General features: G+C 38.3%; 1 pseudogene; it reads right to left on the minus strand.

The window, feature by feature from the left end:
- Nucleotides 1-9,162: 9,162 nt before the first annotated feature.
- Nucleotides 9,163-48,117, minus strand: LOC129243485 (uncharacterized; annotated as a pseudogene).
- Between the last annotated feature and the right edge of the window lie 23,972 nt (nt 48,118-72,089).

Here is a 72,089-nt window from a genome sequence, read left to right on the forward strand (position 1 = left end):
ATAATAAGTGTCAATAAAACTTATGAAACGGTTCCTTCCAGTCGTAATCAGTACTTTGATACTTCATATAAGAAACGGACTTGCATCTTAGAGAGATTAGATTCAGAATATTCAAAGACAAATTTTAATAGCGAATAGAGTTCTTGAGAACATTTTATATAAAAACAAATCTTTTATAAAACTTCCATATTCAAGAGGTTATATTACAAGGCCTTACCAACTGCTTTTTATGGTGAGAGGATCTATGAGTTACTTCGTTAAAAAAGGAAAAAGGTTCTTACTTTATATCGGGTATTCTGTTTTTGAACTGCCAACATCGATCACTATGATCGGAAAGCTGAACATGGCAAACTATGCTGACATTTCTGTTCAGTCAGGTTTGGCAAGTCATCATGAATCGTTTAACGCCAGAGAAGCACTTCCACATTGTGGAAATTTACATTGAAGAAAAATAAAAATAGAAAAAAAATAAATCTGTTGGCTAAGTTCATAGAGAGAAGTATTCAAAAAGACGCCGCAGTGTCGATGATTTGTCGTCGTTCTGAAGCTGCGGGCCTTTATCTTTCGTCTATATCAAAAATTGGAATATGGAATATGGAAGGACCTTAGCTTACGTATCTGTAAAATACAGTTCGTGCAAGAATTGAACCCAACTGAAGATCGTTGCAGATTGCGATTCATTTCTGGCTCATCACAAGGCCATAGTCCAGGCAAAAGGTAAAAGTCGAGTAAAAGTAAATTAATTATTATATTATTATTTTTTTTTTTTCTTGTTCACTCCACTCGGGCGATCAGACTCAGTCTTGCGTTGGTTTCGTTAATCTGTTTTTTTGATTTCTGACAGGGTAGGTAATGAGCCAGCTGCTACCAGTCCTAAGTAGTGGGAATGCCCACCTGTCGTTGCTTAGGAACAACGCCTTCTTACTGCTTGGAGCGCCATCTGTGTGTCAAATTTTTCTGGCAGAAGGATCGCACAGATGGTTGAGGACTTCGCTATATTTTGGTGTGTCTGCGCTATTATCGCGATTGCCCGCTTCCTTTTGCTGGCGCCACTGCTGCAATGTGTAACTGGGTATTTTTCTTTGTTGTTGCCTGTTTTAGCAGCCACAATGAAAATAATGCGCTGACTATTGTGCGGGAGTAGGGATGGAAGAGATGGAAGTGTTTGGGTTTTAGGAATGCAATTTTTTTAGAAAGACGGAAAGTAGGTAAATTTGGAAAAGTGCGAGAACCGTGCTTTACGTGGGATTCGAAACCACAACCTCTGGGATGTCAGGCTAGTACACTTACGCTAGACCACCAAGGCCACTTCTGTTAGGTGTTTGGCCGAGCTCCTCCTCCTATTTGTGGTGTGCGTCTTGATGTTGTTCCACAAATGGAGGTACCTACAGTTTCAAGCCGACTCCGAACGGCAGATATTTTTATGAGGAGCTTTTTCATGGCAGAAATGCACTCGGAGGTTTGTCATTGCCTGCCGCGGGGCGACCGCTATTGGAAAAATGTTTTTATTAATTTTGCTTTCACCGAGATTCGAACCAACGACCTCTCAGTGAGTTCCGAATGGTGATCACGCACCAACCCATTCGGCTACGGCGGCCGCCTAAATTGATGATTAATTTCGTATTATTTTCACACATTTTTTACTTTGAATTGAATAAAAGTAATTTTCCTAACTAAATTTATAGTCTTTTTAATTGGTTACACTTCGAGTGCCGGCCAGTATATATATGTATACTAAGGCGGGTCGATTTAAAAATCGCTCATTGCTCTGTGAAAATCGTATTCTAGGGATCAAAATAAGAAACTTTGCCGAAGGAACCATGCCTCTAAAACGAATTCAGATGTCCCCCAATTGGGTCGAACGAAAAATCCCACCTTGACTCATTTAGAGTGCTCCAATCGAGTCCAAATGTATGACCGACCCCCACTAACTTTGGACGGCCGATCCACCCATGCCAGTGGCACACCCCCTGGAACTCCCCTGGGGGGTTCCCCATACAATAATTTCAAAATATCACCATTTTTGGCCTTTACATGAAGAAATCAGCTAAATGGCTATGTTTTTTCTTTATTTTTATTTATTTATAATAATATTTATTATTTATTTACAATAATATCTACTTTTGAAGTGAAACTTCTTTAGGCGCGTCGGGGACCCCAAGGCAGATTGAAAATAGGCGAGTGAAACGGTAAGTTCGGAGCGTTACCGAAATCCGTCAAATGGTACTGCTTTGCCAGTAGTGGTTTTGTATTGTATTAAAGAACTGTTGCATACTTTTAGGCACTCATTAATTGCTTTTTGCGTCGATAATAAAGTGTATCTACGATATTTTCAATAACTTTCTAAAACCAGGGAATGTTAATGCAGGGAAAGTTAACGAAATGAGAAGGCGCAAAATTGAATAGCAGTTTTTCGAGTTGCAAATTGAAGATTTTGCTAATAAGGAAGTGTCGCCTATTCATGTTGCTGGTTTGCTAACGACTGAACGATGGAGAGTAAGAATACGGGATGGACAGCACTGCTCTATAGCAAACTACCCACAACAATTAAGTTACGGGCAAAATGAGTCAGAGTGAGACTGATGTGACGCAAACTTGCGCATCAGATGCGACTCATCAACAGATAGTTGTCTCCAATATACCTGATGAAATACATGGCAATCCAAGGTAAATATATATTAAGTAAATATATCAAATAAATACATCAAATATGAAAACCTGAATTTAACACGAGAGAGGGGGGAGAGATCTAAACCGGGGCTCCCATGCATGGAACAACCAACTTAGAAGTTTCACTTCTACCGTGCGTGAATCTGACAGACCCCAGTTTTTTTTCTCTTATGAAATTTTTTTAGTCAGAACATATGTAAATGAAAAAATTAATTTAAGTGAGTTATAGAAAAGAAACTAAAAAGTTCGACCCAAATTGGGGGACATCAGAATTCGTTTTAGAGGTATGGTTCCTTCGGCAAAGTTTCTTATTTTGATCCCTAGAATACGATTTTCACAGAGCAATGGGCGATTTTTTTGCCTCCCCACAAATCGACCCGGCCTAATGTATACATATACATATTTTTTGAATGCTTTACTACTTGAAAGTGTGCGAGCAAATCCCTGAAAACCGAATAAATAAATAAATTGTAGATTGACGCCATTTACTACTAGTCAACTTAAGTGAAATATTTAATGGATTTTATATTCTTGTTTTTTTTTTAACTTTCCTATTGTGCAAATTACTTCTCTAGCAACTCCTTGAATTCTTCCAAATACATATGAGTAGTTTGAAAGCAGAAACTTTCTAGCTTTTCTTAAGTGTTGAATGCTTCTCACATGTCAAACAAACTTTGCTACTAAACTGTCTACTCATTTCACAACTTCACTGCACTGATAGCTCAGGAGTAAGTAAGCACCCAAGCACATGCCAATGAGTGTGTAAAGAAATTTACATCTACTGTATGTTTGTGCATACAAACATGGAATAGTAAAGATGTTGAACACATCTGAAGAAGTTCTTTTCTCCCATGCGCGCATGCATGAATGCACACACACACTTCCACGAGTATAACCTAATTCGGTGAGTTACATCTGTACAACACTAAAATTAACATTAAAGTATTTTTATTGCAAGTCAAGAGTACTACAAACTGTCAACAACATCAGCAGTGAGTGAATGAGTGCTGAAACCTCAGCCAAGACACACTCGCACACACACACACACATATGTCTGCTCACATATGGCAGCATATCCAGCAGACTACAACGTCGGCGTGTAATATTAAAAAGAAAAGGAAATTTGCATCTTAACTAGTAACAACAAGTCAAAAAGTCCCCTCTTCCCTCGCCTTTTCTCCAGTTTTTACTCCACAAATACTTCACCTCCATGGTGCGCATGTAAGTGCATGCAACAAATATTTTCATTCAAAACCATCAACCGCATTCACGCATACATCCAGACATGGCTACACACACACATTTTATTATCATTATTACAATTATTATTGCGCATACGCCCCGCTGAGCAGCTTGCAATAAATTCTTGAATGCGAATGCGAAGAAAAGTAACTATAAAATGAATGAGGGAAAATTAACAAAAAAAAAAACCAAAAAACAAAAATTACACAAATGTAAGACAGGAAGACGAAATGCTCGGGCTTGGAAAGAAATATGTTTTTGATTTCAAAGCAAGTTTCGCAGAAGCAACTGTAAGTACAGTAGCTGCATGGTTAAGTGTACTAAAAAACGCAGTGCTACAAAGAAGAATGAAATAGAAATATTTGGAAAGTGATGTTATTTATTTGGTAGGCATTGACGAGTAAAATAATAATCGAAATAGAAGAATAAAAGGCAAAGAACCAAGCAGCTGGAAAGAGGAAGAAGGGGATCGTTCCCACGACAATCGGTTCTATGTAACCGGAACGACCCGGATTTATAAATATCTGGCCAAGGACTGTCACTTCAGCAGCATTCCTCGTATATGCATGGGAAATGTTAATGTTGCTACAACTACAACAACAAGGAAGAAGGGGATGTCGACCAACAATGGCTAATTACGTGCGTATTAACCGCTTCATGCTATTGCTTCATTTCACAGGGTATGCGATAATTAGACCCGCAATATCCGCAGGTGTGAGATCCCGAAAAAGTGAGAGCCCAGATGTCTAAACCATTACCCGATAAAAGGAAGGCAGCTGAGAAGAAGGTGCTGAAATGATTTCACCTCGTTCTCCAGACAGCTTCTGCAGAACAGACTTAAGCTAATTGCAAGTATCACCGCATGAACACCTAACGGGCAGTGACCGGTACGGATATCCAAAAAATTTGAGAGCCGCGGATTTGTTAGCCTTAGAGATACCCTCGAGCACGCCCGATCTACCCGTGGCCAGAAAGATCTCGGGATTTTGTACGTTTGCGCACTTTCCCAGAGCGCGCATTGTCCATGCAATGAAAAGATTTATTCAAAGTTACAGTTAAAAATATTAACAAAACAAACTGAAGTTGGACTCAGAGCCCATCCTAGCTAAGGGGACAAAGGGCTCGTTACCCACGATACCCACATATCCCGAGATCCATATTAGCATCAGGATATTATGTCTACTGAAGTGGTTGGGCGGCTGTCTAAGGTCATGAGCCCAGCTTGGCTGTTGCGGCAGACACATATACCATAGATCTGCCTCTCCATCTGCTTTCCACAACAAAGTTCATCGCTTCTTGAACAGCATGCAGCTCCGCCGGAAACAGAGATGCATGCATACCAGGAGCAAAGTGCAGTTATGTCCCGCTGGATTCCACGTAGACCGCAGAGCCGGAGTCGTGCTCGGTCCTGGAGCCATCCGTGAAAAAGCGAAAAAAGTGTTTACCGGGCTCATTTTCTGAGTTTGACCACAGTCGAGCCTCTGGCAGCACCACACTGTACCTCTTTTCAAGTACGACTCTTGATGCCTTGGAGTCAATGGGCATGGAGAGAATCGTTGGATCGAAGTCCATGCCTTCTCTGTTTTCCAATAGCGGACAGGGGTCGTACCAGTTTCCATTGTGTTTCAGCCTGCAGATGGCCTTCAAGGCCTTTTCTTGGATGAAAGCATCAAGTGATGGTAGACCAAGCAGAGCAAATAATTCCGGGCTTAAAGTAGTCGCCAAAGCCTCTTACAATTATGTTAAATAAAAAGGACTAGCATCTTTGCTGATGACTGGAAATAGACATCCATTTTCTCTATATTTACTATAAAGTGGAAATAAAAACGATGTTCGAAATTGCATGCCGATTTTGAAGCTCCCGCCTTTCTCAAAACTTTTTGAGAGAACTGTGAATGAAAAGTTATATTTTGAAGTCAGAGGCCTTTTCATATCCATCAACCAGCAGAGTAGATTGCAGTAAATTGTAGAGAAAAATGTTAAAAGAGACTTTCGATAGAGGAATTGCTCTGTTGTGACACCTACTAGCATTTTAGTAGACACCTACTACTATTTTACTCTGCTGGTTGATGGATATGAAAAGGCCTCTGACTTCAAAATATAACTTTTCATTCACAGTTCTCTCAAAAAGTTTTGAGAAAGGCAGGAGCTTCAAAATCGGCATGCAATTTCGAACATCGTTTTTAATGCTTTGCCTGTTTCGCACTTTTTCCTGCCTCTACATTTGCAGTGTTCACATAAATGGTGCGGCAACTGTACTTCATTTTGGACCGGGGCTTAATGCAGTATATCGGTAGGTAGCTTTATAAGCAATTCCTACTTTTACTATTATAAAAAAATATTTTAAATATAAATCCTCTGTGTTATGCGCGCGGTCATTGCCTTCTTAGTTGTTATTTTTATTTTTTTCTTTTTTTTGCTGTACTTTTTTTTTAAATACACAAATACATACATCCAATTCAAAATGTATTATTTTTTTTACACAATTTGTTGTTTTTGTTTTTGTTGCGCATACTTTTACGAATTTCTATTTATGCACCTTCTTTATATTGCAACAGTTGCTGGCGCGTAAAGTAGCAAGTTTTTCGTCACTATCCTTGTTAATGCTTGTGCAGAGGCGTAAAAGATTTATTTGGTTCCGTGCAATAATTTTATCTACAAATGAACATCAAAACAGGAATGCGCAGAAATAACTTTTCCTCCAGCTACTTTTGTGCGCTTAAATGGCAGGTTCATAACGGCGCTGGCTTAAGTTGCTGTAACCTGTGTGAATGTTTATGAAGGCGTGATTGAAGGCCAGTATGGGCACACATACACATCTACATATATGTATATGTACAAATCGCATATGTATGTATGCTAAGTAAAAGATGAATGCGGAAGTAACAGCAAACTAAGAGCAGCAGTAGATTTAGGGGTTTAGAAGTTAATGATTTGTTTTTTTTTTTTTTTTTTTGTTTCAAGTTGGAAGAAAAAATTTTGTGGGAATGAGAGGCCAAGGCGGAAATTATTGCCGAGAATCTCGAGTTATATCTAAGTTGTGGCAAATTTAATATTGGGTTGGGGAATAAGTTCGTAGCGGTTTTACCGAAGTCTTTTATTTCAACAAAACCCAATAATTATATCAATAAGTTAATCAAATATACCTCACAAAAATAAGTATATGTGCAAGGGTATTTTCAAATGAAACTATAAAGAAGCAGGAGAAAACTTCAACCAATAATTTTAATACACTTCTCATAAAAATTAAGGGAACAGAAAAATTTCCTAAATTTTCAGAAAAAAAAAAAAAAATTTTCAACTGGTCTTTTTTTAGTAAAATGTGGATATCTCAGAGAGAAATGATCGAAGCGAGTGAATTGAAGCTAAAAACGCAAGTTGACTGTATGGCTAGTTTTGGTCGGAAAAATTTTGCCCAGAAAAAAAAGAAAAAAATTTCGAAAAATTTTTTCTCGCCCTTAAGCAGACGATTACAAAATAACCGTTAATTAAAAAAAAATGTTTGCTCAAAGATCTTAAAACTAGAAATTTAGAGCTTCAAATTGTTTTTTGTCGTAATTCCGTGCGATCATTTTTCACCGAGATACAGCTTTTCAAAAATAACTAAGAAATTTAGGAAATTTTACTGTTCCCTTAATTTTTGTGAGAAGTGTATATATCAGGTCAGTCCATAAGTTCGTGCGTTTTTTAAAGGTGGTTTTGAAATTAATAAAAACGAAGTTTAAAGAATTTGTTAATCAATAATATATTTTCCTTCATTATTTCCAATGTCTTCCCAACGTTTAGGCAAATTTTTAATTCTCTGCTCAAAAAATTGTTTGTCCTTGGAGCCAAAATACGCTTCGATATCACTTTTTATAATATAGCTTCTTTTGAGGAGTAGTTCTTGTTACTCATAAGGGATTGAAGTCCACGGAAAAGGTGATAATCACAAGGTGCAATATCCGGAGTGTATGGTGGATGCGGCATTAGCTCCCATGAGAGCTCGTTCAGCTTACCTAATGTTTGCCTTGCGGTATGAGGTCCTGTCGTGTCACCCGTTGTCGTGGTGAAAAAAAACTTTGCATCTACTCACTAAAGACGGTCGATTTTTGTTAAGTGCCTCATTCAGGTTTGATAGCTGATGGGAATAATAATCTGCAATTATCGTCTGGTTTGGTTCTAGAAGTTCATAATAAACAATACCGGCCATATCCCACCAAATAAACAGGAGAATCTTCTTGGGTGAAGGCCATCTTTAGGGGTCGATTCTGGTGTTTCATCTTTATCTAGCTATTGGCGCTTGCGAACAGGATTATTGTAAATGACCCATTTTTCATCACCAGTAACGATGCGGTTCAAAAAACTTTCACTTTCAACCCGTTGCAGCAGCTGAGAACACACATTCACTCTCTGCTGAAGGTTGGCTACGAAAAGTCTATGCGGAACCCATTTTCCCTGCTTTGAAACCTTTCCCAACTGAACCAGGCGCCTGTGAACTGTTCCATGCGATGATTTTAACCTCTCAGCTATCATATCGACTGTCAAATTTGGCTCAGCTTCCACGAATTCGAGCAAGGCGTTGGAGTTATAGACTTCAGGACTTTATAAAAAAAGTACAAAATATTCCCCTTATACGCGTTCGAAGATTCCATGTTATTTTTTAACAAGACGTGCTTCTATCCGCGATTAAAATCACTTGTTGAATGCACAAAATATCAAAGAAAATATAAATAGTTCCGTTATATTCCGCGAATAATTTTTTGTATGCAAAAATCGTACAAGAGTGAAATTATGGGTAAAATACGTACGAACTTGTGGACTGACCTGATACTTACGAATCATGGGAACAAAAAATTAGACAACAAAAACTCAACTTGACTTAACTTATTAAATTAAAAACGAAATTAAAATAATTTCATATGAAATAAGTATATGTGCATCGGACAGTCCTTACACTTTTTTGCAACGTTTCCATAACTTTGGATTTTCTAATAATTAATATGTTTTCCATTTTGTGAATCATTTATACAGCTTTTGAAGAGTGGAATCTCGTATCTTATCCCACTACTCCACTAAAGCACCTTTCAAGTCTGTTTAAGCAAAAGACAAAGACTTGATTACTCCGATGCTGTACAAGTACTAAATTTATTGAGCGTCTCATTTTTCAATAACTGTTTAAAGCTAACTGTTCATAGATGAATTCGAAGAAATAATACCAATAATGCTATAAATTGAGGTGGTGCCAGACTGGACCAATTGATGAACATCTTAAGGTGGTGCCAGACTGGACGAATTCTGAACATCCTGCCCGGTTGAGGCGTTGGCCTCAAAATGCTCTGCGTCCAGAAGCCGGCACAATTTCTGTACCGCACGCGTCATCATACCGTTCGCCGTCTGAAGCGTGACATTACGTATTAGACCATTGCTGCCCGGATGAACCGCAGTTACGCGCCCTAAGCGCCAATATGTTGGTGGTAAGTTCTCATGTCTTACGATGACTATGTCTCCGATCTTTACGTCCCTTGATTTCGTCTGCCACTTGTTTCGAGTTTGAAGGGTAGATAAATATTCCTCGCTCCATCGTTGCCAAAATTGTTGATGTATCTGACGCAGCCAGAGCCAGTGCTTAATACGGTTGGACGGAATTGTTCTGATGTCAGCTTCAGGGACTGCAACCAGTGGAGCGCCAACCAGAAAGTCGGCAGGGGTCAAAGCTAACTTATCATTGGGATCATCGTATATAGGTGTTAGCGGACGAGAATTTAGGCATGCTTCAATACGTGTCGCCAAAGTCTGAAGTTGGCTATACCATAATGACTGCGCTCCAACGAGGCGCACCAAATGATATTTGGCAGATTTTACCGCAGCCAATGAGTACCGAGATTCGCCAAACTTTGTTGGTTGTTGTCGTTCTGCCAAGCAGCCAAGTCTTCTTTAAGCAAACGGTTAGCACCTGTGAACGTAGTACCGTTGTCACTATAGAGATCGCGACATGGACCTCGTCTACTTGTAAATCGCGTAAATGCATCTAAGAATGCAGGTGAAGAAAGATCATCGACAACTTCAATATGCACGGCCTTGGTCGCCATGCAAACGAAAACAGCTAGATATGTTTTGATCGTTGTACGCGATCTTTTTGTGCCGATGCGCACTGTAAAAGGCCCGCAATAGTCGACGCCTGAAGATATAAATGGCCGTGCTGCAGTAATGCGATGCCTGGGTAAAGATGCCATCTGCTGAGATAACGTTACGCCTCGATGTCGTCGGCAAATAACACAAGTCTGCACGAAGCTTCGGACTGCTTGCCTTCCGTTCAATATCCAGTACCGTGCGCGAAGAGCTTGAAGAGTGATTTGCGCCCCACCATGAAGCGTGGTTTCATGTGCGTGTCGGATGAGTAAGTGTACCAAACTCCCATGCTTCGGTAAAATTATCGGAAAACGTCGATCTTCTGGAAGGTCAGCGTGACCAATACGACCTCTGACTCGCAATATGTCGTTACAATCTATGTAAGGGTTCAATGACCTTAGTTTGCTGGAGCTGGATATTTCCGATCCCTTCCGAATCAGAGACATATCAGTCGCAAAGGTATATTGCTCGTTTCGGATTAGCACGTTAAGAGCATCGTCCATTTCTGTAGGATTGACGATCAGTCTTCGCAAATGTCGGCGAACTGGTAGCCACCGAAGTACGATTGCCACGGTACGAAGAAGCTTTTGCAATGAACTAAAGCGTTCGCTTAATGGAATTATTTGGCCGTCTAGACGTCGAGTTGTAAGAATGCTCGCGTGGGCCGTCGTTGCTACAAATGATGACACTCTCTGTTCACCACGTACAATGTCAAGCTCGTCATCTTTTAATTCGATCCCAAAGGAGATTGGTAGCTGTTTGTCCATAAGCCATTTTGGCCCTTGCCACCACAACTGATGTTCAACCAGCTCTGATGCTCGGATACCTCTACTGGCACAGTCTGCCGGATTTTGTGCGGACCGTACATAATGCCAACGATCTGGTGATGTCAGCTCTTGAATGTGACGAACACGATTGGAAATGTACGGCTTGAGAGTAGTTGGAGGTTTACGTAACCAACATAACACGATTCGCGAGTCGGACCATAAATGATAAGAAGCGTCCGTTAGACGTAAAGCAGTTCGCACACTGTCAAGTGTGGATGCGAGTAAATGTGCCGCACAAAGTTCTAGGCGAGGAATCGTTGCACCCTTGAGTGGCGCCACTTTGGTGCGAGCTGTTAGCAATGATACAGTTGACCGACCTTCACCGTCTGTTGTCCTAGTATAGAGGACAGCCGCATAGGCAAGTGGACTTGCATCACAAAACCCAAGTAGCATAGTAGTCTTACCCTCAGCCAAACCTAACCATCGTGGTACACGGATACGGTTTATCACGTCAAGTTCTCTGTAAAATAAGACCCACGTATTTTGAAGTGCATCTGGGAGTGGTGCATCCCATTCTAAGCCAGCAGACCACAACTTCTGAATAAATATCTTCCCGGCAATAACAATTGGAGCAAGCATGCCAGTAGGATCAAATAATTTGGCGACCTCACTTAAAACCCGACGTTTTGTGAGACATCCGATGTTCTGGTTTAGATTCGCTTTGAAAAAGATCTCATCTGTTGTTGGGTCCCAACTTAAACCAAGCACAGTTGCCGTCGATGGTTCACTTGCTAACTCTACGATTGAGGAATTGTTACTAATTAAACGCTTTACAATTTCACCACTATTAGAATTCCATTTTCGTAAACGGAACTGTCCGGCCGACAAAATCGCACTCACATTGACAGCGAGTTCGAAGGCTTTATCCTCAGTGTCACAACTGATGAGAAAATCATCTACATAAAATGATGACAGAATCGCATCGCGTGCAACAATCGACTGATGGCCATCTGCGACTACGTTGTAGTTATCATAACTGCATTGATTGAGTGCGCGAACTGCGTTGTACGGGCTACAAGCCATCCCATACGTCACTGTAGTTAAACGGTATACTGCTAGGTCAGTGTCTGGTGATTCTCTCCAAATAATGCGTTGGAAATCCCTATGTTCGGGAGTTATCAGAATTTGACGGAACATTTTCTCGATGTCTGCTGTTAATGCTACGCGAAAACACCGAAAACGAAAGATGATATTCACAAGTGGTTCTTGAATCGTGGCTCCCACTAACTGGACGTCGTTCAGTGAGAGGCCGCTCGTGGTCCGCGCTGAAGCATTGAACACAACGCAGAACTTTCCCAGAACCGCGTGGTGAGGGATGTAGTAGTTGACCCCCCCATCTCCAATGTGACTAACGGGTTCCATATGGCCGAGGTCCGCGTATTCGCGCATGAAGGCAATGTATTTTCTCTTGAGCTCACAATTCGCTGCTAGTCGTCGTTCAAGAAGGTGAAATTGTCGTAAAGCATGGGCGTATGAGTTGCCCAAAGCCGGTGCGTCCGGATGAAATGGTATATGAACCATGTAGCGCCCTTCCCTTGTGCGGGAGTGTGTGGTCAAAAAGATTTTCTCACATTCATCTTCGCCGTTACAATCTTGTGAAGGCACTTCCTCTAACTTCCAAAAGCTTCTTACGAGCTCCTCCAAACGTGCGTCCTCTTCGCCTTGCTGGGTGATGAAGGAAAGAGTTGGCGGCGTTGCTGGCTGCGCTGCTGGCACTGGACCGAAGACAACCCAGCCGAAGCGGGTTCGCTGGGCGTGTGGCTCATTGAGGCCACCGAGTCTTATGTCCCCTTCGACTGCTTTTCCCCATACATCCGCACCAATAAGAATGTCGATATTGCTAGGAATGCCGAACTGCGTATCGGCCAATTCTAGACCATTCAAATGCTGCCACCGTGTCATGTCAATATGCACTGTTGGGATGACCTTAGTAATTGACTGCATGACAAGTGCAACGATTTCCAAACTGAAACTGGAATAGAGCGATTTTAACGTGAGTGTGACACGCCCACGTGTACGTGCGTAGGAGTAAGCTCCGATTCCTTCCACCGAAACTTCGCATTTGCTCCTATGAAGAGACAAAGAGTTAGTTAATTTATCTGTTATAAAACTGACCTGTGATCCGGGATCACAGAGCACCCGCGCCAGACGTCCATTGGTAGAGTTGCCGCATGCGTATACACGCGCAGTTGCCAATAACACTGTTGAACTCGCGTTGGGAAGGCAGCCTACCACAGCAGGCTCTAGTCAGAGATTCGAATTTCTGGATGCAATAGCAGTGACGGCTCCTTCCGGACACGTTGACACTGACTCTGATGGATTCTTAGATAATGATTCGCGGCAAAGTAATGAGTTGTGCTTACGACCACAGTGACGGCAGTTCCCCGACGGACATTGTCTTGCTGAATGACCTTGCTTTAGGCAGTTAAAACAAAGCTTTGTAGCCTTTGCAGCAGTAATTCTGTCTTCGTATTTCATCACAAGAAAGCGTGCGCATTTCATAATACGATGTGCACCTTGGCAGTATGTGCATTTACCCTCCTCTGCAGATACGACGTGTGATCTGACCCCTCTCGACGGACCACCAGCGCGTTGATGACTCTTGGACGTAAATTCAACCCCATTGCTCCATGTGACAACTGTTGTGCTGAGACTATGAGCCCGCTGACCCAAAAACGTAAGCAGCTCATCGAGGCTCGGAATTTCGGTGGGTGAACAGCTCATGTTCCACTCGCGCTGTGTAGTTATCGGAAGTTTCGAAACTATTATCGGTACGACCACAGCATCCCATTCGGCCACTGGTAGACCCATGACATGTAAAGCTCGTAGTGATTCATGTACCGTGTCGACGATGAACAGTAACGCAGTTGGTGTGTCCTCAGTTGTCGGCTTGATATTGAGTAAGCGTGACACATGAGTCTCAGCCAGTTGCCTTCTATTGTCAAAACGTTCTTTAAGCGCCTTCCATAAATCAGCGTATCCCCCAGAATATACACTCCCGACGAGCGGTACAGCACTTGCGCTTACTGCCTGCCGCAACTTGCCTAACTTGTAGGCCTCAGGATAGTCTGTATTGTGGACAAGCAATTCAAAAACGTCCTTAAACGCCAGCCAATTCTGCATAGTTCCATCGAACGTTGGAATTGCAAGCGGTTCTAACTTAACCTCACACTCTCGCACAGGCATCACAGCAGACTGACTCGGTTTTGCACCCATGATTGCACGGTTCAAGTGGGTACATGCATTGTTGTAAATACCTTCAACCTCTTCCCATAACTTCTCGTGGGCCTCCAACTCGGCGTTTGCTGCATTGCCCACCAACAGGTCATGGTTGGTCACGAAACGTGCATAATGTGCTGACAATGATTTCAACTCTTGCTGAAGATGAAATTCATCAAATGCACCCTGCTGGAATCCACTCACCCGATCGTGTATGCGTTTAATGGCCTTTATTGCCGAAGCGCGCAAATTTAATTCTGCCATTAGCTGAACAATAATTTAATTAAACGGTTCTGTTTCACAATTTAATTATTTGTCCTCACAGGAGGCACCAAAATGTTTAAGCAAAAGACAAAGACTTGATTACTCCGATGCTGTACAAGTACTAAATTTATTGAGCGTCTCATTTTTCAATAACTGTTTAAAGCTAACTGTTCATAGATGAATTCGAAGAAATAATACCAATAATGCTATAAATTGAGGTGGTGCCAGACTGGACCAATTGATGAACATCTTAAGGTGGTGCCAGACTGGACGAATTCTGAACAAAGTCTTTGATTGTCTCAAACTGCCTACCGATTTTTTTATAAATACCAGCCGACAATATTACCCAGAGGTCCTCAATTGGGTTTAAAATCGGGCCTTAGTGCTGGCCAATCCAGAACTGAAAATTTTCTTGACGATAGGAAGGCCTTAGTCAAACGAGCCGTATGCATTGGGGCCTTGTCGTGCTGGAAATCCCTGTCATTTCCGTATATGTTTGCCGCAAATTCAATGAGAACATCCTCTAATATTTCCACATAGAATTCTGCGTTGGTTCTTGTCGGAATAAAACGCATTGGGGACTTTCCACCATGCCCGAAAGCCGCCCAAACCCTCAAAGACCCGCCACCGTGATTCCACTTACACGCGCGTTCGCCGTGGTTGTCTAAGGTCCCGGCAACCATCTGGACCAGCCAAGTTGCACTTTTTTTCGTCCTAAAATACAACGTTACGGAATTCGTTAGACCAAAATTTATATTTTCCGGTAAATGCTAAACGAGCCTTCACGTGGCGTGCTAATACATAGTCTTGGTACCGGCTCACGCAAACAATATTTAAGTGTTTCGTCCTCGATCAAAATTTGATGTATTCGTCTATCGGTGACCTTGAGACTTAAATGGTATTGGATTTCCTTGCAAGGCATTTCTTTTCTTTTTCAAACAAAAATGTACCATTACTATCAAGAAAGATATCGGTATAAAAAACTTTGCACATATTTTTATTTCTGTGAGATATATTCGTCGTTACTGTTCACAACCACTTCCGACCTCTCGATCAATTTCCGTTCCGCTAAAAATCCCCTGGTCTGGTGTCAAAGAAGTTGTTGAGCCCGTTTTGAAAAGACCCCTTTATTATCGAAGGTAACGCCTTCATATGCTTCGACAGGGAGCGGAAAAGATCCAGAGAATACAGCGGATGCTGAACTAATATTCTTCAAAATACGAGTAGGACCCTTGAGCGTCAATACACCGCTGGTAGCGGTCCTTCCACTGCAGGAAACATTTTATAAACTCATCCGCCGGATTCGCGTGCAATTCGGCTGACACAGTTTTCTGGATCGCCTCGATGGAATCGAAACGCCTCCCCTTCAGCTTTCTTTTCAGGCGCGGGAACAAGAAGAAGTGCGGAGGGGAAGGTCTGGGCTGTAGGGAGGGTGGGGAAGCACCGGAGTCCCCATCTTGGCCAATGCAGAGGTGCAGAGGAAGGCGGTGTGCGCCAGCGCATTGTCGTGATGAAGAGTTCAATTGTTGACGAGGTCAGGCCGAACCCGGGCGACACGGTTTTTCAGCCGAAGCAGCACTTCTTTGTAAAATGTCGCGTTGACAGTGCTTCCTGGAGGTACAAACTCCTTGCGGACGATGCCTCGTTTATTCGCTGTACGTCTTCGACGTCCTCCCGGCCTTCCTTGAACGACTTGTGCTACCGTTTTACCTGGGAACTGGACAGAGATTGGTCCCCGTAAGCCTCCTTGAGTAGCCCAATGGTTTCGGTACTCATTTTTTTTAGCTTTACGCAAAATTTGATCGAGTAACGTTGCTCCAACGATCGCTGCATTTTCGCCACTGCAAAATCCTAACACACTTTTAAAACAGCTTTCACGAGCGGAGCGATGTTGACTGGGACCGGTTTCTAGTGGAAGGGGTCGCAGTTAACTTTTTCCGACAACTCACGACTGGTTTAACGTCCGTTCCCCTGTAAAAGTGATTTGAGATGTTCTTCAGCGAAGACGTGTCATCGACGTCGAAGTCGCCAATTGAATTAGAACTTTGCAAACCAGTTCCGTGCTGTAGACTCGCCTATGACACCTTCTACATACACGACGCAAAGGTCTCGGGCTGCTTCAGCAGCTTTTGATCATCGATGAAAAACAAAGAAGCGCAGATGTCGAAGATGTTGATTTTTGTTGCCTGGTATTCCATTTCTAAGCCTCAAAACCAATAAAAAATTAAAATAAATAACTCAAAACCCCAATTAAGACAGTTTTTTAGAGCAAAAAGAGTTCTTTCGAATGAAAACTTACATTTTCCCAAACAGTAAACAAGTCATTATAAAATAAAAGAATTTTTAAAAACGCTACGCACCTATTCCCCCAGCCAATATTTACCTTCAATACTTGCCAGAATGTTAACGCAACGCACCAAGTCGAATGTGTGAATTTTTAAGGTTGCCAACATTTCGCTACTTCCCATTTTTTGTCATTGCTTGTTTTTGTATTTCCTTTAAAATCGTTAAAATCGTTAGCAAAGTAAGGCGAAAAGCGACGAAGATGAAAAATTATAGCAGTAACAAAAGGCAATATAACAGCAAAAAGTACAACAACAACAAGAGAAAACAAAGCAAGTGGCGTGTAGCATATGCACGAAGAAGAAGAAGAAGAAAAATAAAACGAAATCAAAACCAGCAAATAAACAAGAAAAGTCTGCGCTGCGCATAACCAAAGTAGGGCATAATTTCAATGTACACTCATGGCTAGGATGTAAGCGCATATTGCATGTTACGTATACGCACTGTTGGCAGGCGGCGGTTGAAGTGCTCGTGTACAGGTGAAAAACATATGGGCGTATGTGTGTGTATGGCTTCAAAGAAGTGCAAGCGCCCACCTGCCCGGGTGACAAGTGCACACACAGATGGGCATATTTAAATATGTATTTATTTTATTATGCATTTCTCGTCTGTGTTGTGTTGGTGTGGCTGTGTGAGCCCCCCTGAAGGTGTAGCGAACGCCAACTTAGTTGTTATTTATGAGGTTATTGCATTACGGTGGCGGGCGCTATATTTTTCGCTTTTGATGGCTTGTGCTTTTAATTTTTTTTTTGCAATTTTTGCCATTTTTGTTGTCCTTCTCTATTTATAATCACTTGGATGGCATAAAGTAATATTTTCTGCAGGGCATAAAAATCTAAGCCTACATTTAAGTGAGTAAAACTCTATGTAGGTTTTTATGCTTAATTTCGTTTTTCATTTTTATTTATGTTTGTATCTTTATTTCGCATTTCTCTTTTTGTTGTTGTTTTTCTCATTTCTTTTGCTTCCAGCACAACATTACAGCAAAATTTTAATGAAATGTCGTGCGTTAAATGAAGTAGGAAAAACATTTCTGTGGCCGTTTTGGCAAAACAACTTAAATCGACTTTGCATTTGCACTATCGGGCGCTGACTTAATGAGTTCTAAAGCACTATCTGAAGTATTAGTAATCCACAAACTTAGCCAGATGATCCCTCTTAATGAAAGTCCAAGTGACATATGCAATTTGTATATCAAATCTTGTTATTTATTGATTTTAAAGCGCAAAAGTAACTGAAGGTAGTTGAGTTGTTTTAAAGTCTTTCATTGTATGAGTTTTAGCCCGAATGCTTGGGCGCCCACCCAAATGTGACTGCGGAATTGTGAATGCTAAAATACATGCAAATAGTGGGTTGCTGTTGGTTGCAAATGCCATTTCAAAAGTAATGTGACGGCGCAACATTGATGAGCAAAAAAGTGTAACGGGAATCAGTTCACGTCGCTTAACAAGCCAAATAATCCTTGTAGCAGGTAATCTGAGAAGTTGGAAAATTTATTTTATTTCTGTATTTATTTAGTCTGTGTTGCGCTGCTTTTTCTATTCGCTTAAAATTATGTGTAATTTTAAGCCAAATTTTTTTTCTCGCTTCTAAGTTTGCTTTTTCCACTACCTGGTTTTCATTTCGATTCTCATTTTACATTATAGCTGAGTATTCCTTTGATGATGCACATAACTATTTGTTGTTGCTTTTTTTATTTTAATAAACATTCAACATGTGCAATAGAGTCTTTAATCTAAAAGAAATTTTAAAAAATTTGGCTTGTGTACACAAAACATATCCACAGGTAATTTTACTACATCTTTTTTTTACTTATAAAAGCTGATCAGATTAGAAGCACTTTTTCCAAAGATGTTTTTTTGGCACATAACGCGTGACTATTGCAAAACTAATTCCACAATTTTTTTCAATATTCATTGACATTTCATCATGGAAAGATTTACGTCTCAACAAGGTTTACAAATCGTAAAATTTTATTATGAAAATCAACGCACTGTAAGAAGGTTTCAGCGCGCGCTTAGGCCAACTTATGGCGTTCAGCGATGAGGTCGATTTTTGGCTTGATGGCTACGTTAATAAGCAAAATTTCCGTATTTGAGGTGCGAGGCAACCCGAATTCATTTCAGAACAGCCATTCTTTCTATTAAAAACAACCATTTGGTGCGGCCTATGGCCTGTAGGAATCATACTCAAAGTACTCGTCAAAGATTCCCTCGCGGACCATCGTTATATAGAGTTTAGGCTTGCGCCACGACAACATCGACCCCAGCACGCCGTAACCCCCGAAAAGTCGATTGGACACGATATGAGGATCTCACTGGAGAGGAAATCTTTGATGTTCCCAAGCTCCGAACAATAACTGCGATTGAAGAAGCCACGAACTCATTGGTGCGAACTTTAATCGAGTGTTGTAATAAGGTATGCCCGGAATGTAGGAGAAAAGAAACTCCGGAACACTTCCAGGAAACTTCTTAACAGAACTCTTAAAACTCAGTTGGTAGGGGATTGGACTGCCTACCGTAAACTGCGGAAGGAATAAAAAAAGAAAATTGGATCATCTAATTTGGACTCTTATAGAACCTTCTACAGTGAACTGGAGCAACGAAAGAGTTCAGCGAGGTTATCCAAGGTCCTCCAAAAAGACCGGACGTCTAGGCTGGACTCACCGCTCAAACCTGATGGTACTTATACGAACTCGAAATCAGAATTGTACGATGTTTTCTTTTCAACACATTTCCCTGGCTCCAGGAAAGTCGTTGGTCAGAGCACTATCGATCTAATCAGATCATGTCGATATAATTACCAGCAGAAGTGATTGGTTCATTGCATCTAGGATAGTTAATGAGGAAACAATAAGTTTCGCTATCTCGTCCTTCGAAAACTTTAAGCCCCCAGGACCCGATGGCATTTACACAACAATAATCAAGCGAGGCGGAGAACAAATAATGAGGTTGTGAAAAGAATTTTTACGGCATGTCTTGCGCACGCTTATGTTCCCCAATTGTAGCGTTTGGTGAACGTTGTATTTGCCTGAAAGCCAGGCAAGGACAGCTACGCTCTGCCAAAAAGTTTTAGACCTATAAGCCTGACATCGTTTATGCTTAGAGGTCTGGAACGTATGGTGAAGAAACACTTAGGACGAGGGTTATAAGTCGAAACCTTCTCAATGTCAGACAGCATTCTTATCAAAGTGGAAAATGCAGATAGCTCTAAATGATATTGAGCATTGATGCGAATCCTATAAAATTACTTTAGTGCTTTTCACTAGGAAACGCAATTTGGAAGACCTGTTACTACCTACATTGAAACGGGTAACGCTGCAACTATTGTTGCAGTGAGTTTAAGTCCTTAGGAGTAATCTTAGATAGTAAGCTTACCTGGAAGCATGTCGAGCAGAAGGTCTCTCGAACACTACAAATCTTGTGGCAGTGTAAGAGAACCTTTGGCAAGGCATGGGGTCCAAGACCGGCGATAGTACACTGGTTGTACATTACCCTGATTAGACTCATTATTACATACGCCTCTGTAGAATGATGGAAGGCTACAGTGGTTCTTCCTCTTCCGGATCTCTTAAGATTCATCAATGAATCCAAGAGGTTTGGGGAATAGTGACCTCAAACTAATTTTTCCGTTTTACCACCCACATTTAGCTTACCTATCTCTCTATTCTTTCTACTAAAATCTATCCGGGTGTGGTACAATGGTCTCCTCACTGCCATTGAGCCCTTTTTATGGCATTTTTCATCACTTTGGCCAAAACTTCCGGCGATAGGTCCTCACATTCTTGACGGATATTGTCTTTAAGAGCTGCAAGAGTCTGAGGGTTGTTGACATAAACCCGCGACTTCAAAAAGCCCCACAAAAAGAAATCTGGAGTGGTCGAATCAGACGATCTTGTTGGCCAGTGCAAATCGCCAAAACGGGAGATTAGGCGCCCGGGAAATGCATCCTTCAGCATATCGGTTGTGGCACGTGCAGTGTGTGCCGTTGCACCGTCCTGTTGGAACCACTTATTTTCCAATCCCAATTCATCAAGTTGCGGCAAAAAGAACTCGTTGATCATTGCTCTGTAGCGCTCACCATTCACAGTAACCGTTTGGCCAGCGACGTCTTCGAAGAAAAAAGGTCCGATGACTCCTCCAGCGAAAACAGCATACCATACAGTGACTTTGAGCGGGTGTAATGGCTCTTCGTGGGTTACATGCGGATTTTCAGTGCCCCAGAAGCGTAAATTTTGCTTATTTACGTACCCGCTAAGATGGAAATGGGCCTCATCACTCATGATTATTTTTGATGAAAAATCATCTTCTTCTTGGTGGTGATTAAGGATGGCATGAGTGTATGTTAGACGCGATTGGCGGTCAGCAGCTAACAGCTGATGCACCGTCTGGACTTTGTATGGAAACATCTTCAAATCTTTTACCAAAATTCGCTGTAAAGACCGTCGACTGATACCCATTTGCGTGGCACGTCGTCTGGTCGATGTCGACGGCGCTTCCATGACATCCTCGGCTACAGCAGCAATATTCTCTGCAGAACGGCTACTCCGGGGTCTGCCACGCCTGGCAGCATCTCGAGTTATGCCAGTCTCTTCGAGGCGAGCGGCTAAACGTCGCAGTGTTTCACCAGTAGGCGTTGGACGGCGGGGAAATCTGCGATGGAATTCACGTTGTGCCAAAGTCACCGACCGATTATTGGTCAAATAAATAGTCAGCAATATTCTGCGTTCTGGAGCAGTGTAGCGTAACATTGTTTATTAACGTGTATTTCGCATGTGTTTACTACACAAATGTCAAAACAGAACTGACATTAGGGGTCAATCGCAAAATTTACAGCATTTTCTGATACGAGGATTACTTTAGTATATACTTGTATATGTATGAATTCCACTTTTGACTCCACTTTATTTGGGTCAAGAAATTTAATTACATTTTAATGGAAAGCCACGTCAAAACACCGAAACAAGCGCGCGTGCAGGGTCAAACGCTTCGCTTGCGGGTGTTGCACCTAAGTGGGGAAACTGAAAGTTTTCACACAACTCGCCAGAAACTATTTGCAAATTATTTGCCAAGCGCAAAATAGCTCTATAAAGTTTCCGCGTGTTGAAAGTTAAGCGAAGTTGATTTTGTGTTGCTGATTTTGCTTCCGTTAAAACGGCTTCTTGGCTTTTAGCTACGATGGCAATCGCTGCTGTTCTGCTTTGGTATATCGAATATTAGAAGCAATGCACTCGAATGTTTAGAAAGTTCTCAATCACTTCGTATTTCAATCCTATTGATGAGCCTCGCGCCCTTAAACTTTTTAATTATTTTATGCTTTGCTAGACTATGGCACAATACAGGGCAGGCAGGGTAGTTGAGGACTTGCATATGTGTGGCTATAATTTTCCGAAAGCAGTACTTTTCTTATTTTCTTTAGATTAAAATTTAAATTTAATTTTTTTATTTTTAGAGAATTAAATTTTCTAATCATCAATTTAGACATGGAGACCTACAACTTAAGAAAACCAATTCAGAGACATGCAGTTGTCGTCGCCATATGCGCAAATTACACCTAAGTTTTTTAAGTGCGCCCGTTCATTCATTCGTAAGGTTCGCCGTGAATTGGATGTATTACGCGGCGATGCAAAATCTGTTGAGAGCTACAAACATTTAAAAAATTTCTTTTAGTTGAAAATAATTCTTTTGCAGCTCTAGTTTAAAAATTATTGGTGTGAAAACATTGAAAAAATTAGTTTTTCTTGAAAAAATGTTTTTTTTCCTGTTTTATATTTTGTTTATATTTATGGTATAAAAACCTCTAAAAATAATTTTTAGGGAAAAACTACCATTTCTCCAGTTTTGCTTTTATTTTATTTTTAGGCTAGTGAAACCTTAAACATTTTTTTTTTTTTGTTTTTGAGAAAAGACATATCTGTATTTTCTGATTGTTGTAGTTTAACATTTTTTTGTATTAGGTGCGCAACTAAGTTCTCGCTGTTAGTCAATAGATGCCGCCAGCAGTGTGTGCTAGACGATTCCAGCATAACCTAAACGTCACAGACCAAACTTAGACATATGGTGAACAAACTTCTTCGACACATTAGTGATTTTGTTTTGGTATCATAAACTTTTGGTTTTGTGAAAATGTTTGTTTTTTGTGCCGAATAATCGTCATTTCCGGGAAGTGTTGATTTTCCTCTTTCATTCGAAAAAAATGGCAGCTGAAGCGCATCAAGAGCCAAAAAAACTTTATGGAAATACTGCTTTAAGTGAAACAACGTGCCGAGATTGGTTTCGCCGCGTCAAAGACGATGAGTTTAATGCTGACGACCATACGCGTGAAGGAAGGTCAAAAACCTTCGAAGACTTTAAATTAGAGGCATTGCTCAATGAGAATCCGTGTCAAACGCAAGAAGAGCTTGATTCAGTCTTAGGAGTTACACGCCATTCCATTTTCAAGCGATTGCATGATTTGGGAATGATTCCGAAACAGGGGACTTGAGTTCCTTATGAGGAAACATTCCAAGGGATGTTGAACGTCGTTTTTTCGACGTTTCGCCTATGAGCAACTGCTCCAGCGGCAAAAAGGGAAGGGTTTTCTTTATCGCATCGTGACGGATGATGAAAACTGGATTCACTACAGCAATCCAAAAAAAAGATAGCCATGGGAACTGCCCGGTCATGCTTCTACGTCGTCGTCTCGGCCGAATATTTACGCTGCGAAGATTATGCTCTATATTTAGTGGGACCAAGTTGGTGTTATTTATTATGAACTGTTAAAACCAAGTGAAACCGTCACTGGGAATCGGTATCGACTTCAATTGATGTGATTTAGCCGAACACTGCACGAGAAGCTGCCGCAATATGCGGAGAGGCATGAAAAATCAATAAGGATTTTACAGCATGACACCGCTCGGCCTCATGTTTCCAAACCCGTTAAAACCTACCTGGAATCACTGATTGGGAAATCCTACTCCACCCGCCATATTCCCCAGATATTGCGCCGTCCGATTATCACCTGTTCCGATCGATGGCACATGGTCTAACTGACCAGAATGCTCCATTCACATGAAGACATCAAAAATTGGCTTGAGCCGTGAATAGCTTCAAAAGATGAACAGTTTTAGCGCGACGGTATACGAGACCTAACACCGATGGGCAATACTTTCAATGACTCACTTATAACCATTTTTTCAGATTAAAGTTGTATTTTCGTTAAAAAAAAACAGCGAGAACTTAGTTGCGCACCTAATATATAATATTTTGTTTTGTTTTTTGTTTTTGTAATAAAACCTGATAAAACAATTATTTTAATTTTAAATTTTTTTTTTTAATTTTTATGGTATTAAACCTTTAAAAAATAAATTTTTAGTCTTAAAACTTCTTTTCGAATTTTAGATTTTTTTTTAATTTTTTATACCGGTTTTATGATTGGCTTTTTTCATTTTTATTCCATTGAAACCATAAACATGTTTTTTTGCGAAAAAACATATTTTCAGCATTTCAGATGTTATAATTAAAATCTTCAAATAAAATTTTTTTTGTGAAATGTATTTTTAATGAAAAATACCCGTTATGGAGTTTTAGCTGTGAATTTTTTTGTACTAAAAGTTTAAAAAATATATTTTGGATGAAAAAAATACTCTTTTTGTAGTTTTAGATTCTTTTAATTGTATAATATTAAAACCTTAAAGTTTTTTAGTGAAAAACTTCCTTTTCGGTTTTTTATTTTTTTTTTATATAGTTTTTTATATTGCAACTTTTTTTCTGAAACAAACATTTTTTCTAATTTTAAATTTTTTAATTTTATTATACTAAAACCTTTGTTTCATATTAAAACTTGTATTAAAACTTAAAAAAAAAATTTTGGTTTCTAATTTTAGATTTAAAAATTTTTTTTTTTTACTGAAACCTTAAAAATGTTGTATTTGTTTTTATATTAAAACCGTAAAGAAATATTTTTTTGTGAAAAAAACTCTTTTTCTAATTTTGGAATTTTTTTTAATTTTGTTAAACGAGAACCTTAAAAATTTTTTATTTTTTTTTTTCATTAAAACCTCAAAAAAATTTTTTTTGTGAAAAAACTCTTTTTCTAATTTTATATTTTTTAAATTTTGTTATATTAAAACCTTAAAATTTTTATATTAAAACCTTAAAAAAAGGTGAAAAAACTCATTTTCTAATTTTCGATTTTTTAAAACCATATAGAATAAATTTTGATTCAAAAAAATATTTTTTGCAATTTAAGACTTTTTTTATTTGTGTTACATTTTTTTTAATCTTTATTTTTAGTGAACAAATAATTTAGTGGTATTTTTTTTTTATTTTGTATATTAAGTCCTTAAAAAATAAATTTTAGTGAAAAATGAGCTTTTGCAGTTTCAGATTTTTTTTTTATTTTTATGCAATCGAAACCTTAAATTTTCTTTCAGATTCTAATACTAAAATATTAAAAAATAAATTTTCAGCGAAAAAATACTACCAGTTCTGGTAGTTTCAGATTTTTTTTTCAATTTTTTTGGCCTTAGAAAATAAAGTTTTATTGAACAATTTTTTTGTAGTTTAATATTTTTTTTTTAATTTTTTCTATATTCAAACCTTAAAAATTTTATTTTTAGTGAAAAAATACTTTTTTGGTAGTTCTTGTTTTTTTATTTTTTTCTTTTGTATATTAAAACCTTAAAAAATTAATTTTTAGTGAAATGCTCTTTTTCCAGTTTTAGATTGTTTTTTGATTTTTATTTTCATTTTTATTTTTATGCAATTGAAACCTTAAATTTTTTTTCAGATGCTATGACCAAAATATTAAAAAATTTTTGTTTTATAAAAAGGGCGTTTTTTTGCAACTCCTGAATCTAAAGAAGTATATACTAAAATCTTAAAAAAAAGTTTTTAGTGAAGAAATACCTTATTGGTAGTTTTAGATTTGTTTTCATTTGTATGGTCTTAAAAAATAAAGTTTTAGTGAAACAATTTTTTTTTTGGTAGTTTATTATATTTTTTTTATATTAAAACCTTAAACAATTTTTTTGTTTTGAAAAAATTTTTTTTTAGTCTTAAATTATTTTGCTCTTTTTTATTTCTTGATATTAAATGCTTCAAAAAATAATTTTTAGTGAAAAATGCTCCTTTTGCAGTCTTAGATTTTTTTCTACAATAATTTTTAAGGTAATAAAACCCCCAAAAAAATGTTTAGCGAAAAAATACTTCTTTTAGAGTTTCAGTTTTATTTTATTTATTTTTATTTTTATTTAATTTTTTTTTTTTTTTGATTCTTGTGAAAAGGCAAATTTTTGCAATTTCTGATTGCTCTAATTTTTTTAATATTAACAACCGTAAAAACAAAATGTTTAATGAAATTACACTCCTTTTGGTGTCGAAAATTTTGTTGTACTGAAACTATTTTGCAGTGTCAAATTTTGCTTAATTTTATTTCCTTGACTTGTTTACTGAATTTAATTTTTTTTATGGGCAACTGCACTCCATTGAAAAGTCACTTCAATCCGGCAGCCAGGAGTGAACACCGAAGGCAAGGCCAATGAGCAGTACGGGCTACCTACACTTGAATATAATTTGAATAGCTGACAGAATTGCGCAAATGAGAAAAAATGCAAGTGCTGAAGATTTATAGTACAAACAATAGAGGCACATAAGGAGCAAAAACTTGATTTGATAAATTTTTTGCGCATTTTTTTTTCTTTTTTTATATATATAAATTAATACCTTTTTCCTCGAAAAGTAAACAGAAGACAACTTGAAAAAAACATGTTTCTAATTCATCAACTTTAGCTTTTTATTACATATATTAGTAAAACCGGTGTGCTGCTGTTTATGGGTGCAAGTCTTCTTGTTTTTTTTTTTTTTTTTTTCAAAATGTCCACAAAACTTGTGAGCCCCATTCCTTTCATTTAACTCTTAAGTCAAGGAAAGCCTGATTTGCGGTTTGAAATTTTGATATGTGCACTTCATTTTCCGACTTCTATTTGCATTTACGTTTTTACTTTCACCTTCCTCAACCACCAACTACATTAGCGCAGTAGTTTGTTGCGAGTGGCATACGAGAAATGCAAATTTGTCACCATTGCCATGCCTCAAATGGCATATAAAAATTAATTAGCATAATGATATTTCAGTTTGCTTTTAATTTGCCCCTATTCAATGAAAGAAAGGAAAGTTAAAATGTTCAAAAAAAAAAAAAATACACAAATTAATGAATAAAAAACTTCTGCATTTTATGACCACCACCGCAGGCTAAACATTTTTTGTTTTTTTTTACAGCGAGAGAGGTGAATTGCTGGAAATGATGGAATAATACTTGTGGCATGTTGTTGTTGTTCTTGCTGTAGCGGAGTATCTGCATTTAATGTGAAATTTCATAGTTAGTAATTAAAATACAGTTATGGCGAAAACGACGCCGACACTGATGACAGCTGGCGACAGGCAGCAAAAACTCTTGACATAAACTGGCATTGGCTCATGGGTTGATTTGTGAGTGGGGAACGGAGTGACGCAATGAGAGTTTGACTGACAATTCAAATTACAATCAAACTGCTAAAAATAATTGGCATTTAATGTTAGCAAAGGCTTCCGTTTGCAGTGAAATTAGTGTACGCACACACACACAAATAAACACATACACATATAAGCACATTTCCATAGTACGTTCACACTTGGCGCGCTGCAACTCCAATCTCACCTTTCATTTCAAGAGAAGTCAAAATATTGGTTTTTGCGGAGGTTCTCGTTCTTACTCGCAGCAATAATTAAATTCACATAGCGGGAGGGCTTATTTGAAAAAAAAGTTCTAAAACAAAAATATGCGCAAAAACCCTTTCAATCAGTTTCCTCACTGCCAGTGCGCTTAGTGAAGTAATTTTCTTGTATCTTCGATTGTTTGGCAAATATTTAGTTTCTCTGCTTTAGGACTAATTAGATAACCTTTTAAGTGTTCAACGCAAATGAGAATCTGTATATATGCAGGAAGAACAACGCCATGCATTTGGAAGGCGCTTTCTTCTATGTTACATATATAAAAAATTACTTGTAGGAGGAGCAGTGCACCTATATGTGGCGCGCGAGTCGGTATATTTTGCGAAATCAAAATCTAATTTATTTAACCATATAGTACTAAATATTCGTAACCCATCTGTATCAGTTAGGTTATGTTGCAGCAGCTCTCCCACAGGCTCAAAACCAATTGTAATGTCGCATGAGGAACTTATTCCGATCTTTCCTAAAACCAATGCGAACATCATCGGCCTTAACCACCGCGCTGTTAGTGCTGCGTTTTCCAAACTGGATAAAGAGGCAAAGCGAATCGGTCTGGTGGTGAACGAGGATAAAACGAACAGTCGGCATCAAACAAACAGTCGAGTCACTCGCGTATCGGCACCCATGTCAGTGTTGACAGTTATGAGTTCGAGGTTGTAAAAGACTTAGTATATTAAGGAACCAGCATTAACACCTATAACAATGTCAGCCTGGAAATCCAACGGAGAATCTCTCTTGCCAACAAATGCTATTTTTGACTAAGTAGGCAATTGAGTAGTAAAGTCCTGGCTCGACGCACAAAACTAACACTCTACAAAGCTCTCATCTGCCCGTCTTAACGTATGGCGCAGAAGCTTGGCCGATAACAACATCCGATGAAGCGACGCTTGGAGTGTTTGAGAGAAAGATTCTGCGTAAGATTTTTGGCAAGGGCGAATATCGCAGACGATGGAACGATGAACTGTATGAGCTTTACGACGACATAGACTTACGAGTAGTGCAGCGAATAAAGATCCAGCGGCTACCTTGGCTGGGTCATGTCGTCCGAATGGATACAAACGGTCCGGCTCTGAAAGTATTCGATGTGGTACCAGCTGGTGGTAACAGAGTAAGAGGAAGGACTCCTCTGTGTTTGAAAGATCAGATGGAGAAGTCCTTGGTTTGACTTGATGTTTCGAACTGACGCATGTTAGCAGAAGAAAGATACGGCTGGCGCGCTTTGTTAAACTCGGCCAAATCGCGTAAGCAGTTATTACGCCAATTAAAAAGAAAAAAAATGCAAACTTTAGTGCAAACTATGCAAAAACTTTAGCAGATTTCTGATTTCTACGGTGCTGATATCTCCCAACTCATTAAAGAATTGTCTGGCTAGAATGGCGAATTTTCGTTTAGATAGAGCTGGACAGTAGCGCAGGGGGTGCAAAATTAGCTCTTTCATTTTTTCATTTGAAAAGCTTCTAAAGATGTCATGTGTCTGCACGTCTAACATCTGCGCGCATCTGGCTATTATATAGTGTCCCGTTATGGCAAAAATTAGTATGAGAAGACCATGTTTATTTTGGCTCAGCCGGAATTCTTTGAGTTTAGAATTGAGAGACGGCCATAAGTTTAGGAAGTTTGGACTCTCGGCGAAGCTGGAGCTCTTCGTCTGCAATAGGTGGTGGTTGGACTCCGATAACGGCATTCGAAGGTCGGGAGCTTAAGAAGATGGTAAGAGTCTTCCGATGAATGTCGTTAATTGTCCGTCTGCACACTGTCCGATTCAGCAATTGTCGATAAGTTTTGTTCTGGATCTCGTCGACGTAATTGCGGAGGTGCCTCTTTACGTGTCTGGGAGGTGATTCATGCTCAAGCAGATGTCTGCATGGGTGGGACCTGCAGTAGTACCCTAACAAAAACTGCTTGCTGAATAGTTTTTTTGTGCTCCTTCACAGGGAGCATCTGAGCCTCGCCGTTTAGGTGTTGCAGTGGGGACATCAGTCGACATCCCGTCGCAGTCCGAATGCCAGTGTTTTGGCTAGACTGAAACTTCGTCCACTGCAAATCACCAGTTTTACACCACCAGACAGGCGCAGCATAGTTTGGAACCGGCCGGCCCCTACTTTAAATGACGATAACAAAATTTCTCTGTATTTGCCCCAAGTGCTGCCAGCAGGCGATTTGAGGACCTTGTCGCGATTTTGAACTTTAGTGGCAATAGCGATTGTGTGCGCTGAGAAGAAGAGCAAGCTGTCGAAGGTAACTCCTAAGATTTTGGGGTTGTTAACAGTCGGTATTGGTGTGTCATCGACTTTTATCTTAAGTTGTAGTTTCACCTCCTTTGTCCAGGTGGTGAAGAGGGTCGCCGTGGACTACGTGGGGTAAAGTTCTAGATTCCTCGCAGTGAAGAAACGAAGTATGGTATCAAGGCTTGCTGATTCATCGAACTTATAATTCGTTTCGATGTTGCAATGGTCAGCACGCCATTTTGAATTTGGACAAAATGACTCAGCCATCTCGTTAAGTGATGTGCGGCATTCCAGGGCTACCGTGAAGGGTATCGACCACCTTGTAAAGGGTTTTATAGCCGCTTGGCTGTCAGGAAAAATATTTACATATATCTTATCCAGGTAACCCATCACACTGTACGAGTGCCGCAGCCTTAGTTTTTGTCAGCAGTTCAGCTCGAGAACGTTGCAGTAAAAGGGAAACCGAAAACAAAGCAAAGATCTGCAGTTGTTAGAAATACATACCGCCGCACAGTGATCCAAACGTGGACAAAAATGCAAAAATCTATTCGATTTGTGGCATCATTTGAAAGGTAAAACTCCAATTAAGAAATGTTTCTAACCTATTTTGAGATAAAATAAACATAAAGTCTTGTGGATCTCCTTAAATCACAAGTACTTTATACAAACCATTTCACGTCCCCGCTTGACATAAAAAAATAGTAAAAAATTAAAAAATCATTTATATCCTCAACAAGACGTCCTCCTGCACTTTTGCACAGACAATTATAATGAACCCAAAAAATATTTATCTCATAAAAAATTTAAAACAAATATTTTTGTTTTTAAATATTAAGTAAATCCATGTTTGGAGATGCTAAAATCCCATAATTGGGAAATTTCAGCCTCTTAAAACCTCTTAAAATTTGTTTATAGTTATTGCAATTTCAACCTTCTTTTACTAAGGGAAAGTCATATTTTCTCTGTTTTTTACCGCCTCCCTTTTTTCGCATTTGTTTTAGCTGATCTATATTTTTAATACGCGCAAGCACTATTGCTGTGTATCATCAGAAGTGTACGCTCAGTTCAATTTTCAAAAGTGAGATGTGGAATTAGAGAGCGTGACCAGGGCTATTTCGGAAGTTAGAACTCGATTTAGCAGTAGAGGATGATTTGAAATTTGATGAAATGATAAACCGGCACCATGAAAAATTCCATTTCACTCCGTAACGGTTAAAGGGATTTAAATAAAATTTAGCACACTGATCGCTCTCACTAATATTTGGAGTACATTTTAGGTTTTAAACGAGTGTCAAATGAAAGTGGTTTAAGGGGGTATTCTGGTCTAGAAATTTGAAAAAGTCGATTTTTTTTGCATATTTTCAAAGTTTATGGCTTCAAAAATATGCCCTTCAACGGATTTTTTCAAAATTCGAATTATTTTCGGAGATACAGCGGATTTTGTGACGTGGCGTCTAAGCCGGCCGAGTGGAGCGAATCGCAGAATGAACAGCAGATGTTACCGAACGACTTGAGGACTTGTTCTTTCCAGAAATTTTTTTGTATCCCAAACAACTTTTAGTTATTCTATACATATATACATATGGACTTTATACTTCTATAATATATACCTGGAAATATATTGCCCATTAATTCAGAGTGAGTGGTAAATAGTATGATCTAAGTTATTCTATTGGATTTTTTGCTTAAACTTCAAACACGATTTTCTCAAAACTACTTTTTTTGAGTTTTATCTCAAGTTCTACTTGACCGATCCCTTTGAAGTTTGATAAGAATTTTTTATTATACATCTGTCTATCGCACCTGCCTCGGATTTTGAAAAATTTAAGTTTAAAGTTTTTTAAAAAAAAGAGGGTAAAAAATTGTTTTTTTAAGTTGACGCCATTTTGTCAACTTTTTTTCTTTGATTTGGCGTAATCCGATGGCGGCATTCTAAGCAATGAAGATTTTTTTTAAATTGGTTTGTTTTAGATCACTACAAGGGTTGGAATCATGTCAATCATAGAGCCCCCACTCCGCTGGCTTGTAATTACACGATTTTTTAATTTTTTTTTGAAGTGAAAACTTCTTTAGAATCGTTGGGAGTGATTTGGGAAAAAGTGAAACGGAAAAAGCGACCAACTTGGCTACGAAGCGTTATATTATATGTTGATATAAACGTAGCGACGAACTAAATTAAAATAACTTTTATTTTTTCTTGTGATTCGAACCAAGGATTTTGGATCGGAAGCTCACATTGCTAGTCGCTCGGCTACCGCGTCATGCTGTAGGTGCTGGCTTAAAAGTTATTTAGTTACGAAGCGTTATATGTATTATATGTTGATATAAACGTAGCGACGAACTAAATAACTTTTAGGCCAGCGCCGACAGCATGGCGCAATAGCCGAGCGACTAGCAATTTGAACTTCCGATCCAAAATCCTTGGTTCGAATCACAAGAAAAAATTTTTTTTATACAGTTATTTTATTTTATTTTATGATATGTTTATGAGGAGCTTTTTTTCATGGCAGAAATACACTCGGTGTTTTGCCATTGCCTGCTGAGGGGTGAGCGCTATTAGAAAAATAGTTTTCCTTAATTTTGGTGTTTTCACCGAGATTCGAACTGACGTTCTCTCTGTGAATTCTGAATAGTAGTCACGCACCAACCCATTCGGCTACGGCGTTTGTTTAATTTTACTGATGCAAAAATGAGGGAAAATATTTGAATAAAGTTTGCTTACTGTTTACACATTTTCCAAAGGTGACGGAGAACCAAAAAAAAAGTCGATTTTCAAACAAATACGAGTGCATATGTGTAATTGTGTTAGAGTTTCGGTCACGCCCCAGCAAAACCTGCGTGCATATGTGTTTGTAACATTCAAAAAAATGTAATTGTGTTAGAGTTTCGGTCACGCAGGTTTTGCTGGGAACGCTCATAATAGCAACCGCGTGTGTATTTTTATATTCGTAAATATTTTCATTTTTAAATATTTACCGCAATTATGCCGAAAAACAATGCAGAAAAGTGTCGTGAATATCGACAGAAAAAAAAAGCAATAAATAGCATCACGGAATTCATTCACGAAAATTTAATAAAGTATACACCAGAAGTATCGCGGATACTTAGAAAAGATTACGATAAAGTTCCAATGATTTTAAGTGGCGAGTTTAACGTAAATTTTGCATTGGACACAGCGGTTCCTTTAATTGACTTTCTCAATACAACATTCAATTTAAAAATGTGTAACAATCGCACTGAACCGACAACACGATCAAAAACAACAATTGACGCGGTATTTCAAAGATATGTTGACAACATCGAAACCAAAGCATTTGTATCATATTTTAGCTATCATAAGCCACTCGTATCATTTGTTGAAATTGAAAACATTGAGGATGAATAATAATAAAATGAAGAAAATAAAATATGAACTTTATAGCAATATTATAATGAACCTATAATTATCCCGCCCCTAATGCTGCTTTCGTCTCATTCTCTCTCAGTTTGTCTTACGGAAGGTTTCACTTCTATCCCGTCTAACCGTTAGACTGGTATTTTTTTTTTATCAATTTTTTTGTATACATAAAAGGAAATGGATAGTACAAATGTTTTAATTTTTTTATCTTAGTTTTAAAAATACCTAAAATTAAAACGTTTAGACCAGAATGCTCCCTTAAGAAGATTTTCGTTTAAGGCCCTCGCCTCATTTGAAATAGGGTGTTTAGGTGTTCCTTTAAAAGCGTATAAGGCGGAGACGAAAAAAGATTTTTTTTTCAGTTTTTTATTTCCTGATTGGTTGTTAAAACAGAAAATTTTTTTTGGCCATACGAGGTTCGTTCAAAAAGTTGTCAGTATTCATCAAGAGTTCTATCGAATGAATACTTACTACGGCAGGTCGATTTAAAAATCGCTCATTGCTCTGTGAAAATCGTATTCTAGGGATCAAAATAAGAAACTTTGCCGAAGGAACCATACCTCTAAAACGAATTCAGATATCCCCCAATTTGGGTCGAACGAAAAATCCCACTTTGACCCATTTAAAGTGCTCCAATCGAGTCCAAATGTATGACCGACCCCCACTAACTTTGGACGGCCGATCCACACATGCCAGTGACACACCTCCTCGAACTCCCCAAATTGGGGGACATCAGAACTCGTTTTAGAGGTATGGTTCCTTCGGCAAAGTTTCTTACTTTGATCCCTACAATGCGATTTTCACAGAGCAATGGACGATTTTTTTGCCTCCCCACAAATCGACCCGGCCTAATACTTACCCTTTGCCAAACAGCAAACAAATTTACAATGATAAAAGAATAAATAAATACGCTACGAATTTATTCCCAACCTAATATTTTCGTTTTATTTCATGAATTTCAGGTAAATTGTGTTAGTTTCTATAGACTTTTTTATTCACCTTTTTTAATCAATAACAACATCCAGAAGTTAACAGTAAATATGCCTAATTTTACGTCCATATCAAAAATTAAACTCGGTATATATTGTTTAATTTGTAAACGGTACGGAAAAACCGATTTCATTGTTGAAGTGAGCGTAATGTAAGTCTTTTACGAGCAAAGTTTCAACAAATTCCGACCGCTCCTTTTATTTTTGTCTAGCGTTTGTATGGAATCGGAGCATCTTGCGCTGCCCATCTTACCCTTGTGTACACTTGGACGTGGTTGCCTCACTTGAAACATTACAAATTTGTAGGGACGTCGTTCTCATGCAAATGGTGTAGAGAGCAGAATATAATCAGACGATTTTCAAAAGCTTCCTCTGTTTGAACACACTAACCTACGAAAGTGGTAAACCGAATGTAACGAGACTTGCGGCCGTGATAGGCGACCGTCGTAGCCAAATGAGTTGATGCGCTACCACCATTCGGGAGTGCGTAGATTCGAGTCTCCGTGCATGAACCAGCAAAATGACAGACAAGGTTTTTTCTAATATCGGTCGGCTCTCGGCAGGCAATGGCAAACCTCCGAGTGTATTTCTACTACGAAAAAGCTCTTTATAAAAATCCATCTGCCGTTTGGGGTCCGCTTAAGCTGTAGGATCCGTACGCCACAAATAGGAGGAAGAGCTTGGCCACCCACCAAACAGAAGTGCACGAGGCAATTATTTATTTATTTATTTGTTTCACATACCGGAAGAGGAATTTTAAGGATACATTGTAGGGTTTTTTTTATCCCGAAAATATCAACACCATCGTAATAATTCTAAGAATACGATTTATGGTCTAATTCGGCTGATTTGAATATGATTATTTTCCAAAAACAAAATGACTCGAGATCGAAAATAAAAATAATTGAGACCCTAGAAAGTAATTTAAAGAAACGTTATTATAAGCACAACTATAGATTGAGGGCTCAAAAATATGGCAAAAACGAGAAGTAGTTTACTATCTAAAGACGTGGTTCTATTCCTCGCTCGTTGGAAAGAAGCAACTGGATACAGATAAAAGCAAAGCATTTTTCATCCCTACACGAGGCGCAAAAACCACGTGAAAGCATGAAAATCGGTAAACTCTGAATGCATGAAACACCTGAAATAAAATCTCTTTTTTATGCAAACAAAATTGTCGAAAAATAAATTTAAGTAAAACCGTCATTATTACGCTAATGAAACTCAACGAAAACATTTAATTAAATATTGAATCGCCAAAAGTGTAATCAAATTTCGCATTTCCCGGCCAATAAACCACATGCGCCAATATTAAATCCACTAACACAAAAACCAAAACCAGCATCAACGTCCCAGTAAAACTAATAAAAGTCTTAAACGACTACCGAAATAAAGAACTCGCACGACAACAGCAAAAACTCGCGCACAAACAGCCAAACACAGCCACACCAACAATTGTAATGCGTTAAAAAGTTCGTAATTCTTACGCAACAACACGAACTAAAGAGGACGACAGGCGAGAAGTGAAATGGTGGCAAACGCAAGAAAAAGGAGTTCCAATCCAAGTAATCCATCGCGTAAAAGTGTCAAGTGACTGCTGAACCAACAAGAGGCTGCAGCTGTAGCTGTAGCTGTGTGGCTGTGACTGAGGCTGAAAGACGGCTGGCTTTCAAGCACACACAACAATAAAAATAAATAAATAAATATCTGTGGATGTGTATGAAAGGAAATAGCAACAATTCTGCGAATGCGACGGGCTATTGAGTAGAACAAATATTTGTAGGTACATGGCTGCTTAGTAGAGCGTGGCATTGCATACTTTATGGCGCACGCACAACTACCCAACAACGCATATGGATATGGGCACTGTGGCAGGAGAAGGCAGTAACAAAAATCGTGAATGAAATGCGAAATAAAGGAAAATGGTCACACACAAGTGCACGTATTTGTATGTTTAATACATACATACCCAGAAACATACATACACATATACACATATACATATAATACATGCATACATACATACAGTATCCGTCATAGTGAACACAAAAACGTTGATATGCCCCAATATAAGCCTTCAATAATTGTATAAAGTGAAAAAAAAAAATAAATTGGAATAATTAAAAAAAACGTATAAAATACAGAAATACAATTTTGGTATGAAAATACAATTTTGATATAAAAATACAAAAACAAAAACATGCATTTGTTAAAATCAAGTACTGGCATCAAATATTGATCTGGAAAAAATTCCCACTTTTGCATCTCACACATTTTCGCAACTGCCTAATTGGGAGGTGGCCGATATTTCACATTTATCAAAAAGCAGATTTCTGCTTTGTCCGTACACTAGTGATTATAAATTTTGAAATTTAATACATTTTTACTAGCTTTCAACAAAAAATATGGTTTATTCTTCTTTATAAAAAGGTCGCATGAATCAATGTTCCTAACTTTGTACGAAATGCAGAAAAATGCATCAAATTTCTATAAAAACTTCCCTAATTTTTAATCAGAGTTGTTAGAAAACTTTTCAGTATGCAGTTTTATAGGTATGTAGGTACGTAAGATGGCAACAGTACCCCAGGTACACTTCAAGTAGCACTTACGTGCCGTTTTGATACCATAAAGTGGACCGCGAAAAAATTTAGGGAAGAGAAACCCGTCTAGAGCCATCCAGTGCTGTTGATGTAGTGGAGGAGAGAAAAGGGAGAATTTCCTCAAGCCATCCCCAATGGGCACGCCAAGGAATCTCAAGTGCCTAGCCACCAGAGCCGGACACCGCATGGAGTTTTATAGCCCATGAGATTTCAGTATAACAAAGTGAAGATTTGGAGTATCTAAAAAATTGCGTTAATTTTGCAACATTTTTTTTCTTCATATAAATAAGGAGTAAAATTTAACGGAAATTTAATGAAATTTTCTGAGTTTCGTGCAGCTTAAGTTAATGAATAAACTAAATTTGTATTGAGAATTCGTTAAAATTGAATAAAAACATTTAAAGCCTAAAATCTAAATTAACAAGACGTGCGTGGGCTCTTTTTTCGAGCAGCATATTCTCTATACGCCGGTTAGCACGAGAAAGAAACAACTGATGCGCTTTGTTCAACTCGGCCAAAACCGCTTAAGCGGTCAAGCGGCCTATCATGAAGAAGAAGAAAACTACTCTGCCCAGTTGTGAAGCGAATCTCATGAAATTTCATGAAATTAATTTTTTTTGCCGAAAAATTAAAATAAAAAAAAAATTCGGCAAGTCGGTAATGAAAAGCTTGAAAAATCTAGTATTTACTTGCAAGGAAAATTTGCGAGAAAAAGGGGTACTGAATTATAGAAACGCTGATGGACTAAAAAACAATTGAAAATGTTAAGGAAAAATGGGTGCAAAATAGCTATTCAAGAGTGCAAATTGTAAAGGGTTTGATTGAAAAGTAATGAGCCTTATTTTTTGTAAGCAGTTTTATTAAACCTTTTGGCTCATATAACTAATATTCTTCAAAATAGGACCCTTGAGCGTCAATACACCGCTGGTAGCGGTCCTTTCACTGCAGGAAACATTTTTTAAACTCATCCGCCGGAATCGCGTTCAATTCGCTGTCACAGTTTTTTGAATCGCCTCGATGGAGTCGAAACGTCTCCCCTTCAGCTTTATTTTCAGGCGCGGGAACAAGAAGAAGTCCGGAAGGGACAGGTCTGGGCTGTAGGGAGGGTGTGGAAGCACCGGAACCCCCATCCAATACTTCACGACTCTTTTCCACACGCAATTGCTTTTGTTCATCAGTCAAAACCTTTGGAACCAATTTGGTACATACTTTGCGCATTTCAAGTTTTCCGGTCACGATTTCCCGCATATTGTAATAAGTTAAATTTAACTCTTTACTGATCTCACGCAGACTAGCACGACGGTCAATGTTCAAAAATTCACGAACCCGGTTCACATCTTCGTCTGTTTGCGTCGTCGAAGGCCTTCCAGATCGCTGCTCGTCTTCGACGTCCTCCCGGCCTTCCTTGAACGACTTGTGCCACCGTTTTACCTGGGCACTGGACAGAGATTGGTCCCCGTAAGCCTCCTTGAGTAGCCCAATGGTTTCGGTACTCGTTTTGTTTAGCTTTACGCAAAATTTGATTGAGTAACGTTGCTCCAATGATCGCTGCATTTTCGCCACTACAAATTCCAAACACACTTTTAAAACATCGTTCACGTGCGGAGCGAGGTTGACTGCACCACTGTTGCCAGCGAATTGGGACCGGTTTCTAGTGGGATCGGTTGCTCGCTAAACAAAGTAACAACTCCGTTTTGCGCCTTCCACTCGCTACACGCTCGACTCCGATGTTTCGGATCGTTGTCGCCTTGAAGGATCCAGCTTTCATTTTTCTTGATATACAATTACTTAGCAAATGGTAACAAAGCCTTTTGATATATTTTATTTAGTTTCTCGGTAAATAAGAACAAAGTACCGAAATCTTTGTTTGAGAAGCACCCCCAAACATGAGCCTATGTTTAACAGTCCGTTGAAACATCCTACTGGTGGAGGTTGTCCAGGCGTGTTTGATGCTCGGAAATGCCCAGAAGGAGGATTCATTAGAAAAAATTTCGTTGCTCCAATCGCGGTCCAAGTTCTTCTTCGCCCATTCCACTCGTTTTTCAACGTGTTTTGCACTCAACATTGGTTTTTCCAAAGTACAGCAATATTTCAGTTTATTGGCAAGCAAGTGCCTGCGAATCGTTCCGTAAGATATGTCAACACCTTTTGCTTTCAATTTCAGGGCAACTCCACGTAAAGTCAAAGTTGGATCTTTCGAGAACAATGCGAAAATCTTTTTTTCGTCTTTTTTTTTGAGACTTTGCTTGCACTTCCGCGATCAGGAAAATCATCAACGTTACCGACCTTTTTATACCGATTTATCCACTTGCTAACGAACTGCTTCGACTTTCCCATATATTTCGCAGCAGCAGTTTGCGTTAATTTGGGTCCTTTTTCATGCAAACATAGAAAAATTGCCTCAAAGCGAGAGGCGTAAACAGCACTTAATTCGAAAAACCACTCAATTGAAGGTTAAATCTGACAGACAGCTGACTTTTCACAAAAAGCATGAAGGACTGTGCTACCCTCTATGTCATAGAAAAAGAAACAGGAGGGTCTGATTTTTTATCTACGTATAACAGTGACCACGCTCTTATGTAACCGACTGTATAATACAAATTTGTAATTAAGTTTTTCTTTTTTAATTAACTCAAATCGACAAACTTCACTTTTAAGAAATAAATAGAATTTAATCGAAAAGTTCATAGAAGTCTTTAATGAGTTTTGTTTCAAACATACAGAACTTTATCTGTGGCATATGAATGTTATATTATAAAAAAAAATGCCACTTATGAATATAAATATATTTCATCCGTTACAAGCACATCATACCCACCTATTCACAAATACCAAAGTCCGTGAACACTGTAACGAATATTAGATTGTCTTACATTCTTGAGTAGCCTGCCTTGAGCGACGCATTTCACTGTCCTGCTGTGCGTTTATTTGCTCTCGATTCCTTCTGTGTTTTCATGTTTTTCTTTGCCTTTGTATTTTTGTTTTTTTAATTTTGTTTTTGCGTTGAGTTTTATAGTTTCATGCACTGAGTGGGTGGTTTACTCTCACTGCTTGCGGCCTCTCTGCCTCATGCCATGACACTAACCGTTACTGGCCGAATTCACGTTGATTTTGTTATTGTTGTTTTACCATACTATGTTTTATCTCTCTTATTTGATTGTATAAATTTCAAAGTCGCATCAAGCGAATAATCCAAAGCAAACACGAAAACTGACAGACGCCCAGCGAAGGCAGCGAGAAAAGCACAGCGCGAATGGAAGCACACAAACACGCACGCACACATACATATGTAGAAACAAACGCGCAAGCACTGTTGTGAGAATATTTTAAAGTATTGAGTAGAATTGGAAAGACTTACTTGAAATGCGTTTTGTTTTTTTTTTGTGTGTGTGTGTGTTTTTTTTTTAGAATCCACAAAATGCACACAATTTTAGCAATTCATTTGAGAAAATGCGTTCAGCGTATGACACTCTACAACTAAATCTGCCGTTGCACTGAGGAGACCTTGAACATTCATGACTTTAGCTTATCTTATTTTCAAATATTTTTCATATCTACGTTTTTCTTTTTCTTGCACGCGATTTTCTTAACACAAACACAAACACTACACTTCACAAATCACAAATTTAATTTTTTTTTGCGCTCATAACTTGACTTTGGAATTAAATTCTGCCATAAAGAAAATACAATAATAAAAAAAATGTATATGTTTATTTGTATATCCAATATTTATTTACAACACGCACTACATTTTCCGGTCCTAGCGTCTCTCTTTGTGAATATCCGGCGAAGCACTAAGGATAATTTTTACTAATAGCAATCAGAGTCCTTGGCATTAAGGTTTTGCGCAAAGTATGAGGCGGCAAATAACGACGACAGCGAGCCCAACGAGAAGATGAAGCTTTGACGTCATCAGAAAAAAGAGATATGTGGGAGAGCAAAACGGGAGTAAAGCGAAAGAGCTTTTCGATATGTGCAGTGCTAAAGAGCGAATTAGAGAGCATGAAGAGTAAAACAGGGCAGTTACAAGTGGCAATAGTGAGTTGAAGGGTGGTTGCAATAAAAAATAAAACCAAAAAAACAACATGAAAAAAATGAAGAGTAAGTTTTCTCAGCAAAAATTTTTGAAGTTAGTGCGTTAGTATTGTTTATATTGAAATATGTTGAGTAGGATGCGCGAAAATAATACTAAAACAAAATAATGTTTTAAAGAAAACCTCAAAATAATGATATTTAAGTAATACTGAAAATTTTATCATTTTTCAGCTGAACTCAAAATATTGGTTAAAGTACTGGCGGGACACTATTTCACCCCACATGACGCAGCCAAAGTGGGATTAGTCCAGAGTGATGCGTGTAATAGGTGCAACGAAGCAAATGCTAGGGTACACCTACTTGTCCACTGCCCTGCTCTTTGTATTACTCGACAAATGTGCCTAGGAAGAAGATAGTTTTCATCCTTCAAGTATTCATATTGCTGGCAAAAGACGAAACGAATTGTTAAAACTCACGAAGAGGTGCATTGAGAATTTCATAAAATAATATCTTTGACTCCAAATACAGAGCACTGGCAACACAATGGACCCTAGAGGTCTAAGTGCCTACCAAACCTAAGCTGAACTCAAATTATAACGACAAACAGGCAAACCTCTGCGAGTATTTCTGACGTAAATAATCTAAATCTTTTCATAAAATTAACATCTATGGTACGGAGGCGGCGTAAAACTGTAGGTGCCTCCAGTTGTGGAAAATATCGAGACGCACGCCATAAATTGGGCGAGCAGTGCGGCCTAACAGCCATGTAATAGTAAAAAAGTATTAAAAAAATTTTATAATTATTATTTTATATATTATTTAAAGTTATTATCAGAGTTATGTCAATTACTTAATTAATAAAAAAAAATTAGTAAACCAAAAAATATTGCAATAAAAAATTTTGTAAATTTTTAAATAAAAAAAAAAAAATTTTTTAACAAAAATTAAATTATATAAATTACAAAAACTCGAAGCAAATAAACTGAAAAAAAATAAACAAAAAATTTTAAATCTCTTCAAATCTATTTTACGCATTACGCGAATATATTTAAGAGGGTCTGAAAGTTATAAAAAAATAAAGAAAATAAAAATAAAAAAAATAAATTAAGAGAAAAATCTATTTAAACATTAAAAAAATTATAAAAATTACGAAAAACTCAATAAAAAAATGTTTAAATAAAACTATTTTGCTTTTTAATTAAAATTTTAAATTTCTCAAATCCTTTTAACGCATTACACGAATATATTTAAGAGAACCTTAAAGTTATTATCAGATATATGTCAATTACTTAAATATAAATATAAAAAAAATTATATGTGAATTAAAAAAAATGCGATAACTTTTTTTTTAAACCAAAATTTCCAAAAAAAATTTCATTCAAAAAAACTAAAATAACACTAAAAAACTTTCAAAAAAGAAAAAAAACAAATTTAAATAATAAAAAATACACAAAAATATTTTTTTTTTGTTTTCATTAAAATTTTAAATTTCTTCAAAGCGTTTTTAAGCACTACACGAATATACTCAAGAGGACGTTAAATAAAAAACTTAAGTATATTACAAAAGAAACATAAAAAAATATAAAAATTTGGAAAATCTCAATAAAAAAAATTTTACATAAAACTATTCAGTTTTTTAGGTAAATTTTTAAATTTCTTCAAAACCATTTTACGCATTACACGAATACACTTCAGAGGTTAAAAGTTACTTAAAAACAGCTAAGTAAATTACAAAAACAATTTAATAAAAATACCTTTTATTAAAAAACAAAAAAAATTGTTTAAATAAAAAAATTAACAAAAATTATTTTTTTTTAATCATTATTTTCTGATTAAAATTTCAAATTTCCTCAAATCCATAAAAACAATTAAAAATAGAATTATAAAAACAAAAAAAAAATTTTTTTAAGTAAAAAAAATTAAAAAGAAATTTATTCTTTTATTTATTATTTTTTTATTAAAATTTCAAATTTCCTTGAATTCCTTACGCATTACATGAATATATTTAAGAGGGCATTGAAGTTATTATCAGAAATATGTCAGTTACTTAAAAAAACTTAGAAGAACTGTGAGTGAATAAAAAAAATTAAATAAAATTTTTTTTTTAATAAAAATAAAAAAAGTCATTGTTTACATTATTATTTTGCATTTAAAAATGAAAAAAAAATTATTTAAATAAAAATTTTTTAAGTAAAAATTTTTTAAATAAAAATTATTTAAATAAAAATTATAAAAATAAAAATTATTTAAATCAATTTTTTTTTAACATTTTAAAATATTATAAAACTTACAACAAAGAAAAAAAATTTAAATACTCTTTTTTTTATTAAAATATTAAATTTCATTTACGCATTCCATTTATCTTAAACTCTTCTAGTAAATATGTACTCAAACTCCACTGTGCTCCATAACCCAAGCAATTTTCGAACTCTTCAAACTTATGCTCAATATTTTCCTGCCCTTGCAGCGTTGCAGAGAAAATTTATGAGTTGAAACATGTCTTCGCTCTCATATCTCATATAGGATTTCAGCTTATATTCGCTCTTCCCGAGTAACACCCACACAACATTTTTTTACTCCATTGAATTAACTTGCAATGGCTTCTCAGATTTTCACTTAAATCAAAATAAGTCTCTCACATTTTTTTACCATTATTTTTCTTAATGCCGAAAACAATACTCTACTGTCGCTCGCCTATTAAGTGCGCTCCACGAATAACACCCACGCAATAACTATTATTTGGTTTGGTTAAACTAAATCGTTATAAACCGCGTATTTCCTTGTTGGATGTGTAGACCTCTTGCGAATTTATTTCATAGTTTTCCTATTTGCATCTCTGGAACTCAAAGCCTTGCGCACAGCTCGTGTCCTCTTTTTTTCTCAAATTCAAAAGCTTAAATTTTTTATTTTTAAAAACTTTCCGCAGATTTTTCCTTTGTTTTCTGGTGCATTACGGTATAGACCCTTGCCATAGCTTTGCAAGCCCCCCGGAGAGCTTGAAAGGATCTCCTCCATTTACTTTTGCCACAAGCAAATTCAGAAGTTGATTTTCAAGTGCCTGAAGCTGCTTTGCAACTCCTTCTTGTCCGTTGTACGCAACTTCAAAAACTTTACTTACACTATTCTGGCTGCCGTCCATGTCAAAATGTTTCTAACAGTGAAGACAACTGTCGTTCTTATTATTATTATTTTTGTTGATCTACGCAAAACTGTTTTATTTTAGTGAAATTTTTGTATTTCGGAGTCTTTCGATTTAAATATAAAGTCTGGTCGGTTTTTCTGCTTCTGCTTTTTAGATATATTAAACTTTTCATAAATTATTGAACCGCATTCATCTTACAATTTATAAGGAATAAAAAATTCTGATACCGACAAGTAAAAAATTATTTATTTCAAAGACTTACAAGGAATGCACTAACCTCCAAATTGATGTGCAATTTTCCCATACGTTAGGTCATATTCTAATCTTAAAGCTATTGTATAATTTCTAAACTTAGTGTAAGTTTTTGATTTATGATACAAATATTTAAGGATTTTAAGGCCTCAAAGTCTAAGTTACAAATTTATAAAGTTTTAAAATAAATTAATTTTCAAAATGTATCTGAAGAAATTAAGCTCTTTCATTTATCTTTCCTCCTACCAACTCCAAAGTAAAAATTATAAATATGAAGTATTTACTGTAGTTTTCAGTTTTCAAAAATCCATTCACTTATGCCGGATCTTCAAGAACTAAATCAGCTGTAACCCGAAATATTTATATTACTCTCAGATCCTAATTACGGTAAGTTTTTGCCAGAAATTCTTTTGTTTTTGAAAATAACTTTTGTCTTTATTCATACTAAAGGATGGCTAAGTCTTTTCAAAAAATTTAAAACTAATAATTTTTTCGGTAAGATTTTCTCCAACCTATTTCTATTATTTAATTCATTTTCGGTTTTATCCCACTATCCGCTAATAATCCATTATTTCATGAAACAATTATCTCGTAAGGCATCAATTGAACTAAAAATATGTGAGCCAAAGTGTAAAGAAAATTCAGAAAAAAGTATGTCTTTCTAGATATATTATATGTGCGGAGTTGGCCACATACTCTTCTATAGTAGATTTTAAGTTTTGCAAACGGGGTCGTACGTCAATTATATTTAACACTTGTGAACTAGGCAGCCGCAGTATACAAATAGAAAAGCAATGGAGCGCTTGAAGGTCAAAATAAAGTTTTCCATCAATTAACAACGGCTCGTTAAATGAAAATATTTCTTCACTTAAGGAAGCCAGAGCACTAAACTGAAATACATTAAGCCGTCTTCCTCGAAATTTTGTTTTTTGATTGAGACTTACTCGCACCAAGTCAGCGATATGACGTCAAACTTTCATTGATACCTCGCAACTTTCTAAGTAAAATTCAAAGACTAAAACACACTTTTTAATCGATTTATCTGCTTTAAAGAAACTTCTTTCGAAACATGAAAACCAAAAAATTCAAAAACGAAAAACAAAAGAAATTCACCTAATAATTAAACATCAAATTCTCATCTGAAATCGGTTGCCGCGTCTAAAAATTCAGTTTGCGAGTTGTCGTTAAAAAATAATTCAAATTTATTATCCTAAGCAATTTTTAAAAGCCAAACCCACTGAAAATATTTGAATAATATATGAAATTATATTTATTTATTTACAGTCTTACAAGACCTATTCAGCAAATTAAAATTTTCGTACATTTGGTTTACTGTTGACATATTTTTATGAACCTTATTTATTAAAATAATCTATTTACAGTTCTCATAAGACTTGTAATAATAAATAAAAAATAAGGAAACTGATTTTGATTACTGAACAATGTTGAATAAAAAAATTGAGTTTTTATTCTCATGTGAAACACTTTTTATCTATTAGAAGAATTTGCTTCTTCATATTTTAAGAAGTGTGCCAACAAAAACATTTTCTATACATATTTCTAACAATGTTATGGAAATTTTTTTAATTTTTGTGACAAAATTTTGTTTTTTTAAGTAGAAAACATCCACAATCGTCTTCCTATATATTTCTTACAATATAATATTTTTTTTTTTAATTTTTGGAATACAATTTTTCTTTCCGTTTTCCTGTAAATTTTTACAATATAATCAAACAAAATTTTTGTTAAGTAAAAAAATCGAAAATCGTCTTCAATATATTTCTTAAAATATAATACAATGTTTCTCTTTTAATTTTTTTGATTAAAATTTTTTTTTTTTTCAAAAAAAAAAACGAAAATCATCTCTCTATATGAATATTTCTTAAAATATAATAATTTTTTTTTTTAATTCGGAGACAAAAAAATTTTTTTGTTATGTAACTAGAAAAATCGAAAATCATCTTCCTATATAATTCTTACAATACAATCGATTTTTTTTAGTTTTTTAAATTTTTTAAAACAAACATTTTTTAATTAAAAAAAAATTTCGAAAATCGTTTTTTTATATATTTCTAACAATATAATCGAATTTTATTAATAAAAAAACTATCTTTATTTTTATCTCGATCTAAATATTTCTTTAATTTTTGGAACAAAAAAAATTTCTTTTTTAAATAAAAAAAATCGAAAATCGTCTTCCTATAAATTTCGAAAAAAATTTTGAAAATCGCTTTTTTATATAATATATTTCTTACAATATAATCCAGTTTTTTTTTTTTTTTAATTTTTGAAACAAAAAAATTTTTTTTTTAAATAAAAAAAACGAAATCGTCTTTCTATATATTTCTTGCAACATAATCGATTTTTTTTTAATTTTTTCGAACAAAATATCTTGAAAACGCTTAATTTCAATGAGAAATAACGTAGGAATGATTGTTTTGATTGATCAACGAATTTTCCTGATATTAAAAATGTTTGTGATTTCAATTTTTTCTTTAATCCATAAACGTTATTTGCCGATATCTCGAAAACTACTTGGCAAAAAAAAAAAACACAAATATGTTAATGTTTGGACTCAGTGAGCGATTTTGTAATAGAATTGGATCGTCTGCTTTTTTTTTTTTAATAATATAAATTGTGGTTTTAATTGCCTTTATTCACATCAATATCTTTCGGCGCTCAAAATGAACCCAAAGCCAACAATATTTCCTACAGGTATTTTCTACTCACTTTCAAAATTTGTTAGTGTTAGCTCTATTTTTTACACTCACTGTAAGCACTCAAATATAATTTATGTGCCTGCAATTTTCACACCCACTCTAAAAGTTAATACACTCACATTACCGCTTCCACAAAACTCTCCACCCAACTATGCACTCACTTCCTACACGTAGCGCAAGCGCACTTTCCACCCCACTTCACTCTATCTCACACTCTCGCACTCTCTCTACTTCCCACTCACTCCCTTGTTGCATCGTGGAAACCCTCACGCTTTCTCTTTACCTGTCATGCAATATTTATTTATGTACACCTGTAGCACGGAAAAATGCTCGTGCGCTATGCCCCGCTCGCTCTCCCTCTCGCTCTCTCTACCGCTCACTCGCTAGTTTCATGTTAGCTCCCCGCATGCGCATTCGCATGGGTTTTGTTTTGTGTCACACAACTGTCAAATTGCTCTCTATTTGTTTACTTTCTATTCCTTTTCGTTTCAGCTAACTTGTTTACTATGCACTCATCCATACACATAAATATAGCCCACCATGCCAAACACGCCAATGCAAACAACTTTTGTCTCGACCCACTAGCAGCGCCCACGCTCATCACATATTCGTCTCATGCGTTATGTATGCATGCAAAAATATGCATGTATGTACTTTATAGCTGCCAGCACTTTTGGTCCCTTTTCAAGCTTGTCAACCTTGCTCGCTTTTTTGCATGTTCTGCTTTGCGCGAGGTCGCTTGAGCGCTCGCACATTTGCTCGCGGCTTGTTGTCGTAAACTAACTCGTGCTTGAATTTTCCATTTTTTACGCTACTTAATTTAATCAAAGGCTAATTTTTTTACGGGATATATTTTTTTCATTTTTTTGGCAAATGTTTTTTCGCCTTGCCACACACAAGTTGGTCATATATTAAATTACTTGACTGTTTCGGGGTTCCAAAATAAAAACAGGGTTTTTTAGTGAACTCGTAAAAAAATTAGCGTGTGTTGTTGTAATATAATATGAAACAATCTAGTGAAAAATTCTAACATCACTGCAGTTTATATAGCCTTAATAAAGTGGGGAATAATATGACTCATAAAATTTGTGCCACTTCCTAAATGCATTACAATTTAAAAAAAACGCTGTCCACACTGTCGGTGGAACGCGTCACATGCGGTCTTGCTTTGCCCTGCTGTTGGACTATTTCTTGCAAATGTACAGTATAAAGGGAGGATGGGGAGTGAACTGAATATGCAGAAGAATCTTTGATTATCCTGGTAAAAAATCAGTTTCCGAAAATTCTATTACCCCACGTGTCTTTAGACCTATAAGTCTTACCTCATTTATCGTAAAGGCGAAAGATGGATTGATTATCATATCCGAGAGCACATTGAATCCAAATTATCTCAAGCGCAACATGCTTACCGCAAAGAGAGACCCAAGGAATCAGCCTTACAGAAGGTCATAGGGACTGTGGAAAAATCTCTAGAAGGCAAACAACTCACTTTGGCGGCCTTCATAGATATAGAGAGGGCTTTCAATAACATCAGGGCGGAGTCAATTTTCACTGCGTTGGATAGACCAGAGGTGGAAAGACCCATCTGTCTCTGGATCTCGCCCCTGCTTGGCTGCAGGGAAGTGGTAAGAGGGACTAAAGTCACTAGATTCGTTCACAGGGGGATGCCGTAGAGTGATGTCCTTTCGCCCCTACTTTGGCTAGTTGCTATTGACAAAGTTATGACAATCCTTAAGGTAGTAGCATACGCCGATGACTTGGTCCTAATGGTATCACGACCGTTTCCCGGAGATTTGGGAAATGTCACTGGCTGTACTCAGTCGCTGGGCTACCACTTACGGCCTCCGAGATAACTCTGAAAAAAAGGTGCTAGTGCTATTTACCAGAAAATATAAACCTCCACCCTTTCGACTTCCCAAATTAAATTACCACGTTCTCCCGCTTTCATCGGAAGTTGGGTATCTTGGAGTGATATTTGACTCCAAACTCCACTGGAAGCTACACATTGAAAATCGGGTACGGAAGGCCAGTATAGCCTGCAAATCTATGTTCGGTAAAAAAACGGGAACTCAAGCCACAGGTCTTGCTGTGGATGCTAGGTTTGGTGGGAAGCTCTTCGGAAAGGCTATAATATCCCTGAAATGGGAAGGGTGCAAAGTAATGCATGCATTGGCATCACCGGAGCATGTAAAACTTGCTCCAGTGCTGCCCTGAATGTCCTTTTGCACTTACTTCTCATTGACTTCTCCGTCATTTCCATCGCAGCTCAAAGTGCAATCAGGTTAGAGGAGATTGGCCTCTGGAGGCAATGTCTCAAGGGACATGGTAGCATTTTCGGGTAGTTAACACCGTATTTCTCTGAACTTAGAACAAATCTCTCTATCCGCAAACTAGAGTTTGAGGGTTGTGCCAGGGCAATCTTTCCAAGGAGGCAGGATTGAATCGAGGAAAATCTGCACGGAAGCTTGCAACTCTGTCTTCACTGATGGTTCCAAAATGGAATCGGGAGTTCAAGCAGGGGTTTTCGGTAAATCAGCCAATTTATCTATCTCCCTTAAACTGCCGAAAACTGCTAGTGTTTTTAAAGCAGAAGTCTTTGCGATCCTGCAGGCATGCAAAATGCTTAGGGAATGCGGGAGCGAGGGAGATATTATTTAACATTTTCTCCGATAGTCAAGCCGCGATCACGGCTCTGGCGATGCCAGGGTACAGAACGAAACTAGTAAACCCCTGTAAGGAGGAGTTCAAATCTCTTGGGTGTGCAGGTAACATTTCTCTGATCTGAGTTCCAGAACATATGAACATAGAGGGAAATGAAATTGCTGATGAGTTTGCCAGGAAGGGGGCTGAACTAGCCTCAGAGACCTCCTACGGGATTATCGGCATTCCCCCGACAGTTGTTAAAGGGGATCCGTACAACTGAGAAATAGGAAGGCGCAGAAAAGATGGAGCTCCATTTCTTCATGTGATATTTCGAAAACCCTTTGGGCTCAGTACAATAGAGGGAGGACTTAGAAAGTTCTTTGGGCTCCTCGCCATTCAATTTCCAAACTCATAGCTGTGTTTACCGGTCACTGGACGATCGGCACACACGCGGAAATGCTAGGGTTACCATTTAACACTCATTGCAAAAGCTGTGGGGACCTTTCAGAGAAGGAGACTCTTGAGCACTTTCTCTGTAAGTGTCCGGGTTTGGCAGCTCGACGATTAAGATCACTGGGTGATCCTTTCTTCGACAGCCTGGGGCAGTGCGCCAACCTAAATGCCATCAATCTTCTCCATTATATCAACAGCTCTGGCTGGTTGTAGATATCTTCCTTTGGAGGTCTCATAATGGTATTAAAACGGCGCTTTAGTAGGGCGCTACTTGAGGAGTGCCAGACCCGCTTTTCAACCATTTCACCTACCTTCTCCTACCTACCATAACTGAGATCCGAGTTTGAAAGTGATGGCATTATTTTTACTGGCTGCACGTTCATTACTGAGAAGTTCCTAAGGAGAACGGGTTTAGGAGATTACGCAGCCGCCCTATATAAAGAATAGGAGTATGTCGGAAGTCTTCTAAGATCTTTTCCAACTTTATCTTTAGACTTGTTTTATAGAATATTCAAGCACTTTTCTTACCTTATTATGCTGACTACGTCCACCACAAGTTTAACTGCAAAGAAAGTGAGAAGATGAAATATTTTAGTGATAATAATTGTTATTCATAAATATATGTGATTACAGAAAAATCGTATAAGCACTTAAAAATAATAATAAAATCAGAGAAATCTATTAAAAATTAGTATATGAGACTCACTACTCAATCAGACCTGTTACGAACCCACAGCCATGAAAAATATTTCATCGTTTATTCGAGAGGTAAAGTGAAATGGTGAAACTTGGATTGGAAATTAGAAAATTAGGACACTTGAGCCCAATTAAGAGGTATCACAATTGGGCTCCAGGCCTAGTAACATCCCTCTATGCCCACATGGAGAGTGCAAAGGAAGAAAAATTAGAAAAAAAAAAATTTAATACGAAGGGGGGGAGGTCCAACAAGTGACCGTATTAGAAATGAAGACACCATTTTTTTATTTTTTTTTTTTAATTTTCAACATAGTCCCCTTTTAGAAAGATACACTTCTCCCAACGCTCCGGCCATTCTTTTAACCCCTCCAAAAAATAGGATTTGTCGAACTCTCCGTTTCAGAGAACGTCTCTGTTTTAGCGATGACTTCCTCGTTTGAACTAAATTTGTTTTCCCACGAAGCCATTTCTTCATCTCAGTGAACAAGAAAAAGTCACAGGGAGCCAGATCGTGTGAATACGGCAGGTGCGGCAGCAATTCATGCAGTTTGGCGGCGACAACTCCGGTTGAAAATGCTGGTGCGTTATTGTGGTGAAATAGCAGCTTCTTTTTCGGCCTTCAAATGCGGCCGTGTCTCCTTCAATTTTTTGTGAAAGCGGTCCAAGAACTCACTATAGTATTGTCCAGTGATCTTTCTTTCTTTTTCTAAAAAATCCATGAAGATGATGCCATTCCCATCCAAAAAAAAAATCGTGGCTATTACCTTTTCGGCCGATGCGATTGTCTCTCACCCTTCTTTGTTACTTAGTTTTTGTTGTGTAACGATGAATCCAGGTTTCATCAACAGTGACAACTCGACGCAAAAGTTCCTTCGGATCTCGCTTGACTTGCTCCAAACTTGCTATGTCCACTAGCAACTTCACAATTTCATCACTCGAGATAGTCCAACTCTTATCCGGTTTTTGGAGGTATCCTGAGGAATAGAGATTTTTTGAAAGGCCTAGAAGCCTCTGTGGTTCCTTTGATTTCTCCCCAGAATGTCCTCCAACCAGACCTTTTTGCGTTCGTAACTTCTTTTTTGTAGATTCTTCGTTTACTGTAATAGCAGTCCCAGTCTTTACACTCTCGTGTCGCTTTCGTGACAGCTTATTGCTCCGGTTCACAAGTTGACGTGTCTGTGATTGAGCGCTGCAGGATTTCTAGAATTTGTCCGTGATTTTTCACAGTCCATATTCCCTTAAGCTTCCACAATTGTAACTAAATGAGTGGATGTCTTAACAAATCTACTCAATACTTTCCAAATTGCCATAGAGGATTTGTGGCAAAATGAATATTAATTGAAGAACTAAGCCATTCCGGTAAGTTTCTGCATCTTCGCTACAAGCAACGAGCACGCAAAATAAGTCCGTAAAATGTAATAGTCCCCCACCTACAGCACGCTGGCTCACACGACTAGAAGGAGAACCTCATCTGATCACCACTGCGCGCAGCGAGTGCTGAAATTATAAGAAAAGGTTTTGCAATAACCAGTCTACCATTCGCAGTCGACATAAAACTGCATTCCTTCATGCCATTTCGAGGGTAAAAGCAGGGCACGTTTCGCAAATTAGAGCCAAATTTCGCCCTAAACAACTGTCGAGGATGTACGCGCCTCGTCATGCAGTTGTTGTTATGGCCGACTACGTGCCTACATAAAGGTAGATTTATTTCACTTAAAGTTCCATCAAAGTGACGACGCTTAAAAATTTTCGCTTGTGTTTTTGTGTGCAACTCACAAATGCCCCGAAACACTCAATATGCACTCGATGTTCTTACGCACGACTTTTGAAAGATATTCAGAATGAAATGTGATTTGCAAAATTTTATTAGGTACCACAAAGATGTATGTCTGATGGATGTGTTTATATGTGGATATGTGCGTGCATTTGAGTATGTCAAAAGCTCTAAAATGTAAAATCATGGCGTGACAAAATTTATATTTAAGTGTGGCATGAAAAAATTGATGGCTGTCATTGCCTCGTCATTGGTTGGCATTTCAGTCATACTTGAATTATTGGACGTGACAAATGCTAAATATCGATACGTATGATGCGTAAGCCTAATATAACAAATACTTAATAAAAAGCGGGCTTGGTAAAAAGTTTAAGTCACTTTGAACCATTTATATTTAAAACTTAGTGTGAATAAAGAGAGTAAGGTGAGTTATAGGGTGGCTACAATCGTCTGGGCTAAGACTAGCAGACCATAAGACCGCACTGGTTCTCATAAGTTCTCAACGAAAAGTTTAAAACCTTCAAATAAAGTTTGGTGGTCACAATATAACAACAAGAGATACCATAAAATATTTAGGGGTGATGATCGACAGAAGACTTAGTTTTAAAAAGATTCTGGAATACGAAAGCTCGAAAGCTGCAAAATCCTGCGCGGCTTTATCGCGATTGATGCCCAATGTGGGTTGATTAAGACAACAAATGGGAGCATTGTTAGCAAGCGTCTGCTACGCGATCCCGTTTTACGCTGTGGAACTGTGGGGCGAGATAGGCTAAACGGGTGTACAGATTATGCAATGTTAGAATCATTAGAGGCTACAGGATCATATCTGACAAAGCAGCAGGGGTAATAGCAAGCAGAGTCCCCCTCGATATAAAGGCAAAATGTATGAAACAAAAATACCAGCATAGAAAAAACGCGCGGATATCTGGTAACAAAGCCTCACTGAAGGACGCCCTACAGAGGATCGATGATATCGCTCAGTAAAATTGGCAGACCAAATAGAACGATAGTGGTAAGGGAAGAACCACTTTCAATATGATCACCGACATACAGAAATGGATCCAGAGAACACATGCAAATGTTAATTTTATGTTGACACAGTTTTTAACTGGGCATGGCTGTTTCAGGCAGTATTTGTACAAATACAAGCACACAGACTCCCCATTTTTCCTATACTGCCTAGGAAAATATGAAATTCCTGAGCATGTCCTCTTAGAATGTCCTAGATTTGACGGGGAACAAAGCATGTGGCGCTCAAATGTCGGCGAGAGCTGGTCCTTATTAGTAAACTAGCAAACCCGGCCCCCTTCGCTGGGCACACTAAAATAGAATAGATATGGTTTAGAACAGAAAAGATATGGTTTTCATATTATTTATTTCTTTATTCTTTATTCAAGCGCTTTGGCATAAACAATATTTTTTGTTTTTCTATTTGTTTTTGAGTAAATATAAAATATAAATTGAGAATCAGGAAAAAATAAGATTGTTTTTAAATTTCAAATCAACGCATATGAATAAACAATCGTCTTTTTTCCTGATCATCCATGAATTTTTCGTTTCAATTTATATGTTTTATTAAGCATTGGAGCTTTTTTAACCATTATCCATTTATATTTTTCAAAAAAAAAAAACGAAAAAAATTGTTTTTTCCACGAACACATAATTTCATTCGGATTTCACATTAAATTCTCAAATTTCGTAAGAAATTATTCACTGTTCCAAAATCCACTCCAAAAAAATTCACAAACAATTTTTACATGTTGCATTACGTTTTTTCCTTATGGCATCCAAATCAGAAAGACATATTGACACATTGTAACTCACACTGTCAATTTGACAGTTCAGTTCCGCCCCAAGCGTTAAAAAAGTAAGCGACATTATGGCTGGCTCAAAAGAACACTGTACCCGTTGCCACTGCTCCGAATTACAACCAAACTTTACGAAACCCATTTTCAATACTTACTTAACAATGTGCGTAAGTTTGGTTTAATTCGGTGCAAAGACACGGCGGGTCCACGTTTTGGCATATATTTCCAGACCCTAGTCATCAATAGGTATGAAAATTACCCCGTATTAAAGCACTTATCAACAGCTTTCATTTGATACCCATATTGTACATACACAACCAAAGGTTACCCGGGTCCACGTTTCCACCTATATCTCGAGACCCCAGTCACGCAGCGGCATGAAAAATACTCTGTACTAAAGCATTCACCAACAGCTTCAATTTGATATCCATATTGTACAAACACATTCTAGGGTCCACGTTTTGGTCTCTATCTCGAGACCCTAGTCACGGAGCGGATGGAAATACTCTGAACTAAAGCATTCACCAACAGCTTCCATTTGATACCCATATTGTACATACACGTCCGAAGGTTACCCGGGTCCACGTTTTGACCTATATCTCGAGACCCTATCTACCAATAGGTATTCAAACTATACGGAAATCATCTTCAATACCTACTTAACAATGTGTGTAAGTTTGGTTTAATTCGGTGCAAAGACACGGCGGGTCCACGTTTTGGCATATATTTCCAGACCCTAGTCATCAATAGGTATGAAAATTACCCCGTATTAAAGCACTTATCAACAGCTTTCATTTGATATCTATATTGTACATACACAACCAAAGGTTACCCGGGTCCACGTTTTGACCTATATCTTGAGACCCCAGTGACGGAGCGGGATGAAAAGTACTCTGTACTAAAGCATTCACCAACAACTTCAATTTGATACCCATATTGTACATACACATCCGAAGGTTACCCGGGTCCACGTTTTGACCTATATCTCGAGCCCTATCCACCAATAGGTATCCAAACTATACGGAAACCATCTTCAATACCTTCTTAACAATGTGTGTAAGTTTGGTTTAATTCGGTGCTGACACGGCCGGTTAGCGAACACACACAAAAAGTTGACTTTATTTTATATATAAGATTTTTTTCAGTTTGTGTCCGAAAAATCCAAATATCTTACGGAACCCTATTTTTTTCCAAAATAAAATGTAATCCATGTTACTCGTGGATAATGTAGTTTTCGAATGGTGAAAGAATTTTTAAAATCGGTCCAGTAGTTTTTGAGCCTATTCGTTACAAACAAACAAACAAACAAACAAACAAACAAACAAACAAACAAAGTTTTCCTCTTTATAATATTAGTATAGATGAAGAAGGAGCCTCACTATTTCGGTTGGAGGACATGACATTGCATCCCAAGCATGGGTAGAGTATCTTGGAGTACACATCGATGATAAGCTATCATTCAAAAAGCATCTAAAAGTAACCAGTTACCAGGCAATGAGAGTAAATAACGCACTCATGCGTATGCTACCAATCGTTTGAGGACCTCAAGAAGGTATAAGAAGGATGCTTTCAGTTGGTACTGACTCTGTATTCTCCTATACGCCGCCCCAGTATTGTCCGGAGGACGAACGAGTTGTTCAAAGGAGGTATTGTAAGCTAACAGACTTAGTGCATACAGAACAGTATCTGATGATGTCATCTGCGTTATAGGGCTTAAAGTTCCCTTTGATATACGAGCAGAGTAACTTAAGCGACTTTCTCGTGGACACAAACCGGCAACTGAAGATAAGATAATCGAGCGCGAATGTTCGACAGCAAAGTGGCAAACTAGATGGGTTCACCCCTCCAAAGCCCGATGGACTTATAAGTTTATCCCCAAACTAGATGAATGGATAAGCAGAAAGGACAGCAAAAAGATGTACATACCAAACCCAAATTCTCAGCGGACATGGTGACTTTCTTGCGTACCTCCACCGTTTTAATTTAGCAGATAATTCGACCTGCCCTGAACGCCACAGCGAAGAGGAGAACACGTGACTTTTCACTGCGCCAGATTTTATGAAGAGCACTTCGAGCTCGCTCGGCGTCGTCTCCACACCAGATAACCGTGTAAAGCAAATGCAGAACTCGAAAGAGAAATGGCAAACAGTAAAACAGTTCGCAGCAAGGATATAAATAAAATTGCGAAAATTGGAATGGATGCGCAAAGCGGACGCAAAGCGAATGCGACCGATATAAAGGGTGGTTAAGTTTCAAGGGCCGGTGTTGATTTTGAATAAAATACAATTTTTTTAAGAAATTATTATCATTTCTCTTTATTATGATAATATTGGTATAGCTCAATTACGTATGGAGCAAACTATCGGCCAAATGGCCGACGCGGCATCGGCGGCACACCTCCATCCGATGATCCAAATTTTCGATGACGCTGAGGCATAATTGAGGTTCTATGCCGGTAATGTGCCGAATTATCTCATCCTTTAGCTCTTGAGTTGCTGCTGGCACATCGACGTACACTTTTTCTTTCAAATAACCCTAAAGAAAGATGTCCAACGGTGTCGTTGACGTTTAGGTGTGGTTCACATTCAACATCGGCCCTTTAAATTTAACCACCCTTTATATTTGATTGGGGAATAAGTTCGTAGCATTTTTAAATTTTCTTTTATCTTACAACGTTTCGTTCGCTGTTTGGCAAAGGTTAAATATTCATTCGATAGAACTCCTTTTACTCTAAAAACTATCTTAAGGGGTTATATACCTTGTGGTCCGGTGAAATTAGCGAAAGTTGGGTTTTTTTAAAGATATGTAGCAATAATTTTATTGTATAAAAGTTTTTATTATTGGATATTACAATGTTTAAAGAAAAAAAAGGCTTTGTTTGTATAAAAATATTTAAAAATGGCGGAGTTATGGCGTTTTCCCCCACGACCCTTTTTTTGGAAGAGGCTTGCGGTGGACGCGATTCAAGTCCACCAAGTCAACTGAAATCAAAAAATCGAAAAGATTTCATTAGTATAGGGTTATATCTTCTTAGTGAACGATCAATATATTAAATATTTTGATTTTTGTGAAAATAGGAACATGTTTTTAAAAAACTCCACTGTAGAAGTCCTAAAATTGGCATTAAAAAATTCATATCTGCAAAATAAAAATTTATACATAAAAAGTTGATCGTTCACTAAGAGGCGACATCAATTACGAACAATGTAAAAAAAAAATTATAAAAATCGGTTGAATACTTTTTTTGCAATCGCGTCCACCGCAAAAGCATTTTTGGAAAAACACGTTTTTGAGATAATCGCGTTTAAAGTTTCAAGCGCCGCATGAGGCCGTACACTCAGGACGTGACGACGCACAATTTAAAACGCTGTAACTTTCGATCTATTGCTCAGATCTCTATGAAATTTTTGGAAAATGTTCTCAAGGGATTGTACTTTACGATAAAGAAATAAAATTTATTTTGATTTTTTTGAAAAACACAAGGTATATAACCCCTTAACTGGGTTTTTGCGTTATTTAAATTTTTATTGGTTTTTGAGACTTAGAGATGGAATACCCAGTAGGCAAAAATCAACATTTCCTGATCTTCATTGTTTTCCATCGAGGATAAAAAGCTGCCGAAATAGACCGCGTCATTGCGACGTGTATGAAGAAGGTGTCTTAGGCGAGTCTACAGCACGGAAATAGTTTGCACAGTTCAAAAATGGTGACTTTGACGTCGATGACACGTCCCGCAGTGGAAGGCCTTCTGAATTCTGCATGAAGAACGTCTCAAGTCACTTTTGAAAGAGAACGGTCGCCAAACCAGTTGTGATTTGACGGAAAAAATTAACTACGATCATAAAATGATTCTCAAACACCTTCCTTCAATGCGCTTTTCTGAAAAATTGGGAGCCTGGGTTCGCCTCACGAGCTCAATGAAAAACAACATCATCATAAACAGCGCTTTTTATACCGGGAGACGAGAAATGGCGCCTATACAGCAATATGAAGCAAAGAAAGGAGTGGGTGGCTTCAGTAGATACGCCAAAGCCGGGAGTCCAGCCGGATCTTCATCCAAAGAAGATCCTGATATGAGTTTGGTGGCCCTGGGAGGGCCTGGTGCTCTGGGAAATACCCGAAAAGAATGTCTACGGAGCTCTACTTTGCCCAGCTACATCGCGTGAATGAAGCTATTCGACTGGAAAGACCTAATCGACATGGTCAAATCATACTTCTTCACGACAACGCCAGGCCCCATGTTGCACAAGTCAACAAAGCAGTATTCCAGGAGTTCGAATGGGTGGTCCATCAGCATCCGCTGCATTCTTCTAATCAAAAAGGTCCTTAAAGACTTGCTCAACAGCTCCTTTGACACCAGACCAGGCGAATTTTTGGCGAAACGGCATCAAGAAATTAGTCGAGAGGTGGGAAGAGTTACAATCTCTACGGCGGATATATAATTGATTAACTTATTGATATAATTATTGCTTTTTGTTCAAATAAAAGTCTTGGGTAAAGCCGCTACGAACTTATTCCCCAATCTAATAATTAATCTGCTTTCTAAGCCAGTGTGGAACAGTGACAGCCCGGAGCTTGTATTGAAAATGAAATTAGAAATAAAAAATATTTTTTTTTTTTCAAATTCCACGTATAAGTTTTTTTAATTTTTTTTTTTTTAATTTTTTATATCTTTTTAATTTTTTTTTTTTTAACTCGTATATGTTTTTTTTCTTATATTTTTAAAGTTCGCGCTCTTTTAATTTGTCGTATGAACAGCCCAAATTTTAGCACCTTCAGATTTCTTGTCGCGAATTTGTTATTTTACTTTACAAACGAGTACGTAGCAACAGCACAATATTCGTAAGCTGCGACTGTCTTATTCATAGAAGTTTTTTTTAACGCATGGGAGCCACGCGTGGCCAGAATGAACACGCGTCGATGCTTTTCAGTAATAGACCATAAGAAACCAAGTTAACCGCGATTCTCTAATTGCAAAGGGAAACCATCACACAGATCTCCTGCCTAGCGAGCTCTTCAGCCAAGCCAAGATTAAATATATACTTCAAAGTATTCGATTGCGGTCGAAAAGGAAGTCAGGCATTCCCACGACTACAGGGTTTGATTAAAAAGAAATGAGGCTTATTTTTTTTAAGCAGTTTTATTAAACCTTTTGGCTTATACTCGTACAACTAATATTCTTCAAAGTGGGACCCTTGAGCGTCAATACACCGCTGGTAGCGGTCCTTACACTGCAGGAAACATTTTTTGAACTCATCCACCGGAATCGCGTTCAATTCGGCTGTCACAGTTTTTTGGATCGCCTCGATGGAGTCGAAACGCCTCCCCTTTAGCTTTCTTTTCGGGCGAGGGAACAAGAAGAAGTCCGGAGGAGACAGGTCTGGGCTGTAGGGAGAGTGGGGAAGCACCGGAACCCCCATCTTTGCCAATGCAGAGGGGCAGGGGAAGGCGGTGTGAACCGGCGCATTCTCGTGTTGAAGGGTCCAATTGTTGACGAGGTCGGGCCGAAGGAGCACTTCTTTGTAAAATGCCGCGTTTACAGTGCTTCCTGGGGGTACAAACTCCTTGTGGACGATGCCTCGTGAGTTTGTTTAACTTTCCGCAAAATTTGATCGAGTAACGTTGCTCCAACGATCGCTGCATTTTCGCCACTGCAAAATCCTAGCACACTTTTAAAACAGCTTTTACACGCGGAGCGATGTTGACTGCACAGCTGTTGCCAGCAAACTTAGACCGGTTTCTAGTGGAAGGGGAAGGTCCCCATTAAAACTTTAAACTTTCGAAAAACTGCAACTAACACATTTTGAATAGATCAAACACAACGCTGTGAAAGACAGCACTAGAGATATTTAATTTTGTTAACGTTAGAATAGACAAACAGGATTTTCAAAAAATATTTTCTTATTTTACTTTCGGTCTACAAACTACCGTAAAGAAGTCATAGAGGAGCCGCTGAAGGATTTACTAAGTTACTAAGTAGAGCCAATAGGCAATAAAAACCGATTTTGTCATTTTTTATAATTTCTGCTGCTTAATTTGTAGCAGAAATTTATTTCTAACCTAACTTTCTGCACCTCATAATTAGTGAAATTATTTTCTATTTGCCCATCACCATTGACATACCTATGTACATTTAAGCCCAGTAACATTTGTGCACATACATACACACACACCCATAAGCACAAATAAATGTACATAAATACACGAGTACATGAGCGCAAAGCTAATCGTGGCAGCTGAGCACCATTTGCACGTGCTAATGAAAAGTGCTATTGCAAATTTTAATGGCTGTTGGGAGTCAAAAAGGCAAATCGATATGCAGCATAGCGCTTACTTGTTCATACGTGTGCCTGCCTATAAGTGTGGTAGTAGTAGTGAAAAGGAGCAAACTGAAGTGAGCCAAACAGCAAGAGCGCCAACAACAGTTCCAACAACTCAAATATACTCGTATGTACGAACAGACAATTTTAGTTTTGAATTATGAAAAGGAGTGTGAAGGGGTAGGCCGTATTCTCTTCTATGCAACGGTGAATGGACATTGAGCTCGAGCACTGCTGCGCTAAAACTAACCTATAACTGTTGTGATTATTGTAATGATGTGTTTTGTTGCTAGTTTTGTTGAAACAGTAGAACGAATGGCCCTCGTGGTACGGAGTACAAGTACAATAGCTGAGAAATAATACAAAAAAAACTTTGCTTTGTATTGTAGAATAGTGAAACTTTATTTCCCTATATAGCCCGCCGCTATGTGGATTATTTATGTAGTTGGGTTGTGTAGTATGTAACTGCCCAATTAACAGTCCAGTTTGAGATCAACTTGAGGTTGAATTGAGCGCAAAGGTATTTCTCAAATTTCCTAGTGCTAGTTTTCAAAAGCCAGTTCTCAACTTGTCCCTGGGCATGAAAGTGTTGATCCCTCCATTTGAGGAAAACATGAAGACGTATATGGTTCAGAACAGGAGCGCAGCCAAACACCCAATATAGGGTGTAAGTGCCAAGTGTATATATAAGAAAGAAAATTGTTATAAATATAAAATTTATGAATTCCATCCCTGAAGTGAGCATCTGGAAGGGCTGCACAATATGCTTCCACAGCCGTTATGACCTCATCATTTCATGAAAAACGCTTTCCACGCATGATTTTTTTTAGGTCTGGAAACAGATGGAAGTCGTTAGTGGCCAAATTTGGTGAATACTAAGGAGGCTCCCACGATTGGAGGTTTTTTTCATGGATTTTAGCTGTTTTCAAAATGCTCTTGTGACGCGGTGCATTGTCCGGATGAAAAGGAATTAGTTTTCCTTTGCAAACTGCGTGTATTGTCACGATTCTTTTTCTTCAGCTGATCTAAAAAGTTACAATAATACCTGTGGGCAAAAAGTAAGGTGAATTTGGTTGTAAAATGAAGAATCTTTATTTATTCTTGTAAATCAATTTGATCCCCTTCAAAATGATTCCCCTCTCGATGAAATACACTTATGCCAACGATTTTTCCAATCCCTAAAACATGCCAACTAGTCCATTTCCGGTATTGCCATCAACACCTTCTTCGATTCAGCTTTTATCTCCTCAATCGACTCGAAACGCGTTCCCCGGAGTGGTCTCTTGAGTTTTGGGAATAGCCAGAAGTCACACGGAGCCAAATCAGGCGAATACGGTGGTTGCGGAACGATATGCGTGGAATTTTTGGCGTAATGGTCACGAAGAACGAGTGCAGGGTGAGACGGTGCATTATCGTGATGCAAAAACCAAGAGTTGTTGGCCCATAATTCTGGTCTTTTTAGACGAATTACTCCACGTAAACGACGCATAACGCTCAAATAATATTCCTTATTAACAGTTTGGCCAGGAGGAAGGAACTCATAGTGCACCACACTACGAAAATCGAACGAAACTGTCATCATGACCTTTATTTTTGAACGATTTTGACGTGCTCTTTTCGGTCTGGCCTCGCCTTTAGCACGATATTCGCTTAATTGGTCGGTTTTTCCAGGGTCGTAAGCATAAATCCAAGTCTCATCTCCCGTAATGATACATTTGAGCTTGTCCTGATAGTCTGAAAGCATTGTTTTACACTCATCAACGCGACGACTTTTTTCAAAGAAATTGAGAGTTTTCGTTACCAAACGAGATTTGACTTTTCGTTGGCCCAAATGGTCTTTCAAAATGGTTTTCACAGATCCTTCTGATATTCCGATCATATCAGTAAGGTCTTTAACAGTCAAGCGACGATTTTTGAGCACTAACTCCTTCACTTTATTGACGTGTTGGTCATCTGTTGACGTCGATGGTCGTCCGGAGCGCTCCAAGTCATCAACACGTTCTCGCCCCTCTTTGAATTCTTTGTACCACTTATAAAAATTTTTCTGCGACATGGTCGAATCACCAAATGCCTTCTGCATGCTAAACGTTTCCGCAGCCGAAATTTCATTCCGCAAACAAAATTTGATGGCACTTCTCTGCTCAATCAAATCAGACATTGTAAAAATCGAAAAATGCACTCTTGGTCGTTTGGTAAACACAAGCGTAAATATATTACTGATAATGACATTCACATGAAAGTTGGCCCAGATGTTATTAACAGTGCTGCTAACTCATGAAAGAAATAACTAGAGCTAAATTTTAATCCCGCGAAGTTTGACAAATAAATTCACCTTACTTTTTGCCCACAGTAGTATTCAGAATTTATGGTTTTACCAGTTTGCAAGTAAGCCACAAACCAAATTCCATTCACATTCCAAAAAACTGATGCGAACATCTTCTTAGTCGATTTCTGGAACTCGTTTCGGAGCCGAAGAACCAGGTTTACACTACTCTTTAGGCACTCTTGTTTTGATTTAGGATTATGGTGATAGACACAAGTCTCGTCCATAGTGATGAAAGGACGCACAGAATCCACTTTATCTTTTCGAAGTTGCTGAGCAAATCGCATTCGAATGTCTTTTTGTTCCATTGTTAGGGAATGTGGCACCTATTGCGCACACAGCACACAGCTTTCTGAAACCCATTTACTTCAGTCAAAAAATTGCTTACACTGCCCAATCAGGTGCCTAAGGCTTCTACTAAATCTTTTTCATTCACTCGACGATTTTCCAATATAATATCCTTAATATTTTCACGATTTCTGGTGCCGCTGCTGTTTTTGCACGCCCTTGACGTGGATCGCCTTCAAGGCTTCTACGTCGACGTTTAAATTCAGCAACCCATCTTCTTTTTTTACTAATTGATGGCGAACAGTCCTCATACACTTTCAACATTCCTTCACAAATATTCTTTCATTTTAAACCTTCCAAAAATAAAAAATTCAATCACTGAACGATGCTTGACTTTTTCCATTGTGCAAAATACTGTCACACGTCGATACTAAATGGCTTTAAAAAACAAGAAAAAAAGAATGATTGATTGAAATGAAGACTTACAAAAAGGTTAGGTTAGTAGCAATGCTCGGTAAGAGATTATCGAATCACAAAACTTATTCAACAACCTCGTATATTCATTGTTGAAAATCTTGGTTTAAATGTCTTCTGTTCTTTCTGACATTTAAAACTTTTTTGTCAATTTTTTAGAATAAAACACACTTGTGAGAAGAAGGTTTTTTGTATTATTTTCAAAAAAAAACAAAAAATTGTTCTTATTTCTTCATTAATAGCTGAAGCAATGTTCTGTAATCTCTAAAAAATTCAGAGTGGGACTCAATTATCTTTTTGAGTTATAATCAAATACAAACGAGTTATATTCAAATACAAAATAGTATGATTAATTTTGCGCCAGCTTGTACTTGTAGTGAATTATAACATTGGAGTCATGAGGGCATGCGAAGACTCGTACACGTAAGGGATGGTGTGCCCCGAAAACCATTGGCACCACATGGCACAAAACGCCTGAGGAAGTGCTTAAACTCATCCTACGCCTCCAGTTATAATCCCGCGGTCCGTAACAATAGACCACATTAGAGGTCGCACTATGGCCCAATCATTATAACAAAAATAATGATTTTCCACACATTGGAAGTCACATGTTGAAACAAAGACATCCGAATCACTGGCAGCCTTCTGCCAGTGCAAGCGGTTTTTTGCGAAAACGTGTGGTCTTTCTTCTAGTGGAGTCCTATGGATCTACACGGCTATGATAAGACCTATTATCATCCCCTACGCATCAGTGGTCTGAATGAGTAGGCTCTCTCTTGTGCGAATCAGAAGGACCTTATCGAGACTACAACGCATTGTGGCCATCTGCTGCAACGGAGCTTTTCCGACTACTTCAGGCCCGGCATTAGATGCTCTGGATAGTCTACCACCAAGTGATGCTCTCACCCAAGAAAAGGCCTTGAAGGCCATCTGCAGGCTGAAGCACAATGGGGATTAGTACGGCCCCTCTCCCTGTGCATTGGACAACAGAGTAGGCATGGTCTTCGATCCAACGATCCTCGCCATGCGCCTGTGTGGTGCTGCCAGATGCTCAACTGTGGTCAAGCTAGGAAAATGAGCCCGGCAAACACTGTTTTCGCATTTACACGGATGGCTCCAAGATCGGGCACGGCTCCGGCTGTGGTGTCTACGTGGGATCCAGCGGGACAAAACTGCACTTTGTTCTTGGAATGCATGCATCTGTGTTTCAAGCGGATGTGTATGCTGTTCAAGAAGCGATGAACTTTGTTGTGGAAAGCAAATGGAGAAGCAAATCTGTATGTGTCTGCACCGACAGCAAAGCTGCGCTCATGGCCTCTGACAGCCCCCCGACCACTTCAAGAGTAGTTGAGTACTGTAAGTCCAGGCTGAACTATGTCGGTAGACATAATACATGGATCTCGGGACACGTGGGTATCATGGGTAACGAGACCTCTGTCTCCTTAGCTAGGCCAACTTCTTTGGCCCAGAGCCCCTTCTGCCACTCCCTTCTGCAGCGATCAAAGCGACCGTTAACAAATGGGTTACTCTAACCCAAAAATGTACAAAACTGATGTTATCCGTCATATCCGACCAACTGTCGCAGTTCCTTCCCTGTCACTAAGCAGAGGGGACTATAGGCAGCTGGATGGACTGATGACGGGCCACTTTCTATAGGCAAAGCACATGGAAAAGGTGAGCATCTTAGACAGTGCACTCTGCCAAGCATGTTGAGAGGAGGATGAGACGGTCGATCACTTCCTGTGCATCTGCCCCGCCTTCGCTCGAATCAGGCTTGAGGTCATTGGCACTGTTGTGTTAAGAAGCGACCAACTTGGCTCCTTGGCAACACAAGATCTACTCAGATTTCTTCAGAGGTGGGATAGATTTAAAGAAAATTAAAAAGGGAACCCGAGTACAGTACAATGGACTTAATTTTGTCTGAATGCTGTACTTGCTAGTCTGTCCCGACAAAACAAAAAAAAAATATCTTGAAATTTGTGTTCACGATTCGCCTTTTACGAGGTATTATTTTTTGAACACAGCATATCATTGGTGACCAATTTATTTCATATGTTACCGATTCTCATGGTACGCACGAGAATAACTCGGGCTTTTTCTAATCAAAAGTTGCCGACTCAGTAGCCTAATCCTGTTCAGTTTGGTCGATTACATCACTCGACTTTCGCCACTAGATTAACTCCTTGTGGCTGGGTTGCTCCAAATACTTTTCATGCGAACCGACATTAAGCCCAACCATTGGTTCGAGGTATATATCTATTGCGTCTGTCAAATACAGCCCCATCGGAACTTCGTGTTGGTTAGATGTAACGATTACAATGGATGGAGCCATCGCAGCACAGCGTATGCTCCACTGCTCCAACTTGGCGAAATGTGCCGGTGTCTACTCCAAGTGGATGCTTTACGACCTAAGAACCTCAAAAACGGAAGCTTCAAGAGCTCATCAGATCCAAGTAACCCAACTCAACAAAGCTTCCGAAAAGTCCATAGCGTCTCGATTCCACAGCAGCACTATAAACGTGCAGATAAAGTGTCCGGGTGAGAGAGCCGTCCTAGACTTGCCTCGTTGACATTGAAAGTAGGTAGATAGGTGAAATGGTTGAAGTGCCAGTCTGGCACTCCTCAAGTAGCACTGAAGCGCCGTTTTGATACCATTATGAGTCCTCCAACAGGCAGCTATCCACAGGCAGCCAGAGCTGTTGATATAATGGAGGAGATTGATGGGGTTTAGATTGACACACTGCCTCGGGCCGTCGACGAAAGAAGCATCCAGTAACCTTAATCGTCTAGCTGCCCGGAGATTTACAGAGAAAGTGCTCAACAGTCTCCTTCTTTGAAAGGTCCCCACAGCTGCTGCAATGGGGGTTAAATGGTAACCCTAGCATTTCCACGTGTGTTCAGATCGTCTAGCGACAGCTACGAGTTTTCAAATTGAATGGCGAGAAGTCCAAAAGACTTTCTGAGTCCTTCGTATATTCTAGTGGAGCCAAATGGTTTTCGAAATAGCACATGAAGAAATGGAGCTCCACCTTTTCTGCACTTTCATGAGAAATAATTTGCGCAGTTCCCTTTTAACAACTGTCAGGTGGATGCCGATGAACGGGTAGGAGGTCTCTGAGACCAATTTAGTCCCCTTCCTGGCAAGCTCATCCGCAATTTCATTTCCTCTATGTTCCTATGTCCTGGAACCCAGATTAGAGAAATGTTACCTGCACACTCAAGAGATTTGATCTCCACTCTATAGGAGTTTACTAGTTTCGTTCTGCACCATAGCGTCGTCAGGGCCTTGATCGCGGCTTGACTATCGCTCCCGCGTTCCCTAAGCATTTTGTATGCCTGTAGGATCGCAAGGTATTCTGCTTGAAAAACACTAGCAGTGTTCGGCAGTTTAAAGGAGATAGATAAATTGGCTGATTTAGAGAAAACCGCTGCTCCGACTCCCGATTCCATTTTGGAAGCGTCAGTGAAGACTGAGGTGCAAGCTTCGGTGCAGATTTTCTCCTCGATCCAATTCCGCCTATTTGGAAAGATTGCCTTAGCACAGCCCTCAAACTCTAGTTTGCGGATAGAGAGATTTGTTCGAAGTTCGGAGAAATGCGGTTTTAACTGCCCGAAAATGCTACCATGTCCCTTGAGAGATCGCCTCCAGAGGCCAATCTCCTTTAACCTGACTGCACTTTGAGCTGCGATGGATATGACAAAAAAGTCGATGATAAGTATCATAAGTGCAAAAGGACATTCGGGGCAGCACTGGGGCAAGTTTTACATGCTCCAGTGATGCCAATGCATGCAGTCCTTTGTTGGAATTGATTTCTCTTAAAAACATTTGGCGTAATTCGTATGTCTTCTTTTGTAAGTTACTGAATTTTTTTTACACCAACAAGTGCCAGCTTAAATGACTGTTACACACAAACCACTTACGTGAGGCTTTCTGTGGACTTTGCGCGGTTGCAAAAAGTGTAAGAATCGGAGTAGTAATATTTGATTGACGCTCTTTCGAAAAATGTTTCTACATTCCGTTTGGAGTCCCAGTGCAGGAAAATATTAGATTCAACTTGAAAGTTCTAAATTCCACACAGCTTCTAGGAACAAAGCCTTCTTAGCGCTAACTGGGTATAACTGCAGATATGTAAGTGTGTGTGCGGCTAGCAGTGCCAATGGATAATGGATATTAATAACAAAAAGCGAAGAAAAATTTACGTGCACATGGAATAGTTGAAGCGACCACAATAATTGTAAAACATATTGGCAAACAGCCATTCTCGCACCTGCTAACGCTTGTGTCTGTATTTCGTTATTGCGGCAGATGCCATTACCACCGCTACTATACATGCAACAATAGCTGCAACCGGCAGGTACCTGCACACAAGCAGCTCGTGCTGCAACATCTACTCAAAATGCTATAAAATACAACAGACAATCACTTTTACTTGGCGAATAGACAAACGGACCGATGGGTGAGCGACCAAAGAGGCGCACCAAAGACTTGTGTGGCACGCACATACACATTGTTAGAAACGCACATGCAACTACAAAACCTAGACAAAGTTTATCGCCTCGCCCGCCCCTCGCGCCGCTTTCCCCACACGCCACGCCTATCTTGCAGCGGAACTGAGAAAAGTTGAGAATTTTATAACGGAAGTGAAACGCATTGAGCGTGTCGTCGTCGTCTCGCTGCCGCTTGCTTTGCGAAATTATCACAGTCACAAGATTGAAATTGGAAAAAGCATTTTACAATATTGCACTATTTTATAGCGGCGGTGGTGGTGGGTGACGGTGGGTAGTGTGTGTGCAACCGGCGATGATGGGTGGCGTCTCAGGATGGCTGTACGCCAGTGGCATAGTGCGAATATAAAATACGAGAATTACTGCGTTACCTGGGTGAATGTAAAAATTATTTCCCTGCGCATACGAAATGCATTGAAAAGTGCGCTGCGCAAAGCAAAGCAGCCATGGGCAAACGTGACAATAATTATAATAAATCTCGCTTATGAAAAGTTGTGTGCCGCTGAGCGAATTGTGTGTAAACGTGAAAGGAGGTACAGCCAAGCATAATTTATTTAGCAAATTCATATACGAGGTATAGCTGAGGTTTTCTACCTACATAAATCTTCTCAATAGTGAAAAGCTACGTTTTGATGATTTTTGAAAGTTTGAAATGTTAATGAAAGGTTTTCGTTGATGAGAATTGCAAAGAAATTGGGATTTAATCTCAAAAAGGACTTCCCTAATATATTTTAAGTATAGAAAACTCTACACATATTTCCAAAAAGGCAGGATTAGATCGAAGGGAAAATCTGCACCGAAGCTTGTACCTCTGTCTTCACTGACGGTTCCCAGATGCAATCAGGAGTCGGAGCAGTGGTTTTCTCTAAATCAATCAATTTATTTACATATCTCCTTGAAACTGCTATTGCTAATATTGCTAGGTTTTTTCAAGCAGAAGTTTTTGAGTTCCTGTGGGCATTAGGGTGGTCCAAAAAACTCAAGTTTTTTTTAGAGACCTAGGGACCCTCTCATTTTGTTACATCTAATAAAATAATAATCTATGCAAAATCTTAGCACCCTAGAACATATAGAAGGCAGTGCTCAACAACGTTTAGTTTTCATAAATTTCTATAAAAAACTCATACTTTCGGGTAATTAACGCCTTTTTTTGTTTCAGGTTTGAACTATATTTCAATCAAAATGACTGCTCTTAAGACGCGTCAGGCGGACAGTGTTTACTTAATTGGTGTTAAGGACTTAGAACCTTTAACAAAGAAGAACCAACTTCCTACAACGAACAGCGTTGAGCACTGCCTTCCAAGTGACTTATGACCTTGAAAATTTAGCTCTTTACTTCTTATATCAAATAGAAAAGAATTGGGGGGTCCCTTGGCTTTTACATCCAACTTGAGTTTTTACCATAGGATCCTGGACCACCCTAGTGGGCATGCAAAATGCTTAGGGAACGAGGGAGCCAAGGAGATATTAACATTTTCTCCGATAGTCAAGCCGCGATCAAGGCTCACCCGACGCGATGGTGCAGAACGAAATTAGTAAACTCCTGTAAGGAGGAGATCAGATCTCAAAGATGGAGCTCCATTTCTTCATGTGCTGTACCGAAAACCCTTTGGCCCCAGTATAATATACGAAGGACTCAGAAAGTCCTTTAGACTCCTCGGTCACTGCACTATAGAGCACTTTCTCTGTAAATGGCAGCTAGGCGATTAAGGTCACTGGGTGCCCCTTTCTTCGACAGCCTGGTCCAGTGCGCCAATCTCGACTCTGACAACGCCATGGTGCAGAACGAAACTAGTAAACTCCTGGGTTCCAGGACATAGGAACATAGAGGGGATTGAAATTGCTGATAAGCTTATCAGCAAGGGGACTGAATTGGCCTCAGAGACCTCCTACCCGGGCATCGGCATCCCCCTGACAGTTGGTGAAGGGGAACTGCAGAAATTATATCTCAGAAAAGCGCAGAAAAGATGGAGCTCAATTTCTTCATGTGCTATTTCGAAAACCCTTTGGCCCCAATACGATATACTCAGAAGTCCTTTGGACTCCTCGCCATTCAATTTCCAAACTCGTAGCTGTATTTACCGGTCACTGAACGATCGACACACACGCGGAAAAGCTAGGGTTAGCATTTAACCCCCATTGCAGAAGCTGTGGGGACCTTTCCAAGAAGGAGACTGTAGAGCACTTTCTCTGTAAATGTACGGGTTTGGCAGTCAGACGATTAAGGTCACAGCCTGAGGCAGTGCGTCAACCTAAATGCCATCAATCTTCTCCATTATATCAACAGCTCTGGCTGCCTGTGGATAGCTGCCTGTTGGAGGCCTTATAATGGTGTCAAAACGGCGCTTTAGTACTACTTGAGGAGTGCCAGACTGGCACTTCAACCATTTCACCTACCTACCTACCTAAACTCTACACTTCGCTTAGTTTCAGGGTAGTTCCGGAATCCCGAAAAATTCGCTAATATACTTAGCCTTGCCATAAATTCTGTGACAAATTTTACAATGCATACGGCGAGAAAAAATAATGTATCGGCCAAATCCATGTGAAAACTAATTACAGATGATCTCCACATGAAAGACTTCCTGCGCTCAACTGTTCATATTTTGACAAAGCGCCTCTTCGGTGGCACGCGATCAACGGCCATGAAAATATTCTTTTCACAGATGAGAAAATCTTCACTGTTGAAGAAGTTTTTAGTAAGCAAAACCACAAAATCTATACTAAAACTTCTAAATACGCAAAAAGTGTTGCTCCAAGGGTTCAGTGTGGCCACCATCCAGCCTCCGTAATGGTTTTGTGGGAAGTGTTTTGTAAAAGCGTTACATGTCTTCATTTCCGCGAAAAAGAGGTTAGGACCAGGACAAAAGTTTACCAGGACGATGTGTGAGAAGACGTAATGAAGATCAGTACTCATCTCAATAGAGAACGTTGGATCTTTCAGCAAGATTCTGCTCCAGCCCATAGGGCAAAAACCACCCAGCCCACCCAGCAATAGCTAAAAACCAATATTTCTGGGGTCGTAGCCACAGAGGATTGGGTGTCTGAAAATCTAGATCTGAATCAGTTAGACTACAGATTGTGGTCAGAATTGGAGAAGAGCTCACAGAAATTTTTTCAATAAAATATATTTATTAAGTCTGGTTTTTTGGCAACGGTTCCAGGCTCCTATTTTCTGCTCCTCACATTTGTTGCTGTATTTGTTTTTCGGCCGCATTCAAGCAGCTCATGTTTCTATGCTGCCTGCGCGTTTCTTCCAGCTCAGCTACTCTTAGATTGTATGTGTTTTTAAGCGCCAAACGACACTTCCTATTCGACGACGACAGATTTCTATTCATACTTGTAAAATGTATGTATTTATGTGAGCGATTCAAGTATTTTGGACATTGTGGTAAATTTCTTTGAAAATTAGCTTTTTCGTAGGCTTGACTACAATAAAGAGTAAACTGAAAAAAATGTAAAAAAATTTTAAAATTTCGAGATTTATTCACTGTTGAATATTTTGGTACAGAGTTTTCTAAAGTGAAATATTTTCGGTACTTTTTAATATTCTAATAATTTTTCCCCCTTTTTCAAAGATCAAATTCTTTGCATAATTTTTTTTTTGTTTTTTTTTTTCTTATTTAAAAATAAAATATTTGTATAATTTCTTTTATTTCTTTTATTTTTTTGAGTCAAAAAAATTTTTTTTTTCAAAAGTTCAGTACAAAACTGTGAATGCATAGATATAAAAAACATTTTTTCCTTTTTAAAATATTTACGGTTCTTGTTAACATTCTTATAATTTTTTTCTTTTTTAAGGATCAAATATATAAGGATATTTTAACTTTCCTTTTCTTTTATAATTTGCATAATTTTTTTTTTAGTTAAAAAAATGATTTTTAAACAATGGTTTCATATTAAAAGAAAATAATAATTTATGTAAAAAATAATTGTTTTAATTAATTTTTTTTTTTAAATCTAAAAGGAAGTTAAAAAAAATTAATTAGAAAAAAAGCACTTTCACATTAAAAA

This window comes from Anastrepha obliqua, chromosome 4 (genome assembly GCF_027943255.1).
Source record: "Anastrepha obliqua isolate idAnaObli1 chromosome 4, idAnaObli1_1.0, whole genome shotgun sequence".
In the NCBI taxonomy this organism is placed as follows: domain Eukaryota; kingdom Metazoa; phylum Arthropoda; class Insecta; order Diptera; family Tephritidae; genus Anastrepha; species Anastrepha obliqua.